Source organism: Camellia sinensis, chromosome 7, assembly GCF_055761805.1.
Source record: "Camellia sinensis isolate YWXY chromosome 7, ASM5576180v1, whole genome shotgun sequence".
Classification (NCBI taxonomy): Eukaryota; Viridiplantae; Streptophyta; class Magnoliopsida; order Ericales; family Theaceae; genus Camellia; species Camellia sinensis.
This window is the reverse complement of record NC_138967.1, coordinates 133,018,258-133,090,346: the sequence shown is the minus strand read 5'-3', so window position 1 is coordinate 133,090,346 and position 72,089 is coordinate 133,018,258. Positions and strand designations below refer to the sequence as shown.

General features: G+C 36.5%; 2 protein-coding genes across 2 annotated transcripts; both read left to right on the top strand.

Annotated features, from left to right (window-relative positions):
* Positions 1-45,586: 45,586 nt before the first annotated feature.
* On the top strand, positions 45,587-46,423 carry LOC145796111 (uncharacterized). The gene is made up of 2 exons (XM_082881119.1): positions 45,587-45,947; positions 46,320-46,423. The coding sequence occupies exons 1-2, from the start codon at positions 45,587-45,589 to the stop codon at positions 46,421-46,423; spliced, it is 465 nt and encodes a 154-aa protein (XP_082737245.1).
* A 17,069-nt stretch (positions 46,424-63,492) lies between these two features.
* On the top strand, positions 63,493-65,091 carry LOC145796110 (putative UPF0481 protein At3g02645). Its single transcript, XM_082881118.1, has one exon. It carries the CDS (start codon positions 63,493-63,495, stop codon positions 65,089-65,091), a length of 1,599 nt encoding a protein of 532 aa, XP_082737244.1.
* The last annotated feature ends 6,998 nt before the right edge of the window (positions 65,092-72,089 follow it).

Sequence of the window (72,089 nt, the reverse complement as noted above, 5' to 3'; positions counted from 1 at the left end):
ATTAGTGTGATGAATCATTGCTGAAAAAAATAATAAAACAAAGCAAAACAAAAAAAGAGAGAGTATGAATTCAATATCTTTTTGATATCAATGTTAATTCCGTCTAAATAATTACAATAACAGGAAAGTCGATGTAATTTTTCAAATATCAGGGAATGATATGTATTAAATTATAATTCCTAATCTTTTTTATCTTCTCTCGCTCAAGCTCTATTTAGGGGTTGTTTAGGAAGTGTTAGATTAGTATACTTTTTGACTTTTTATGAAAAAAATGTGAAATATAGATTGAGTTTGAAGTGATATGGTAGAGAAGTGATGTGACCTAAATAAGATAATTGTGACCTAAATAAAATAATATACTAAAATAACATGTGTTATATCAAAAAGATATTGAATTCATACCCTCTCTTTTTTTGTTTTGCTTTATTTATTTTTATTTTTTTTTTGCTTTACTTTTTTTTCAATGTAATTTTCTCTATTTTTTTTTTATCAAGAATTGTTGCCTTTTATATAAGAATAAGTTTGTGAAATGAGACTATTAATCACAGAGATGAAAATAGTATTAACTCTAAATCTTAGGGGTATCCGTGTAATTTACCCTTTATCATTTTGTTAGTTCTCCAGCAGTATGATTCAAGTGAGCAAGAGTCAAGAATGAAAAAACTCATCATTACTCCAATACTTTGGATCTGTTGATTAGAAGATTTAATGAGAAAAAGAATAGAAAAAGAGAAATGTAATATCACTTTTTATTTAATTATAACAGAAAATAGAAGAAAAGAAAGTAAGAAGAAAATATAATCCCATTTTTTATTTTTGGGTTCACTTGATGTTCTTTAATTGTTAAAAAATGGTACCGATTAGAAATCTCAAAATGCCACTTTTGTCTCACTTCCTTTGTTGCAAAAAATTAAGAGAGGCTTCTCTTCCGTCTACATAGTGGATTGGAACGTATTGTTGAGTTTGTGAGGTTTATTACGGGCTTTGTTTTGATAATTTGAATCGTTCAATGTGTAGAACTCGTCGAGTATTTTATACTTGAAAAAAATTATATTGATCGGATATTCGTAACCCCTTGATTGAACACATTTTTGTTAACAATTTATTTTTACTTGATCGAACACATTTTTGTTAATAATTTATTGATTTAAAAAAGATATTGAATTCATACCCTCTCTTTTTTTGTTTTGTTTTATTTTATTATTTTTTTCAATAATGATTCATCACACTAATATGGGAGCACTAATAGATCACTAATGAGGTGGAAATTAAAAAAAAAAAAAAAAACACAAGAGCAAAACATCCCATCATGTGGGACCCATACCACTTTAGAGCTATTCTGTAACGCCCTCAAAATAAACCCATTATATATATATATCATTAACATGCATTATTTAAAGAAAAACAATTTATTAATTCATTCATCGGAGTATTACTAACAAAAAGCATTACATGTAACATCAAATTAAATGCCCTACAGGCTTACATCTTTCCAAGCCAACACTTGGACACAAAGTATGAGTTCTAACTCAAATACAAATAAAGCCCTAGGCTTGAGTGTTTACATGTACTAACAAATAAAAACAAATAACTGAAAATAGTCTTCCAAGTCCTTCCAAGCTAAGTCCTTGGAGGTAGCTTATCACCTGAACCTGAAAATGATGTTCCCATATAGGGTGAGCCACATCCCAGTAGAAATATACTAAACCAAATATAAGCATTGATTAAAGGAATAGCATTCAATAGATGGTTAACCAAGATAATCAATTACATCATTTTACAATCTCATGACACTATTGTCTAAGACATGTTTTACTTCCCAACTTTATCAATATGGCTTAGAACCTGGCCAAAATTACAACGGTGAACTATATATATCATATTCACATTCTTCCAATGTCAACAAACAGATGAGACTCAGGCTCAAATCAAAACACTTCATACTTCCAGTTTGATACACATTTTAGTGTTGTATCAATAAAAACACTTCAATATAAATAAGCACACATAAAAGTGATGCTAATGGAGTCCATCCCCTATCTCCTCCCAAACAAAATCCGGTTTAGAGGTCCATCCCCTATCTTCCCCTAAACCGTGGAGTACATCCCATATCTCCTCCCACACAAAACAATGTATGTAATCACGTAACATATACAACACACAATCAATATACATAATGTCTGTATTAATTTAGCAGTCAAAATTGATGACTTAATCAATGATTAGTTTCAGTTATCCCTAATCCACATGCAGTGTCTACAACAAGCACGGCTATCCTCCACCGATAGCCCAAAACAGTTATTTCTAAACTGAAAATAAATATATCAACAATTCAATAGGCGAGTGATTTAAATTATCCAACTACGCCATTTAATCAATGAATTCCCCAATTCCATGAATTTAACCATGTTTCCCCAATTTCCTTAAATTAATTATACAAATTAATTTATTAATACAACTAGTGTTTTTCCCAAAATTACCAAAGTACCCCCAACATATCAAAATACTAAATCTTAGAACAAAACTTATAAGATGGAGTAGGAAATCCCTACCTCAAACGAAGAACACAAATGGAGAAGATGACCCAAAATCCAAGTGCTCCAAATCCACTATTTTTCAGATTAGAATGAAGCCCAAGCCGCCCTCTATCTTTCTTACAAAGAACTTAAGATAGATTCACACTAGAAGTAGATGAAAACCTAGAGAGAAGATGAGTTTAGAGAGAGAGGAGTCGGACCTAGGGTTTGGAAACTAGAAGAGGATGAAAAACTGATCAAAAACCCGCTGCTGTCTATTAAAACTGGACAGTCTCGCTCGAGCGAAGACTTGGTCGCTCGAGCGACCAGACACAAGAAATTCTCGCTCGAGCGAAGAAAATCTCGCTCGAGCCAAGAATGCAATGCTTCAGGTCTATACTAAACGCAATCGCTCGCTCGAGCGAAGAAAATTTGGATCGAGCCAGAAGACACAAAAACAAACCTCGCTCGAGCGACCAAACCCTGGCTCGAGCGACCAACCCAAAAACTGGACAGCAACACTTGGTTTACGAACCCAACCATCCTGAAACAAACCTGCCCAACACATCCTATAACTCCAAATGAGAAAATAAAGGACGACAACAACAAATATACAATGACAGCATAAACGGAACCCAAGTCCGGATACAATAATCAAATGGGAAAAGACCGGGGTCGCTATAACCTCCCCCCCTTAAAAGAATTTCGTCCCCGAAATTAAGCATAAGTTTTTGAAAACAGGTTTTTTTTTTTTTTTTTTTTATAATATGACAATTCAATAGTAAACAACTTAACCAAAACTGGTCATTTCAACTCTTATCAAGGAGTATCTCATAATGTGTATATAAAACAACATATATTTCAGTCTGCATCACTATTATGCATTATTCCTTTCAATGTTAGCAATTCCCATATCAAATTCAATGTTACACTAAACTTCTATAATGAAGCAAGTTTCAAGATATACCCATTTACCAAAACATACTCAATGTTTTACAACTTAAGACACATGTAAAGCTCTTAAGTTCAACAATATTACAAAATCAAAATACAAGGTTACAAATCGATAAACATGTCCGGGTATTTTTCGCGAACTTCCAACTCACGTTCCCAAGTGGCTTCCTCCACTCCGTGATGTTTCCACAAAACTTTGACCAAAGGGATGGTTTTGCCTCGCAAAACTTGATCCCACCTATCCAAGACCCGAACCGGTCTCTCCTCATACGAGACATCCTCATCAACCACTAAATCGGTCCAATCCAACACATGTGATGGATCCGGCTCATACTTCCGAAGCATACTCACATGAAACACGTCATGTACTCCGGACAGCTGCGGCGGTAAAGCTAAATGGTAAGCAGCCTCGCCAATCCTCTCAAGGATCTCAAACGGACCAATGAACCGAGGGGACAACTTCCCGCTCTTCCCAAACCTCATCAAACCCCGTCTAGGTGATATCTTCAGAAAGACATGATCGCCCACCTCAAACACCAAAGGTCTCCTCCTACGATCGGCATAAGATTTCTGACGACTCTGTGCTGTAACAAGCCTTCTACGGATAAGCTCAACTTTCTCCGTCGTTTCCCTCACCAACTCCGGACCCAACAGAGGTGCATCACCCACCTCGGCCCAACAAACAGGAGATCTACACGGTCGGCCATACAAGGCCTCAAACGGTGCCATACCGATAATAGACTGGAAGCTGTTGTTGTAGGCAAACTCCACCAACGGCAAGTGCCCCTCCCACGACCCACTAAAGTCTAGAACACAACCCCGAAGCATATCCTCAAGAATCTGAATAGTACGCTCGGACTGCCCGTCAGTCTGTGGATGATAAGCCGTGCTAAAGGTCAACCTAGTGCCTAAGGCACTCTGCAAACTCTGCCACAACCTGGCAGTAAAACGAGGATCTCTATCTGAGACGATCGTCACTGGGACCCCGTGCAACCTCACTATGTCCCGAATGTACAAGTCGGCAAGATGATCTACCGAATCTCTCACGCGCACAGGAATGAAGTGCGCCGACTTAGTCAACCGGTCTACTACCACCCAAATAGCATCACTACCCCGCTGAGTCCTCGGAAGACCCACAACAAAGTCCATAGTGACGTGTTCCCACTTCCACTCGGCAATAGGCAAGGGTTGCAACAAACCCGCGGGCCTCTGATGTTCGGCCTTCACTTGCTGACAAGTAAGGCACTTAGATACGAAAGCTGCCACATCTCTCTTCATACCCCGCCACCAGAACTGGCGACCCAAATCCTGATACATCTTAGTGCCTCCCGGATGCACCGTAAGGCGTGAATGATGAAACTCTCGGAGTACCTCCTCTCGACAAGACTCCGGCACAAACAGACGGTCTCGGTATCTCACACTCAGGTCGGGATACACCGTCAAACCCTTCTCAACTTTCCCACCGAAAATCTTCTCACGGAGGGTTTCTACCTCAAGGTCACCCCTCTGAGCCTCTAACACTCGAGTCACGAGTGTAGGCTGTACAACAACAGAAGACAAGGCCGCAGCCTCAACGGATTCGCCCAAAAGTAAATTAAACTCCCCAAGTGCACCCAACATCTCCCATTCTCGGATGGCTATACTGGCTATGTCACCAACAGGTTTCCTGCTAAGGGCATCGGCCACCACATTGGCCTTTCCCGGATGATAATGCAACTCAAAGTCATAATCCTCTATGAACTCCATCCACCTCCTCTGCCTCAAGTTCAAGTCTTTCTGTGTAAACAAATATTTCAGACTCTTATGATCCGAGAATACCTCGAATCTCTCACCATAAAGGTAATGCCTCCAAATCTTCAAGGCAAATATCACAGCTGCTAACTCTAGATCATGCGTAGGGTAATTCTGCTCGTGAATTTTCAACTGACGTGAGCCATAAGCAACTACTTTCCCTTCTTGCATTAACACACAACCCAGACCCTCTCGTGAGGCGTCACAATAGACTGCATAACCCAACCCTCTCTCTGGAATAATCAATACTGGAGCGGTGGTCAGTCTAACTTTCAACTCCTGGAACGACTTTTCACAAATCTCACTCCATACAAATTTGACTCCCTTCCGAGTCAATCTAGTCAAGGGCGAAACTAATCTGGAGAAATCTTTCACAAATCGACGATAATACCCAGCTAACCCCAGAAAACTGCGGATCTCAAACACACTCTTAGGCTGTGCCCAATCTTGCACCGCCTCAGTCTTGGATGTATCAACAGACACTCCTTTCCCAGAAACGACATGGCCTAAGAACTTGACCTCTTCTAGCCAGAACTCACACTTCTCGAACTTAGCATAAAGCTTATGGGCTCTAAGTAATTCAAGCACCACTCTCAAGTGTTCCTTGTGCTTCTCCTCAGAAGGTGAATAGATAAGGATGTCGTCCACGAAGACGACTACAAAACGATCTAAAAATTCCTGGAATATCCGGTTCATCAAATCCATAAACACTGCTGGTGCATTGGTGAGCCCAAATGGCATCACCAGAAACTCATAGTGGCCATACCGTGTACGGAATGCCGTCTTCGGGATATCCTCCTCCCTAACTCTTAACTGATGATAACCCGATCTCAAGTCTATCTTCGAGAAACAACGGGAACCTTTCAACTGATCGAACAGATCATCTATACGAGGCATAGGGTACTTATTCTTAACCGTAGCCCGATTCAATTTCCGGTAATCTATACAAAGTCTCAAAGCACCACCTTTCTTTTTAACAAAGAGGGCCGGTGCTCCCTACGGCGAAACACTAGGACGTATATATCCCTTGTCTAGTAACTCCTGGAGCTGAATCTTCAACTCAACTAACTCGGCTGGGGCAAAACGATAAGGTGCCATAGAAATCGGCGCCGTGCCAGGCACTAAGTCAATAGAGAATTCAATCTCTCGATGCGGTGGCAAACCAACAAGATCCTTGGGAAAGACGTCCGAGTACTCACAAACCACCCTTGGTAACACAATCTGAGTCTCATCATCCTCGCTAATTGAAAGGTTAGCAAGTAGACCACTAAGCTCACTCCATCCTCGCGGAACATACCCCGGTGGCAACACATTACCAACCCGGTCCCCCAGAAAATGAAAATACTCTCCGCTCACGGTACAACAAGTGACCCTCTGGCGGTAGTAATCAATAACTGCCCGGTATGACGATAACCTGTCCATACCCAAAATAACATCGAAACCCCTCATAGGCATAACTACAAAGGAAAATGGGATTCTATGATAATCAACCTCTATATCACAACCCCTAACACCTTGTTTCAAAATCAATTCACCCCCAAGAGGTGACACTACACAAATAGGAGATGCTAACTGTACTAACTCCAACTCCAAAACAGATACAAATGCAGCAGACACAAAGGAATGAGATGCACCCGTATCAATCAAAACATTAGCAACCGAGTTGCAAAACAAGAAGGTACCTCTCACAACTGATGGTGCCGACACAAGATCCTGCCTGGTAACAGCATACACGCGCCCAGACGACCTCTGATCAACTTGCTCACCCCTAGGAGCATAAGATTGCTGCACCGACTGAGACGATGAAGCCCCCTGATTGGCCCTTGAGGCCTGACCCGACTGAGCTGGCTGCTGACCCTGAATCGGCCTCAAACCAGATGCACCAGGTGTGCCACCCAACTGCGGGCAATACCTCTTTATATGCCCCGGCTGACCACACTGATAACACGAAAGTGGCTGGCCTCTACCCTGGCTCTGGCTCTGAGATCGAGCCGCAGATGATGCTGCTCTCTGCACTCCTCCCCTCTGAGGACAAACTGGAGACTTGTGGCCCAGCTGGCCACACTTGAAACAGGTAATGTCTCCCTGACTGCCTTTCCCCGAACTAGCACTTGGCACAGAAAAAGTCGATCTAGAAAAGCTACCCTGAGACTGCTGAGGATTAAAACCCTTCTGTCTCCTACCATCACTCTGACCATCCTGACTCCTCTTGGAGCCCTTCTGTCCTTCCTCCTCCTCCTGCATCATGATTTCCATGTGGGCTGCAGCATCAACCATACGCCCATAATCCCGAATCATAGTTCCCCCAACTCTCAGCTTGAGGCCACGCCTCAACTTCTTCTCAAACTCGATACAACGACGTTCCTCAGACGCCACCAACTCAGGTGAAAACCTGGACAAACTAGTAAATGCAGCCTCAAACTCGGCCACTGAAGAACTCGACTGCTTAAGCTGGCAGAACTGGTCTCTCAGCTTCTCCCTAACTGCTGGAGATAAGAACTTTTCCTGGAAAGCATTCACAAAAGCCTCCCATGTACCTCCTATACGACCCTTAGTAAACTTCCACCACTGACCCACATCCACCTTCAACTGGAAAGATGCCAAGATCACTTTCAACCCCTCGTCTTCGATGCCAAGCATCTCAAACGTCTTCGTTGTCTGTTCGAGCCATTCATCTGCCTTAAGCGGCTCTTTAGGATCACCCACAAATTCATCCGGATTAGACCGGAAGAACTCCCTCTTCAGAAAGGAAGGTCCTGCATCTGCAGCAACATCCCGAGCTTGATTCTCAGCTCTGAGAATGCCTACTGACTCCCTGAATGCCCCTGCTATCTCTCGGGCTAGAGCGCCCATAGCCTGCTGGCCTACTGGCTCGGCCACATTGGCCTGGCCAATTCCCTCCTGGACTGCTGGAATCTCCTCTGGCACAGGCACCTCCTGCCTACCCGGCCTACCACGCCTACCGCGTCCTCGTCCTCGTCCTGACATCCTAATAAAGGAAACAAAGACGTTAGCACATTAATAAATGTGCCGAAGCTAAACACTCGCGTCCTAATGCATGGGACAACAATAATTCATTCCACATAAGCACATAATCACATAAGCACCTACGAATTTCATTCCTGGATAATGATAGTCCCAATGCGTTACTATAGTTTCGGTTGGAAGCAGCAGTGATCAAGTGCCTTTCCAACAAGACTACTAGAAACTCAAGGGTCCAATCAACATCCTAGAAACTACATTCCATACCCACATAATCACATAAACATGTTATCACATAAGCATATAACATTACACTAAGTCTCTATCAAACGAGACGAACCCAATGTGATACTAATCACTTCCCACGTACCCAAAGTATTCAAACCTGGTACGCTCTGATACTAAGTTGTAACGCCCTTAAAATAAACCCATTATATATATATCATTGGCATGCATTATTTAAAGAAAAACAATTTATTAATTCATTCATCGGAGTATTACTAACAAAAAGCATTACATGTAACATCAAATTAAATGCCCTACAGGCTTACATCTTTCCAAGCCAACACTTGGACACAAAGTATGAGTTCTAACTCAAATACAAATAAAGCCCTAGGCTTGAGTGTTTACATGTACTAACAAATAAAAACAAATAACTGAAAATAGTCTTCCAAGTCCTTCCAAGCTAAGTCCTTGGAGGTAGCTTATCACCTGAACCTGAAAATGATGTTCCCATATAGGGTGAGCCACATCCCAGTAGAAATATACTAAACCAAATATAAGCATTGATTAAAGGAATAACATTCAATAGATGGTTAATCAAGATAATCAATTACATCATTTTACAATCTCATGACACTATTGTCTAAGACATGTTTTACTTTCCAACTTTATCAATATGGCTCAGAACCTGGCCAAAATTACAACGGTGAACTATATATATCATATTCACATTCTTCCAATGTCAACAAACAGATGAGACTCAGGCTCAAATCAAAACATTTCATACTTCCAGTTTGATACACATTTTAGTGCTGTATCAATAAAAACACTTCAATATAAATAAGCACACATAAAAGTGATGCTAATGGAGTCCATCCCCTATCTCCTCCCAAACAAAATCCGATTTAGAGGTCCATCCCCTATCTGCCCCTAAACCGTGGAGTACATCCCCTATCTCCTCCCACACAAAACAATGTATGTAATCACATAACATATACAACACACAATCAATACACATAATGTCTGTATTAATTTAGCAGTCAAAATTGATGACTTAATCAATGATTAGTTTCAGTTATCCCTAATCCACATGCAGTGTCTACAACAAGCACGGCTATCCTCCACCGATAGCCCAAAACAGTTATTTCTAAACTGAAAATAAATATATCAACAATTCAATAGGCGAGTGATTTAAATTATCCAACTACGCCATTTAATCAATGAATTCCCCAATTCCATGAATTTAACCATGTTTCCCCAATTTCCTTAAATTAATTATACAAATTAATTTATTAATACAACTAGTGTTTTTCCCAAAATTACCAAAGTACCCCCAACATATCAAAATACTAAATCTTAGAACAAAACTTATAAGATGGAGTAGGAAATCCCTACCTCAAACGAAGAACACAAATGGAGAAGATGACCCAAAATCCAAGTGCTCCAAATCCACTATTTTTCAGATTAGAATGAAGCCCAAGCCGCTCTCTATCTTTCTTACAAAGAACTTAAGATAGATTCACACTAGAAGTAGATGAAAACCTAGAGAGAAGATGAGTTTAGAGAGAGAGGAGTCGGACCTAGGGTTTGGAAACTAGAAGAGGATGAAAAACTGATCAAAAACCCGCTGCTGTCTATTAAAACTGGACAGTCTCGCTCGAGCGAAGACTTGGTCGCTCGAGCGACCAGACACAAGAAATTCTCGCTCGAGCCAAGAATGCAATGCTTCAGGTCTATACTAAACGCAATCGCTCGCTCGAGCGAAGCAAATCTGGATCGAGCCAGAAGACACAAAAACAAACCTCGCTCGAGCGACCAAACCCTGGCTCGAGCGACCAACCCAAAAACTGGACAGCAACACTTGGTTTACGAACCCAACCATCCTGAAACAAACCTGCCCAACACATCCTATAACTCCAAATGAGAAAATAAAGGACGACAACAACAAATATACAATGACAGCATAAACGGAACCCATGTCCGGATACAATAATCAAATGGGAAAAGACCGGGGTCGCTATATATTCACTGTGTTTGGTTTGAGTTTTCTGAATTAAGTTTTTTAAAAACTGAGTTTTTTGATTTTCGTGTTTTTTTGTTTTTAGTGAATATTTTTAAAATTTTAAACATTTTTTTTACTTTTTTAGATGCACCTTACTTAGATGTGTCTAAAAAGTAAAAAAATTGTGAAAAAATATTTTAAAAAATTAAGAAATACATAAAAATACAAAAAATTGTACTAAATTCTTGTATTTTTTTTTTTGTATTTTTGGTGTTTAGTGAATTTTTAAAAGATTTTTTTTACAATTTTTTAATTTTTAGGTGTATTTATGTTAGGTGTGTCTAAAAAGTACAAAATTTGCATAAAATATTAAAAAAATTCAGTCAAAACAAAAAAACACGGAAAATAAGAGTGTAGAATTTTTTGAAAACTGTTTTTAAAAAATGGGAACCAAACAAAGTGATTAATGCTTCTCTTTATAGTGGTCTCGCTCATTTTTCTTTACCCAATAACAAATAAGCATGTTGCACCAAAAAATTTCACATCAATGTAAAAATTTAAAAATAATTATAAATCAATGATAAATTTTATCAATATTAATAATTGAAGTTATAAATTTTTTCATATAATAATTTTTTTTAAAAATTATTAATGAGGTGTAATTTTGGGTTGGTTTGGGAGGTGGGTTGGCTTTTTGATTTTTTTAGCTATTTTAGCCTGGGTTAAAAAGCTTGGTTTAGGAAGGACTATTTTAGCTTGGTTTAAAAAGCTTGGTTTAAATGTGATATTTTGTTGGTTGTGACTAAAATAATATATTTTACCTTTTATGACTAAAATAACCAAAAAAAACCTACAAACTTTCTTCCCAAACGGTGCCATTACTGTATAATACATTAAATTGTAAACAATTATGGGACCTCCCTTGTTTAGGCTTTAAATTCTCTGTACGTATTGTCTGTACCCATCGTCTCGTCTTCTTCTGTCCTACTTTTCTATTGTCACAACGTGTTTATTACTTCAAGAAAAATGTCTGGGAGCACTAATTAGTGCTTCCACTAATTAGGTGGCAGTGAGTCCCGTTATTAATGATGTGATATTTTGATTTTGAAGTTGTATTTTTTTTTTTTACTTTTTTAATGCATTAGTGCTATTAGTGGTGATATTTTTAATGGGATGAATCATTGTTGTTACTTCAATCTCTATCTCACTGGTTGTTTGTTGGGGGAGGGAATTGGATTAAAATAGTTCATTAAAAGATAAAATAAATTAAAATAATTAATAATATAAAATATTATATTTAATTTATAATTATTAGTGATAATTTGTGCTATGAACGAGACTTTATAAATTAAACAAAATATCAGGACAATACTAGAGACCACTAAAAGTGGTGCTCTAAAATAACCATTAATGATGTGGCATCCACTTTTTTAAAAAAATAAAAAATCACAGACACAACAACATTGTGGCAGTGGGTGGGACCCACTGCCACATCATTAGTGGTGGCACTAATTAGTGCTCCCACTCATTTTTCTTTTGATAATTTGTATTAAGAAAAGTTAAACCTGATTAAATGTGATTAAATAAGTTATGACATACCTCTTCTTGTTATGAAAATATACAAATTTAAAAGTTATAATTAAGACAAATATATAATTTCATTATTAAATGTAAAAGGGAAGTGATATTTAGCAATAATTAATATGATGCTTTTATTATTAATCTAATAATTTAAGTTACATTTCTTTTTATTTCAATTTCATAACTAAAAATACAATATGAATATAATACACACATGAATTTCTAATTTTTAAGAATAAGAAGGTTTTAAAATATTTTTCAAACTTTCATCATTTTCTTTTCATTTTTTTTATCTAATTTGATTTTAAATTTGAATAAAAATTTTGATTTGATATGAATTAATTTAACTTTTTCATTAAATTTTTATCAATTTTTAAAACAACTTTCATTCTTATACCAATTTTTTTTTTCTTCTCACCAATTTTGATAGAAAAAATAATAATTTTCAATGTTTCATCTTTTTAATTTTTTATCAAATTATAATTTGATAAAAAAATATTAAGTGTTGAAGATTCTCTTAATTAGAATTATAGTGAAATAACATCTTAAAATAGTCAAAGTTTGAGTATTTGATTGGTTGAAATGTATAATTTAATTAATTCTCTTATCATATTTGCATAAAAATTGACATTTATGACTACACCATTATAAGTCAGATTATGGAAAAAATTTTGAGGTGTCAAACATTTTCCATTTTTAAATATCCTACATATTAGAAAAAGAAAAAGAAAAAGAAAAAAATGTGCAGCTTTTAGATATGTGTTTATCAGTTTTGTTTTATGGACATAAACAATTAATGTTTCAATTTAAAAAATTAAAAAGTAAAAAATATATATATTGGGTTTTTTAGAGATAAAAGAAGTCATCTAACTCTTTTATATACTATTAAGATTAGACTATTTAATCACATAAAAAAATAGAAATTATATTTAGAGATTATCCATATATATTATGCTATTATATACAATTATAGTTGTAACAAATTAATTATAATATATATGAAAATTTATATTATTCTTTCATTTTCAATTAATTGAATTGTAATTAACAAACTAACAAATAGCAGTAATAGTATAATGGAATAGAAAGATGATAAAAATAAAGAATACAATGATATTTAAAAGTTTTAAATTTATCTAGTTATACAAAAATCTAATATTATAGTGAAGTTTTGAATTCTCAATAAATTTTCACATTTTCTATAAAATAAAATGACAATAAAAAAAAAAAATTGATACTCATTTTTTTTTATTTAAATAAAAAAAGTGAACAAATTATAGAAATTAACCTAGGGTAAATTACACTGACAACCCCTAAGGTTTATATTTATTACAGTTCCCTCTTCATCTTTTGGAAATTTTATCTTTCTCCCTGAGGTTTAAAGTTTCATTACAGATTCTCCCTCAGCAATTTAATTTTTTTAAATACTAATTTTGCCCTCACTGGGTAAATTACATTGACACCTCTCACATTTTAGAAATTACAATCCCCTCACTAAGATTTAAAGTAGCATTACCAATTACCCCCTCAGTTAGTATTAGTTGGAAAAAAAAGTTCATTGAAAAAAAAAATTAATTGGAAATAAAATTAATTGAAAAAAAAACTATTTGAAAAAAAAATTTGTTAGTAAAATTTTTATATTTGTGTTTAAAAACTAACGTAAACTCATTTTTTGAATTTACGTTTTTTTCTCAAATTTATAAACTGAGAGAACAATTTATAAATTAAAAAAATTATCAAACAAGTTTTTATGACAGTTTTTAAAATTTTTGTAAATATAAATTGAAAACTGAAAACGAAATAATTACCAAACAGGCCTTAGATGGTAAAAATATCGTAAAATTAACAAATAATTAAATGAGTTACAAACGTAAGAAATGACTTATCAAAAGATTCTTAGGCTATGTATGGTTTGATTTTTAGAATTTTTTTTTAAAAAATTAAAAATTAATTTGGTTAAGAAATAAGAAATAAAAAATAATGATCATTTAAGGGTTTAAAATAATTATCATTTTAACTTTTGGGCAGGTTATATATATACGTATGGCTGTTTCAATTTAATTTGTAAAAAATTATTTCTAGCCACTCGAAAGATAAAATTATATAAAAATGATAAGTATTTTTTATTTTTTATTTCTTAACCAAATTAATTTTTATTTTTTAATTTTTTTTTCTAAAAAACAAACCATACATAGCCTAATAATCTTTTGATAAATCATTTCTTACGTTGGTAACTTATTTAATTATTTGTTAATTTTACGACATTTTTACTATCTAAAACCTGTTTGGTAACCATTTCGTTTTTAATTTTCAATTTATATTTACAAAAATTTTAAAAACTGTCAGAAAAACTTGGTTGATAATTTTTTTGGTTTATAAATGGTTGTCTTAGTTTGTAAATTTGAGGAAAAAACGTAAATTCAAAAAATGAGTTTACGTTGGTTTTTAAACAGAAATTTAAAAATTTTACTAACAAATATTTTTTTCAAATAATTTTTTTTCCAATTAATTTTTTTCCCAATTAATTTTTTTTTAATGAATTTTTTTTCCAACTAATACTAACCGAGAGGCCAATTGGTTATGCTACTTTAAACCTTAAGGAGTGGATTGTAATTTTTAAAATGTGAGGGGTGTCAATGTAATTTACCCAGTGAGGGCAAAATTGATATTTAAAAAAATTAAATTGTTGAGGGGAGGAATCTGTAATGAAACTTTAAACCTCAGGGAAGGAGATGTAATTTTCAAAAGGTGAGGGGAGAGCTGTAATAAATATAAACCTCATGGGGTGTCAATGTAATTTACCCATTAACAACCTAAGTCTAATTAATCAAATTCCAATATAGAATTCAAAAAAATAAAATAAAAAATCACTGAATTCTTAATTATACCTTGCAAATGACAAATGTGATTTGATCCTGAGTTGATGGTTACCCTATTATTTTGATTTTTTTGCATATATTGGATGGCCTATAATCTAAACGATTCCAATTATTGAAACCAGTTGTGATAGATCTACTAAGGCCTCGTTTAGGAACAGATTATTTTAGTAATTTTTTAACTTTTTATGAAAAGATGTATAGAAAAGTAGAGAGGTGATGTGACTAGTTTTAGTTGGCTTTTTCACTTTTTGGCTAAAATAGTCACTCCCCAAACGAGGCCTAAGTTTCAACAGCACGGTCCAACCAACTAAGAGATTGTTTGGGATGATCTAAATAAGTGCACTTTTTGATTTTTTATGAAATATGGGTTGAGTTTAGGTTGGGTTTGAAGTGATGTGTTAGAGAGATGATATGACTTAAATAAGATGATGTAACTTAAATAGGATAGTAACTTTTTGACTTTTTTCAAACATGCCAAACTAGCCCTAAATAGAATATGAATCCATGTTAATAGCACAACTATAGTTATTCTTAAGACTCACCAAAATTATCTACGTGATATATCATTTCACATCAATGATTTCCGGGTTGTTTTTCAGTGATCGTGGCAATTCTATACAAATATTAACACGGACTTTGCTACAGACTCCCAGTGAGGTGGCAGCGTGCCATTCGTCCAAATCACAAAAAAAAAAAAAAATTTTTTTTTTGATCAATGAGAAGCCTCCGTACATGACCCCCAGTGACCCCCACTAGCGGTCTTAGGCATTTTTGATACTAACACAATTCGTATAAAAAAAATGTAATACATTCGGAATGACGTGTGTCATTGTTTTTTTTTTGTTTTTGTTTTTAATCATAATCTCTAATATTTTAGAGATTGAGGTAGGTTAGGGATGCGTATGGCAATAGGGTATTATAGTAAAATGGTCAAAGAACTATTAAAAAGTTCAAAAAAAATTAAAAATTCATACAAAAAATGGAAGTGTTTGGTGTAACTTTGTAATCATAATTTCACCCTCCGTTTGTAGCTTCTGTTTGGATAGAGTTTTGAAAATATGATTCCAGCATACATTTTAACACATATTTCTCTTTTATGTTGGGCATATCTCTCTTTTTCGTCTTCTCCATTCTGAAAAGAAAGAGAGTTTTTGAATTTTGTATCTACCTGGATGTCCCTCGGGTCGTTCGGTTGGTTGACCGGAACAATGTAATATATATATATATATATATTTTTTTTTTGGCAATTGCCAATCCCTAGTTGTTATTTAAAATATATATATATATATATATATATATTTGATATTTTTTAAATATAGAATTTATTTCTTTAGACCAAAATGACAAATTATTTTTTTGAATTGAATACTAAAAAGAGTTTGGTTATGAGTTTTGAATTCGACATTTGGTTATGAGTTATAACCTTTTGAATTAAGTTCGGAAAGCTCTTTTCAAAACTCATAACTAAACAAATTTTCTTAATTCATATGTCACATCAAAAAATTTAAAACTCAATTCAAAAATCTTTTCAAAACTCATAACCAAACAAATTTTCTCTTTTCAAATCATAATTCCCAAACTCACAAACTCAAAGTAAAACTCTTTTTTATAATTCTAAAACGCTACCAAATGCAACATAAAGTTTTTTTTTTCCAACCATCTCTACTTTTTGTATATTTTTCGTAAAAAGTTAAAAAGGATTCTCAAACATTTTTACACATTTAGAATTAAATTGACACAATTTAAATATTAGAGATCAAAATAATATAAAATTCATAATTTGAAAACAAAAATATAGAGATAATTGTTGAAAAGTCCAATCTTAGGTCTAATGGATATTTTTTATTTGTGAGAGGTGCACCATTTGTTAAATAATTTGGTGAGAAATATTTTTATTGGTTTTAAAGGACATTTTATTTTCAATTTTATCCCTTAATTTATTTGTTGATTTTTTTTTATTTGTTGACTTTTTTAAAACTATATGTTCAAATTTATATATATCTGTTTAAATTTATATCTATCTGTTCAAATTATATTATATCTACTCAATTTTTTAGATTATCTGTTCAAATTTATATTTATCTGTTTAAATTTTTTCTACCTGTCCAAATTTATCTGTGTAAATTTTCGATCTGTCCAAATTTTATCTGTGTAATTTTTTTAATTATCTATTGAAATTCTTATCCTAGTTTTTCTTATCTGCTGAAATTGATCAAGCCATTTTTTTTTTTCTATATGCCCATTTCTTATTTGTGCAAATTATATACATACATATATTCAATATACCTATGTGTCTATTTCTTATCTATGCAAATTACATACATACATTCATTCATACATGCATATTTATCTCTATATCTACTGATGTTTCTCTTATTTGTGCAAATTACATACATATATTTATATATATATATATATATATCCATATCCATCACTAAGAGAGAGAGAGAGAGAGAGAGAGAGAGTGTGTGTGTGTGTGTGTGAGAGAGTAGATGTCATGACCCAAACACACCTTTATAGGTTTAGCATCGTAACCAGCCAGTAATACTGGGATTACCGAAGGCCTCTGAGACAGATTAACATAATATTAGAGGCTAGCGGAAGCAAATAACAAATATACAATGTCCATTAAGCCTTTTATAAGTAGCAGATGTTGGGTTGTACTCAAATTATAGTAGACTGACATACATATCAGAGCAGAACTTATATACTTTTATTAAATTAAGATTACCGTTTTTTGATAATCTTTCTCATACTATTCCTTTTAAAGTGGTGATTCAACATCACAACAGGTCTACGTTTTACGCAGTCTCATTAACATCCTTATTTACTTAAGATCACACTTATATAAATAATTCAAATTACATTGTCTTTATGTTTATTCCAATTCTTAGACCTATATAGATATATTAATTAACTTTGATCAATTGTCGTAAATTCAAATTATTCTCCACTCAACTCTGTTACGGAAACTCAATTCATTCTTTAGTCATTCAACAATTTATAATTCAATTCAGTATTCAATTCAGTGATTCTGTTCACCTATAATTCATCAAACCGTTCAAAACTTAACACATCTAGTAGTGCTTAAAAGTCTTATTTACCTTATCAAAATACCATGCAAAACATTCATATAGAATGACTTATTCAGAACACCCATATTGGCGACTCATAGAGAACATCTCACTTGATGCCTTATGCAAAACATCACATTGATGACTTATACTTATTGAGCTCATTCGAAACGTCTTTTACATGTAGGCATCATGCAAAACAATTAATCATACAGAATGTACATCACACGTGAACTTCATACAGAACAATTACTATCAACATCATACAGAATAATCATTGAAGATTGACAACATACGGAGCGTTTATAACAGATCAATGGCTTCTATAGAATGCTGCACCGAATAATTAGAACATATTTCACAATCGTTGTTCACAAAATTCACATTTTTTTTAAAATCACATATGTATATGTTAATTCTACGCACATTCACACATGCTGATCTAATGCTCTAATTTCTTTCTAGGACATCCTATAGCTCATTTGGACGCTTGTGTGCGATATAACTCGTGCTCTGATACCACTCTGTCACGACTCGAACCCGTCCCTATAGGTTTAGCATCATAGCCGGCCAGTAATCTTGGGATTACCAAAGGCCTTTGAGACAGATTCACATAATATTAGTGGCTAGCAGAAGCAAATAACAAATATACAATGTTCGTTGAGCTGTGCAAACTTATACGAGACAGAACATTTTAAACTTTATATACATACATTTACACATCATCATATATATAGGCTAGACAAAAAAGGACTTAGCCCTAAATACAGAATAAACAAAAACGCTTGTTAAATCAAAACAAGAAAATAAAACTTAAACTTTATGCACATAGCCATAACCACTTGACTTATCCAGAACCTCCAAGGGAGGCACATAGGTTGGCTGACAAAATAGAGTCCAGGCAGAAGCTCTAGGCCTGGTCACGCACCTAATCACCTACATACATAAATATAAATAGTGAGCTGGAGCACAGTGAATAATCTCGATGTAAAGAGGTTAAATAAATGAGATCCATAACTTAAACAATAATGTTCTTAAAATAATTAAAGCATACTTCGGAAACATATAATAACTAATATTGATCATCAAATCTTTCCACAATTCGAAGTACCCAATTGCCTTATCAAAACTTGTCGGAATACCACACAGAAATTTCAAGGCGGAACGAAACATTCGGAACGCCCTCATTGAGCGGCTTCATACAAAACGCCCACATAGGACGACTTCATGCAAAATGCCCATATAGGACGACATTATACAAATCGTCCTTATTGAACGACTTATGCGAAACATCCACTTGGGATGACTTGGTACAAAACGTCCATATAGAACGTGCTTATGCGAAACGCCCACTTCGGCGACTTTATTCAAAACATCTATAACAGGCATATATCATACAAATCAATACAATTGAAATCATGAGAAACGATCAATACAATTGAAATCATGCGAAATGATCATAAAAGATCGATATCATATATTATATCACAATGAGTCAATAACTTATACTGAACGTACATGACGAGTTGAATACTATACGGAAGTCATTGGGGATCAAAAGACATTTCCCAAGCTATTATCATAGTTATTATTTCAAAAGGAACTCATTCCTTCTTAAACAAATTCCATTTTTGAAAAGCTTATCATATCTTACTCATTCATTCCTAACAAAACCTCATTTTCGAAGACATATCGTATCGTACACGTTTTAGAGTTTCAAAGTATAACTTAATGGCTCCAAGGTTCTTGTTCACAAACGTATCGTATCAACACTTCATAACAAAACATAGGTGGCCCAAATTATCAAATAATCTAGTCATTCTCAAAATAATTCAGATACGAAAATATTTTTACAAAGAAATTACTCATAGTGCTTGGCCAGATAATACTTTTCGTGTAAGCATCCTATACAAACACGTAACATATACGCATTGAAACACAATATCACTTCCTTGATTCAACTTGGCTTCTCTTGTTTCTTTCTGTCTAAGTAATCCGAAGTTCTACTATACTTATTCTTTCTTTATTTAAATGAATCGAGTTCTCATTTCACATATTCTTTTATTACTAAATCCTTCTTTTCCAAATGGACCGTGTTAGGTTTTATTCTTGGCAACCCCGTTTGACAAAACTCCTTTCAGTTGTATTTATTTTCGCACTTTTTATTTCAGTGAGGTTATGAGTGTTTAGATGCAAATCCAACCCGAATTGTGCCTTTTTAGAGAAGTTTGTGATGTTAATGCTTTCAAGATTGCCACTTCGCTGATTATGACAGGCATCGAGTTGCCCGGTCAGCTCGCGGGGGTCGAGGGGGCATCGCCCCTTGGCGGGTCCGGGGCAGCGCCACGGCGGGGTCGAGGGGCAGCGCCCCCGAAGCAAAATGCAAAAATGCATTCCATTCCAAGTTGCCTGTCCGCTCGAGCGGACATTACCCCGCTCGAGCGGAGAATCCCTGGTTCCAGCAGTTTTGGTCGCCTGTAAAAATACTGGAAGGTGTGATTTCGCGCTCGAGCGGGTTTTTAAGCGCTCGAGCGGACCTCTGTTATATCACGCACATATTTTGCTGAAGCCGCTCGAGCGGGATGTTGGGCGCTCGAGCGGACCGTGCGAACACAGTTTTTCGGATTTCGATAAGGATTGGGTTTTCTTCCAAATCTAGGATTACTTTTGATTTTCTATAAGTAGTTGGTTTTCTCCCAAAACTACACTACTCCTGTACTTCTCCAGATCTTCTTTTTGGATCTTAAGGTTTATATCTGGAGATATTTTGTTAGTTTTCTTTGATGTTTTATTGAGTATTCAACTCATGGTTTAAAGAGAGTACATCAAAGGTTTTGTTTGTTCTACAAAAGAGAGAGTTATTCTTCGGTGGATTCTGAAGAATTCGAGCCTGAAGGTTCGGTGGATTCTGGGGTGGCTCATCGTAAGGACAATTCCGAGGTGAAGACAGGGTTAGAAGAGGCACATAGAGGTTGGTTCAATTAGGCGTGGATTCGCTAGGTAATTGAGAGTATACTTGTGTAATTCCTTTAAATCTTCTTAGTGGATTGTTTTGTGGCTGTTGCCCGTGGTTTTTTGATCGCAGTTGGAGGTGTCCAATTGTGGTTTTTTCCACGTAAAATCGTTGTGTCGTTTTGTCATGATTGTTTGATTGGGATTGTTATATACTGCTTTAAATTGATACATAATCACAAATTAATATCTAGGAGATTTTTAGATTTTTCAATTGGTATCAGAGCGGGTCGTTCTATTTTTTTAAAAAATATATCTTTTAGAACGAGATCTTGTTTGATTTGTGATAATGGATTCAATTCGTGAGGGAAATTCTATGGTTCGACCACCCCTACTTGACGGATCCAATTATTCTTTTTGGAAAGCTCGAATGAGATCGTTTTTAAAATCTATTGATGAAAAAGTTTGGCAATCTGTCATGTATGGGTGGACTGAACCAACAATTACCGTTGATGGAGTAACTTTTCCCAAACCAATTGATAAGTGGGACACAATTGATTACCAAAATAGTAGCTGGAATAGTAAAGCTATCAATTCTCTCTTTTGCGCTGTCACACTTGAAGAGTTTAGTCGTATTTGTAATTGTGAAGTCGCAAAAGAGGCTTGGGATATCTTACAAACTAGTCATGAGGGCACTCCTTCTATTAAACGCTCAAAACTTCAAAGGCTCACGTCTAGTTTCGAAAACCTTTCAATGAAAGATAGTGAGACCTTTGATGAATTTTATGCGAAGTTGAGTGACATTGTAAATTCCAGCTTCAATTTAGGTGAAAAAAATACCAGAATCCAAAGTTGTGGGAAAAATTTTGAGATCCTTGCCCGATCGGTTCCAACCAAAAGTTATAGCTATTGAGGAGGCTCAAGATGTTGACAACCTCAAGTTGGATCAATTGGTTGGAAATATCCAAACTTATGAGGCACATAGGAATTCAAAAAGAAACAAAAAGATATTGCTTTTAGTAGTGCTCATAGAGTTGGAGAGGATTCTGATGAGGATTGTGAGATAGATTCCAAGATTACGGCTGCTTTTGTTAAACAATTTAAAAAATCTTTTTTGAAAAAGAATCCTAATCTTTTGGAATCTACTCATTCTCATAAATCTTAAGGCAAAGGTAAACTCAAAATTAATTCTATAGCAAAAAAGGAGAAAGGAAAGATACAAGGGAACTCTAAAAGACTCCAATGCTATGAATGCCAAGGATTTGGCCACTTTGCTCAAGAATGTCCCACTCGGTTGAGGAAGAAGAAAACACTCGCCATCACTTGGGATGATGAGTTAGAATCTGATGAAGATGAAAGTGACAACGAAGATCAAGGCGAAGAGGGTCATAAACAATTCCTTGCTTTCATGGCGGCTTCTAAAACTGAAGGACGAGCAGAGTATCCGAAGAGCCCGGTTGAGACTGCCACTGATGATGAATCCTCGGGAAGTGAGGATGAAGAGCTTGAGCAAGCTTATGAAAAGCTGTATAAGGAATCTCTTAAGTTATCCAAATTGAATGACAAACTCACTATGAAACTCAAAGCATGTGAAAGTGAGAATGTCAAACTAAAAGAAGAGATTTCCGAGGCTAGCAATGATGCCATCAAGATTTCTAATGATCGACAAGCTCTTTGTGCAAAACTCTTGATTTGTGAGATAGAGAGGAATGAGCTTCAGCAAATCTATGCTACATATGAAGAAAAAATTGAAACTCTCGAGATGTCTCAAGCTGCTTTGGAAGAACTAATGATCAAGAAAGAGGAAGAACTCAAGTGTGCCATGGTTGCCATTGGTCTTTGGAACAAAGGATCAAAGACTTTAGACAATATCATTGGGTCTCAACAAATCTGTTCTGACAAGAGTGGCATTGGCTTTGGTGGTAAGAAAGAACAAAAACAGAGTGCATCAACATCTCATGATACAAGAACTCAAGGAAAGGGAGAACAAAAATTTCAACATAAGGATGGACTTCTCAAACTTCCTAGAGTTGGTAAGGTAAAAGAAAAGAAGGTACACCCTGTTTTTATTTGTTATCATTGTGGTATGCATGGTCATATTCGCCCTTATTGTTATAAGTTGCATGGGAGGGTGTATTTGCCTAGACCTAAAACTTGGAAGTTGGAAACCATGTCGAGACGGGTTCCTATTACAGGGGAAAGGAACCATAACGTCAAGACACCACCCAAGAACCGCAATGCTCACAACTTTGTTCATACTAAAGCGGTTTGGGTGAGAAAAATTGACTTGTGTTAATTTGTTTTGTCGTCTTAGTTTTTGGGTTTCCGTGTTTTTTTTTGTCATTACATGTGTGCTTGTTCATTTTTTTTTTGTCTTGCTTTGGTTAAGAAAAAAAAAAAAAAAAAACCCAAAAAGATTTTCTTTGTATGGTTTTGCAAGCTTGAAATTTTTGAGTGGTCCTTGGTACATATTGGAATTGATGAGAAAATCCATTACATGTTAATATGTGTGTGCTTTCTGTGGTCATTACTCATTTTGGAGTGTGTGTTCTTTGATTAGTATGTCTCATTCTGTACACACTCTTGGATTAGCAAATTCTGGAGTCTTCTGTCTTAGTGATTATTTTTCTCTATGGACTTCTGTCATTGATTTTTTGCTTTTCTAGAGGAATTGACCTATACTAGCATATCATGGGTGATGTTGAGTCTCTTAACCACCTACCATCTTTTTGCATCTCCATGGCTTTCCCCTCTATTCTTTGCAGTCCAGCCATGAGGAAAAGGCTACCTCAGAGTCACCAACCAGGCCATCATTATTATATCCATGCTTCTCTGGTTCAGTTTCCATACTCTTGAGCGTGTCAGCCGCCAATAATTGTGCAAGAAAAAGAAAAAGAAAAAGAAAAAGAAAAAGAAAAAGAAAGAGAAAAAGAAAAAAAAAATATGCAAAAGAAAGAAAAAATGTGCAAAAGAAAGAAAGAAAAGAAAAGAAAAGATTCATTGATTGAGAGAGAGCCTCAGCCTTTACTCACCAAATACCCCTTGATTCCTAGTGGTTTGACTTTCCTTTGTTGTGCTTAGATTCTCTTGTCAGAGGTCCAACTTTCATATTACTACTAGGATTGAATCTAGTGTTTGTCGAACTCCAAGAGTCACACACACACTTTTATCATGGGATCTATGCTTTTCACATAATGCATCACTTTCTTTCATGAGGAATCTTCTACAGACTGTGCACATTGTGTTTACTAGTAATTGTGCTTCTTGGATAATCTTGTGTGTTTTAAGGTACTAATATGAAATTCCTTGCTTGCTCCACCATATTATTTTTGTCGTTTGTTTCTTGTTCACTGTTTTCAGTGTTTGTGGTTGATTTTAGTGAGGGGGAGTTTGGTTCATCTTGATTTGGGTTGGTAAGGAAGTTTGGTTTATCATTGCAAGAGTTTGTTAGCATGAACACTTTGATATGTTTGGTAAGGGAGATTGGCTATATGTTTTGCATGTTGCTATGCACTGTTTACCTTTCTTGTATGTTCTTGATATTTACATCATCATATCATTGCTTGTGTGGTTTATGATCTTGCTTTTGTTGTTTGAGAGTTGTTTTTCATGAGTCTTAGTTTTCATCTATTCATGTTTTCCATCTCATATTTCAAGATAATCGTGTCATATGTCTATTACTTTTTCATATACTCTTGTGGGACTAATAGTTGTTTTGGAGATTGTGGCACTAATGACTGTTTTGTAGATCTTGACCTTAAGAAAGAAGTTGGCTTTTGTTGGCTGTAATGGGTTGGGGTGTTTAGGATTTTATTTGTTAGGTGTGTTTTGTCACGGCATTGCCAAAAGGGGAGATTGTTAGGTTTTATTCTTGGCAACCCTGTTTGACAAAACTCCTTTCAGTTGTATTTATTTTCGCACTTTTTATTTCAGTGAGGCTATGAGTGTTTAGATGCGAATCCAACCCGAATTGTGCCTTTTCAGAGAAGTTTGTGATGCTAATGCTTTCAAGATTGCCACTTCGCTGATTATGACAAGGATCGAGCTGCCCGGTCAGCTCGCGGGGGTCGAGGGGGCAGTGCCCCTTGGCGGGTCCGGGGCAGCGCCATGGCGGGGTCGAGGGGCAGCGCCCCCGAAGAAAAATGCAAAAGTCCATTCCATTCCAAGTTGCCTGTCCGCTCGAGCGGACATTACCCCGCTCGAGTGGAGAATCCCTGGTTCCAGCAGTTTTGGTCGCTTGTAAAAATACTGGAAGGTGTGATTTTGCGTTCGAGCGGGTTCTCAAGCGCTCGAGCAGACCTCTGTTATATCACGCGCATATTTTGCTGAAGCCGCTCGAGCGGGATGTTGGGCGCTCAAGCGGACCGCGCGAACACAGTTTTTCGGATTTCGATAAGGATTGGGTTTTCTTCCAAATCTAGGATTACTTTTGGTTTTCTATAAGTAGTTGGTTTTCTCCCAAAACTACACTACTCCTGTACTTCTCCAGATCTTCTTTTTGAATCTTAAGGTTTATATCTGGAGATATTTTGTTAGTTTTCTTTGATGTTTTATTGAGTATTCAACTCATGGTTTAAAGAGAGTACATCAAAGGTTTTGTTTGTTCTACAAAAGAGAGAGTTATTCTTCGGTGGATTCTGAAGAATTCGAGCCTGAAGTTTCGGTGGATTCTGGGGTGGCTCATCGTAAAGACAATTCCAAGGTGAAGACAGGGTTGGAAGAGGCACATAGAGGTTGGTTCAATTAGGCGTGGATTCGCTAGGTAATTGAGAGTATACCTGTGTAATTCCTTTAAATCTTCTTAGTGGATTGTTTTGTGGCTGTTGCCCGTGGTTTTTTGATCACAGTTGAAGGTGTCCAATTGTGGTTTTTTCCACGTAAAATCGTTGTGTCGTTTTGTCATGATTGTTTGATTGGGATTGTTATATACTGCTTTAAATTGATACATAATCACAAATCAATATCTAGGGGATTTTGATTTCTAACTTGGCTTCTTAATCTTATTAAATCAGTGATTTATTCATGCAAAGATTTCAAATATTTTTCCTTGATTTTCAAAACATGAAATTAAAGTTATAAAACTCTTAGAATAATATTTGCATGTAATTTATGAAGCTTAATTTAACCATAATTTTCCAAAATCAAGCCCAAAATAATTACTTTCTAATTTTACTTTCATAAACTTGATCTTAACTCCAACTCATCATTTTCTTGTCAATTTTCCTAGCAAACATTGCATATATGTAATTCAAATAAAACTAACTAATTTAATATATTCCATAACATGTTTAAATTAAATAAAACTCTTAAATTACATTACATGCATGGATTAGAGATTAAAATCAAACCAATTTTTAGGTTTCAAAACAAAATCAAAACCTCATTTAACTCCATGATTAAACCCTTTTCATGAACTCAATGTTTTCAAAACTTTTTCTTCAAAATCAAATGCATAATAAACTTGCATGGCTCAAATCCTTTCAAAACTCATGGTGCATGCAAATATACATCTCATATATATCAATGTTTCCAAACCCAAGCTCAATTTGAAGAATTCTTACAATTATTTCCATAACCATAAACATGCATGTAACCCAGTTCATGTTTAGAACCCAATTTCCTTCTAATTCCATGAATAGAATCTCAAATCCTTCTTAATCTCAAGTATTATAAGAAAATACTACAAAATCAAACCAAAAACAATTAAATTTCCAAATTAATTTCCATAACTATGAATCTAACTTAATTTCTTACTTAAAACCTCATTTCTTACAAAATCCATGAGATTAATTCCATAACTTTCTTAATTCAATATGCATGGAGGATTATCTACGAAATTTAGGCTTAGAATTCTTACCTAGGACTTCAAATTCAGAAATTAGAAGTGATTTCCCTTTAGTCTTCTTGTCCTTCTTCCATACTTGGGTTCTTTAGTTGTATTTTTCTAGCATCTCTCTCTCTCTCTCCTTCTTTCTTCCAGCAAAGGAATTGAAGGCCATCCCTCAACATAATACATATATACACACTTTCATCTCTCGACCCACACAAGCACACGGGCACACACATAGATTTCTCTGCACACACACATACTTCTCAACACCCACACCCACATATATCCTCAAACTCTAAATCATTCTACAATTTGATTTATGGTTAAGATTAATTTAATTAAATAACACTTATCATAATACCATATATGGAAAATTCAATGTTATCATAGATTGGGATCATATCTATATGGTTAGAAATTTGAAATTCAAAATAACTTAATTAATGGCAATACCATATATGGAAAATCCAATGTTATCATAGATTGTGATCATTTCTATATGGTTGGAAATTTAAATCTAAGACATAAATGTAACATGTAACATTCCAAACCCAATGTGACATTCCCAAACCCAACGTGACATTCTCATATGCTTCTGAAATTCAAAATAACTTGATTAATGGCAAAACCATATATGGAAAATTCAATGTTATTATAGATTGTGATCATATCTATATGGTTGAAAATTTGAAATTCAAAATATAAATGTAGTATGTAACATTCCAAACCCAATTTAACATTCTTAAACCCAACATGACATTCTCATATGCTTCTTATCCCAAACCCAACGTAAATGTAACATGTAACATCCTAGACCCACCGTGACATTCCCATATGCTTCTCATCCCAAACCCAATGTGATATTCCAATACTCTACTGTTGAATTATGAATAGTGTAACCTCCTAAATGTAACATATAACATCCCAACCTAACCCATGTACTGAACCACCATCATCCCAAACCCAGCGTAACTTCAACATCGAGCGATGGGATTCAATTCACATTCAATTACAAACCCAAATCCCCAATAATTTTGCGCAACGTACTGTGATATGTTTGTAAACACTGAGTACAACAAAGACACGATACACATCCAAACACATATAAAACCGAACAAGCACACAAATGTCATCTACTATATGGTGTATGTGGATTAACATTATACACTAAATGTAACATGCATCGTAACATGATCATCCAGGTCTTAATGTACAATTGCCATCCTACAACGTGGTTCATCTTCGACATCCAATTAACAACCAAAACCAAACACCCCCAACCCAACCCTTGAACCCATACACACTACTCCACACATCGAACATATCAAAACGCATCAACCATCACAATGCCAAATACACACATTCAATAAGAACATTGGCCAAAGTGTGCCTATCAATGAGTATAATAGATTGTCAATACCCTATTAAAGATGAACAATTCACACTTTAACAAATAGCAACACAATTCCCAAAAAAAAAAAAAAAAATACCTCTTCCCCTCAACCGATTAGAGTCGAAATTTGTCAAAGGAATCAACACACAACCCTCAAACTTCATCATATCAGCTACCATATCCACATCCATTTTAAGTAACATTTTGAAAATGTATTGGAATCTCGCAATCAAAGTTAAAAAAACTCGCACGGTTGTTGCCTGTAGACTTGTCTTTCCTACAAACCTTCCTAAACATGATAGGATGAATGAGAAAATAAGGTATAATATGGAAATAAATTAGGGGTATAATAGTACTCTAATATCATTCATTTACAACTCATAGGATCGTATGGAACATATTTCTATTTAAATAGGATTTCAAACTCTAAAAGAATATTCATAAGATTTCACATTAAATAAGTCTTCCAAATACGACTTGTAAGTAATTTTTCCTAAAAAAAATTGATCAAAATATAAATAAAAAAATACGAATTTAAAATTTGAAACTAAAAACTAAATAATGTGACTGCAATTTGTGCTCTCATATTATTCAGTGTGTTTGGTTTGAGTTTTTTGGATTAAGTTTTTTGAAAACTGAGTTTTTTTTTTTCGTTTTTTTTAGTGAATATTTTTAAAATTTAAGCACTTTTTTTAAATATTTTTTTAGATGCACCTTACTTAGATGTATTTAAAAAGTAAAAAAATTGTGAAAAAATATTTTTAAAAATTAATAAATACATAAAAATATAAAAAATATATTGAATTCTTGTGTTTATTTATTTTTTTTGTATTTTTGGTATTTAGTGAATTTTTAAAAGATTTTTTTCACAAAAATTATACTTTTTATGTGTATTAATGTTAGGTGTGTCCAAAAATTAAAAAAATTGCTTAAAATATTAAAAAAAATCAGTAAAAACAAAAAAACACGGAAAATTAGAAAGTAGAATTTTCTGAAAAATGTTTTTGGAAAACCAAAAACAAGCAAAGTGGTATCAAGATTTGTGAGAAATGCCAATTATTAAATATATTATAATTAAATGATTGATTCATTTATTTTTTATTTTTACAAAAATAAAAATAAAACTCATAAGATCATATCCGAAAAATAAAAATAAATGATATATAGGAAAATTCTTACAAAATGAACGTTTCAAATCATTAAAATAAACTCATAATATCATCTCCGACGTTTCATCAAATTTGAATAAAAATTTTAAAAAAAATTTAATCTCATATGATGCACTACAATGATAAACTTAAAAATTTCATCAAATCTTGTTACAAGCCTAGTTGCCTAGGAAGGCGTCCTAGCAGACATCCGTCTATGAGTGACAATTGACGTTCAGATAAATAAAGCTCGATTGTCCGGGAAAACATCAGGTGGACGTCCGGCTCAACAGTTACGTACAAAATTTGATGAAAGATAAAACTCCCTTAATTCTCCCTTCATTTGATATCAATTTGATGAAACGATTGGAGTACCGTTTTAACCAATTTTTCATCAAATTTAAATTTGATGAAAGATTTGATGAAGGATTGAAGATGACCTAATCAGTCTCACAGACTCGAATCTGTACTACCATACTGAATCTTTGTATACCTGTAAACTTCCATATACTAGTCTTTATAACGTGTTATCTTTAAGAATTTTTCTAGTCGACCAAATAGGGGGACTAAGAGCTTCTCTCTGTAGTGATTTTCAACACCTTTTCGACGAGTTTCCAACGAATTTTAAAAACACTTTTATAGTGTAGATATGGATTTTTATACCTAAAAAGAATGGTTTGAGCGTTTCTCCTTTCATTTCATATAAATTTTTAGATTTTCAACGCCTACAAAATAGTCCTCACTTCAAAGCAATATAAATATTTAAGGGCAAATAACTGTTCAATAGTGTTTGAAAAAAAATAATTACAAATAAATGGTAAATATTATAAATAATAATAATTATAATTATAATTTTTTTTTATGAATTTGTAATATTTTTAAAAATTATCACTAAATGGTAATTTTCCAATATTTAAAGGGGAAATAAAGGGGGTCTAGTTGAGAAAAAACAAAAAAGAGGGGGGCAATTTAAATTCGCTTCTAAACTTTTATGGTTAAAAATATAGGGTCCATTTGATTTAGTTTTAGAATAACGATTTGAGTGTGAAGTTGTGTTTTGAGTTTTGAGTTTTTAAATCATGATTTGAAAAGAGAAAATTTGTTTGGTTATGGGTTTTGAAAATAGTTTTGGGATGATTTGTAATTTTTTTTTTGATTGATTGATGCATAGAATGCGAGAGAATGTAAGAGGAGAGAAGAGAAAGAAAAAGTGATTCGTTGATTGATTAATAGTAATAATGAATAAATAAAAGAGAAGAGAGGAGTTTTGAAAATAATTTTGAATTGTATTTTAAAAATATATTTGGTTAACATATTTTATTTAAATTATGATTTAAAAACAAAATTAAGCAAAGAAAAGCAAACCAAACTGTGGGTGTTGATCTTTGACCACATAACCAAAGGGAGAACTCAGTTGGAGAGTATTGGTAGAATAGATTAAGCCCAACAACCTGTAACAAGAAGATGAGAATACCGCGGTGGTTTGTCCAGTTGGGGGCACTCCGACGATTAAGTGAGTCAACAATATGTCTTACAGATAACAAATAGTGCTTAAACTCACAGAAAAGAACTTACCTTTGACCTACGAGGGTGCCTTACTTTTATAACCTGTAGTGACCTGATCCCTTTAGAAGCCTCACTTCAATGGACTCAGGCTTAACGCTTATCTTGGACACTCAGCTAGATAGAGATAAATTCTCCTTGAGCCTTATATTTATCCAGACTAAGATCCTCTCCTATTCCAGGACTCTGGTCCCTTATCTGCTTATCTCAGATTTCGGCATCTCCACAAATAACCTCGACTTAGCCGAAATCATCTCGGCAGCGTGATTAGGCCACGTGGTACCTCGGGTAACACTTCGGCATCACCTTATCCACATGCTGTCATTCACAAAATACTTCCCCATAACTGCCTCCTAGGTTCTGTTACCTTGGCAACCTGAGGTGATGGAACCTACATCGTTTGTCCACACTACATGTCGGCTAAAATTCATTCTTCTCTTCGACTGAGATCATGACTCGTTGGCTTCAAGTAACCTAGACTCAGCTGTCCACTTTATCAAGGATCAAGAACCAAGAATCAAGTTTCTTTAAGCATCTCAACCGAGATCGCTCCTCTAGTCGAGGCTATTGCCTTATTATTTCAAAAATCTCAGGAGTTTTAATTGCGTATGAGTTGTTATGCACAGTCTTTTCAATCGTCTCCTCTATATGTCCCTCAGCTACTGGCTCGTACATGGCACGCGCCATGAAGTCATGTCGATTCTGCCTACACTGCCTGACAGGAACATCGCCCAAGATACCTTATTTCATTTTGCCGCCTTTTTGTGGTTTTGATAAAATTTCCTTCATCTCTCTTCGTCTTTTCACTTTCAAAATTGCAATCTCTCTCTACTCTCAGATCTTTTCTCTCTATGTTTTTCTTGTTCTGCCATATTCATCCTCTTGAAGCTCTGTAACTAAGCATCCACGTTCGTTTGATTCCAGCGAACCTTACTTCGGTGTCCATTCCATCGGCTTCATTTAGTAAGTTCTCAATTTCCTCACTCCACTTTCAATTTTCTACCGCTGTTGAGTATGACATTGCTGTGAACCATTTGCATTCTCCCACTGTTCAAATTCCACACTTATTCCCTGATTTGCTTGTCATTTTCCATGCTTTAGACATTGCGAATTAATTCATGTTCTTGAATCTGTTTATTTGTACTACTTGTGGTTCTTGAACATTGCTCTGCACGCACCCATTCAAAGTATACGAATTTGTAACTTTCTACGTTCTTGGATCTCTGTAGCTTTCTCGATTTTGAATCATGTTCTTTTTCTATTTTTCTTACTTGTTGCCAGATTTGTTGCATTTGATTCTTGTTCATTTTGCATAGATTTAGGCTTGGGATTTGCTAAAAATCACATACCTAGGAAAATTGAAACACAATCTCCCCTAGAACCCTCACCCTAGTATTCCTCTAGGGTTTTGCCGAGGTCTTCAACCTATATTAACCTTGTTTATCTGAAATCTTGTACCGTTTACTTCAAGCCGACTTCATGGGTATGTTTAGGTGGATGGTAGATACCCCAGCCAACCTAGAGTATTTCTGCCAGGAGTTTTCTATCCTAGCTGACGTTTAACTCAAGTTAGCTGGGAAGGAAGATACCATTATGCCTAGGAAGGACTACATGCCATTCCCCGTAGTTGCATTCATTGAGTGTGGACTTCGATGTCCCTTAGACATTCTTTTTCGAGAAATCCTTCATTACTACAAACTTAACCCCATGCAACTAGCCGTCAACTAATTTAGGGTTATCAGTGGCATAATCGAACTGGCACACCGAGAAAAAGCTAGGATTACTATAGTCGACATCCAATTCTGTTGCACCATGTGTGGCCTTCAGTCAGCCAGTGGCTACACCTACTATCTCAAGCCTAGATCCATCGCCTACAAACTCATAGCTGACCTTCCTAATTCCAACAAAGGTGCTGGAGATGACTACCTGATTATCTTGGGCAATTGGGAATTTGCACTTAATAACGATCTCCATCTCTTTTCTCTGCGCCGAGCGGTGTTTAGAGAGGATAAGGGTAAGAACTGAGTACAAGTGTAATTTTTATGTTTCTGTTAAGACTTGTCAATTTATTTCTTTTGTCTGTGCTAATGTTTCCTTCTCACTCTTGCAGTTCTTCCTCAGCCAGCGAACGAATTTCGGTAGTCCTACGTCCTAAGCCGAGATTTGAAGAAGGTCTTGGACCTTCTGATTCAAAGACGTAAGGCCCCCCTCCTACTGAATTACATTCCAATGTATTGGTCACCACTCCCCGACATCCCACGAAGAAGCCAAACTCCACCATCTGCCTTAACTCCTCTAGTTTCTTTTTCACCAAGGACTGACCAGGCTTCCACCTCAGATCCAGCAGATCTCCCATCCACCTTTGTCTCGCCAACTGATTCCTCCATCTCGACGTCGACGCTGATGCCGAGATCCTTCGAACGCTTCTACCGAAAGAACTCGCAGCAGAAAGTGCCGAGGTTCTGAAGTCTCGGCAACGGACACATCAAACCCTCTAATTACTCTTCCTGCCATCCACTTTGGCACCAAGGTCACCATTGCTGTCCCAACTGAAGAGATGGGCCGAAGTCAAGCTATTGTTGAAGACTTCTTGGCTGAACTGCCAGAAGTGGTTATAGTCCAATCTTCCCCATCTTAGTCCCAACCCAAGTCCAAGGTAAAAAGGGTAAAGAGGGTTAAGGCAAAAGCCTCTGTCACTCAAGTAGATTCAGAGGACACTGTGCTGATCTCCAAACTGGCCGAGATCGAAAAGAGCTTATGTGCCGCCGAGAAGAGGGCTGCCGAGGTTGAGCGTTCCGACAAACCGCACTCTAAGAAGCCGAGGTCTGAAAGTGCAGCAGGACCAGGTACTTTTCGAGCTGATGAGCCCTGAGCCCCTATGATCATGGTCGGGGACCAACCAATGATGGTGGCCGACAGTGCTATTGACAGTATTGAGGTCAGTACCGCGCTCTCTACTGCTGTTCTCTTACCGGCCAATTTAAACCGCATGACTGAAATCAATGAGTATGAAAACTTTACGTTGATGATGCAATATTCTGTCTTGGTAAGTCTCCTAACACTTGTACTTTTTGGCTTTCTGCTTTAATTTCTTACACTTGGAAATTTTACTACTTGTTTGTTCTTTCCTTTTAGGCCATCCAGCATGCCCACTCTTACGTTGTGAAGGCTAAGGCCATGAAGAAAGAGCTGATCAAGAAGACTCAGGACACTGCAGGCTTCTTGTCCTCCTTTAACAAGGCCAAGGCCAAAATCAAGGGTCTGCTGGATAAGGCCAATGCAACCAGAGCTGCTCAAGAAAAGGCTGAGGAGAAAGTTGAGGTCACGGAAGCTGTGGTCAAGGTACTGAAGGCTAAGCTTAAGGAGGCCAAAGTCAAAGTCGCTAAAGCTAAAGAAAAATTAAAGGAGGCCTTGGAGAGCAAAGAGGCTGAGATCAAGGAGGCTGATGAAAAGGCCTATGCTGAAGGTCAAGCCGATTTGCGTGACGCCTATAAAACCCAAGTCAATCAAGCCTGTAACAGAGGTTATTACCACGGTTGTACGGAAACCCTCAACAAACTATCTGTCCCAGCGAACTCTCCTCTCTGAGATATTAACCAGTTCCGCATGCCTTTCCCTCATTCTCCCAAAGAGTTGAATAAATAAGCCGAAGAGGAGGAAACCGAGGCTGAGGAGGTAGACGAAGAGATCAAGGTTGTTGCTGGGGCCTCCCCTACTTTGAATGATTAAGTCTTGGACTTAACTCAAGATGAGGAGGATGAGGTCTCTAAAAGCTCTTCACCGAAGAAAACAACAACGCTTGAAGCCAAGGTCACTGCTGTAGAGAAGAGTTTGGATCAAACTTTTCAAGAGATTGACGCTGAGGTCGCAGTTAAAGCCGAAGCCAAGAGGATCGAGGATAGTATCCCAGAATCCAGTACTTAGGATTTTTTTTCCTTTTCTTTGAACTTTGATTGTACTTTTCTCTCTGGTACTTTTTTTTTTTGGGGGGGGGGGGGGTTGAGGTGCCATATTTTGTAACTGAACAAGTTGCCTTTCATGCCAGGTTGAAGTGCCTTTTTGTAATTGAACAAGTTCCTTCTTCTAAATGCATGTCTTCTCTTTTTCTTTTGAGTGTTGAATGCTTGTTTTCTTATGTTTTATCTGTTTTCACTGTCTTGTATGCTTCCATACTTAGAATATTTTTGTATTTCTCCTAAGTACAACTTACTTGATCACTTCGGGTTAGGACACCTCAGACATGTATCACCTCGGACCCATATTATCTCGGGTGCAGGCTAAGTTAGTCACCTCAGACCAACTTACTTCGGAGTGCATCTTTTGTTGTGATCTTAGCTAACTAGCACTTTATAAAAATCCTTTGAATAAATTTCAACAAGTGTTCTTTCTGTACTTGTACTTGCTGTCTCTGGTCATGACTTCACCTTCCAACCTTTCCAAGCTTGACAACCTGGTAAGTTATCTCGGGTAGCAAATACCTCGGGTATCCCCTTATCTGGTTATCTCGACTAACTTCAACTTGTAAATTTTTTAAAATTTTTTAACAAGTGTCAAGCCCATTCCTCATTCCTGCTCCCTGCCCCCTAATGTGAACCTAAGTACCACTTATGTTCACATTAAGCATGCATCTCTGACTTTTTCCAAAGTCTGATTCGGATAATTTTTAGCCGAGGTTTTCTACCTCGATGCTACTGTCAATTTGACCAGATCAAACTTAGTTCAACTTTGTCATCATGGCAAGTCTAAGTTATTCATCATGTTTTATTCGGAAACATCGCTAACTTAGTTCAACTCTACCATCATGGCAAGTCTAAGTTATTTGCCATGTTTTATTCAAAAATATCGCAAACTTAGTTCAACTCTACCACAATGGCAAGTCTAAGTTACTCATCACATTTCATTCGGAAACATTGTCATAAGACGTTTTGGTCTTATCGTACTAAATTTCAACACTACTTTGAAAAACAAAATCTAGCTAATATTTTATTAAAATCTCGGCTAATAGACTATTACATAGGCAGAACTGAGAAAAAAGAAAAAATCAATGGTAGAAAAACTTCAAATTGTAAGTGTTCCAAGGTCTTGGCAACTCTTTGCCGTTAGTGTCTTCAAGCCAATATGCCCCATTGCCGGTGACCGAGATGATTTGATATGGCCCTTCCTAGTTTGGGTCAAGCTTGCCTTCCCTAGAATCCTTCTTATTGCTGACAACTTTCCTAAGGACCAGGTCCCCGACCTGAAATTCCCTAGGATTGACCTTTTTATTGTAGGCCCTAGCAAGCTGCTGCTGGTATTCCCCCAGCCAAATTGTTGCTCTTTCCTTCATTTTTTCCACCAGATCCAGATCTCGGGCAAGGAATGCCTCGTTGGTCCCATTTTTCACTCCCTGGGTTCTGATTCCAAGGATGCGAATCTCTAATGGGTTAACGACTTCAGTACCATATGCCATGGCAAAAGGAGACTCGCCAATTGATCTTCTCGGCGTAGTTCGATATGCCCACAAGACATTGGGCAATTCCTCCACCCACCTGCCTTTGGCAACCTCCAGCCTTTTCTTAATCCCATCCAAGATGGTCTTGTTGGATGCCTCGGCCTGACCATTACTCTGGGAGAAGCTAGAAGTAGAGTAATAGTTCTTAATCTTGTACTTTGCACAGAAGCTTTTGATTAGCTTACTGTCAAATTGGGTGCCATTATCTGTCACAATGACTCTTAGGACTCCAAACCTAGTAATTATGTTCCTCCAGATGAAATTCTCCACATCCACATCTCGGATTTGGGCCAAGGGTTCAGCCTCCACCCATTTCGTAAAATAGTCTGTAGCTACTAGTAAGAAATTTCTCTGTCCAGTTGCCTGGGTTAATTGCCTAACAAGATCTATGCCCCATTGGGCAAATGGCCAGGGACTGGATACTGGATTCAGGTCTGTAGTTGGCTGCTATATCAAAGGTGCAAACCTTTGACACTTCTCATATTTCTGCATGTAGGCTTCAGCATCTTTCTACATGTAAGGCCACCAGTATCCCTGAGATATGGCCCTGTGAGCAAGTGATCTGCCCTCAGCATGGCTTCCATATACGCTTTCATGGATTTCATACAAAAAGTCCTCAACCTGGGATGGATGCATACATCTCAAAAGAGGCCCGGTAAAGGACCTTCTGTGGAGATGGCCTTCTACTGACAGACAGAACCAGGCCGACTTCAATTTGATTTTGTGTGCTTTCTTTTTGTCTACTGGCAGCCTGTCATCTCTGAGAAACAAAACTATGGCATCCATCCAGCTTGGACCCATCTCTACACACATTACTTCATATTTTGTGATGAGGGGCTCTATACTTGGGCTTGACAAATAATCAACCATTATTGTTCTTGCCTCACTGTAGACACCCCACTTTTGACCACCCTTAAGACTTGGGCATTACTGACGGTTTACTTGGTGATGAAAGATGTATAGGGCAAAGGTTCGATTTCTTCGGCAAGAGGAGAGTCAAATCCTAACCTCACACCCCATTTTGGACCAAAGCTATTTTGGATGATTTTTAGACCTTAAAACCCTCTCTTTCAAAATATTTTTGAAATAAAGTTCCTACGATGTTCCGAGGCTCGCATTTTGTCAAATGTTGCGCTTTTCGGTAAACCGAGAGAGGACAAAGTGGAAATGAATGAAAGAGAGATGAAATCTTTGAAAAATCTTTCAAAACACCTTTTTTAGGGGTTTGGAGTTGAATAAAAGAGGAGTGGAGGGAAGAAACCTAGTTGAGGAAGAAGATGGGCATGAACCGTTAAGAGAGAGTCGAGTGGTCCTCACTAAATCAGGCCTATCTATCTATGCACCTGGAGTTAAGCTATGAGGTCACCACCGTTGGAAAGAATACTTCCGGGGCTTCATTTTGCACTCAAGAATCTCCTAAAGTTGAGTCCGGATGGAGGAGATATGATTGGTTGAAGTTGGGCATCATTCTGGTTGGACCGAAACTGAGCAAACTTCACTAAAAGAGGGATATCTCTTAGCACACATGGAATTTTGATGTGAGGCTTCCATATTTGGAAAGAAGACTTCCGGGGCTTCAGTTTAGGCACAAGAATGACCTGAAAAGGCATCCAGATGAAGGAGTTAGGCTTGCTTCAAGTCAGGGACCAGGACTGATTTTTCCCATCGGCCTCTATGGGAGTGCATCGGCCACAATTGGAGCTCAGCAGCTATAGGTCGGCCAAAAGTGAACCTTATCGGCCACAAATGTTGGCTGATCGGCCAAAAATGTCCAGAAAGCCCAGAATTGGTAGATATTTCTTCTCCAGCTGTTTCCAGCTTGTGCCACCTGTCTTAGCTCAGATATTTTCGACCAAGCTTGATATTTTGCTATATAATGAAGCCTTATATCTCATATTCAAGGGTTAGAACATTTAGAGAATATTTTTGGCAAAAGGTTTGGGAGCTTCTCACACTAGAACCTCTCTCTACAATCCTCTCTTGAGCATTTGTGCTAGAAGGCTTACATACAAGCATCTTCAACCTATCAACTCTTAAGAAGACTTGATCACCATTGGGCTGAGGTCCCTTAGAACTTGTTTTGGGCTGCTAAAGCTTGGTTTTAACTCAGATTTTGGCTGGTTTTGCTGCTGAGCTTCGAGGTGCTTCAAGGGTAAGCACTTGTTCCTTTAAACCTTTGCTTTGCATGCTTGTTTTACCACCTTTGTAAACTATTTTTGGCTTGGTTTTGAACTAAAGAAATCTCTATTTTTCAGTCCTAAAAGTGATGGTTTAGGCCTATTTTGTGTTAGGGGGTCGTCTCTCCCTTTTGTTCCTTAGCTTGTATAGCTTTTGAGCCATCTTCTAAGGCCTTTCAAAACAACTTTTTGTGGCCTTTTGACCACTGAAATCCAGAGGATTTTCAGTGGCAAAAACCCTATTTTGAGGTCCCAAATGGGTGAGGGTTGTCCCCCCTCCTCGTCTCTTGTTTGCATGTCTTATTGGCCTATCAAATGAGCATGTGTTTCTACCATTTTGAGGCTTAGTTCAAGCACTTTTTTGTGACTTTTAGGACCTGGCTTAACTCTGTCCATGGCTGGTTTGGTCACCTTATGCATGCTTTATACACTTGTAGTGTAATTCTTGCAAACTAGCCTTATATGCCTCATGAAGTAGCATGTTTGTTAAGCATGTATGAGCTCCATTTCAGCATGTTTTTGGTCATTATTTAGCATGTCATGACTCTTTCTAAAGTTGGTTTGATAGCCTCTTGCATGCTTCACATACTTGAAGTGCAATCTTGCATGCTAGCATAACATGCATCATATGTTTGGACCATCATTCTTGCATGTTTTGGCTCTACTCAAAGAAGCTTTTAGCCTTGTTTTTATCATGCTTAGGCTCTGTTTGAAGTTGTTTTGGTCATGCATGACTTGTTTTGTATAGCCATGGTTCAATCTAGCCACTAGCTTTGTGTATTAAGTCCACTAGCACGCATTACTTGGACTACTTTCATGATTTGGCATCATTTGAAATGTGATTTCAGTACATGTAGTGTGGTCATGCACTCACATCTTTCACTCTTTCAATGCATTGGAGAGTTTGTGCTTTATGCCTTAAATATGAGCCATTGTGTATGCCTTCATGCCTAAGCTTGCGAGCTATCATTTCAGTGTGTTTTTGGGGTTGTTTTGCCATGATATAACTTTGATTTTTGTTGGCGAAGCCATCTCATGCTTGGTCTTGGTAGGTGTAGTGTAATCCTCCATATTGGCCTTGCATATTCCATGCTTCATGCCTTCATGCTAGCTTGTTTTGGCCATACTCCGTGCATGTTTTAGCTTTGATTTAGCATGATCTAGGACTGTTTTGGGTTATAATGGCCATATGCCTCATGTTTTGTATAGCTGTAGTGCAAATGCCTTGACTAGTCTTGAGTTTTGAGGCCCCTACCATGCTATATTTGTGATGTTTGCATGCCTTGGCATCATTTGGAATGATATTTCAGAGCATATAGTGTTGTTACATTTCTATGTTTTCCACTATTTAAGTGCTCTTGAGAGTTGTACCTTTATGCCTTATTTGTGAGCCATTGCATGAGCCTCATTTTCTTGCCTTTCAAGCCATTATCTCAGTCCATTTTGGCTACTGTTTTGGCCTGCATAAGGTTTGTTTGGGGCTAGTTTGGCCATTTGAGCATTGTCTTGCATGCCTCTAGTGTAATACACTTCATTAGCTTTGATGCTTAAGCCTTGCAACATGCATCACATGAGTTGTTTGCATGATTTTAAGTCATTTAGCATGACATTTCAGTGCTGGAACATATGCCATTATACTCCATGTTTCGTCCTTTCAATGCCTTTGGAGAGTTGTGCCTTGTGCCTTAATCTTTCATTAACATGTATGCATGCTTGGCTAGTCCTTGGAGTCTCCATTTCATCATTTTGGCCATTGATTTGGGCATGTTTGAGGTCTGTCCATTTTAGTATAAGTCCATTTTGCATGTTGTTGCATGCTTGTCGCATTGCATGTTGTTGCATGCTAGTTGCATTGCATGACATTGTTGCATACTTGTTACGTGCCATGTTGTTTGTATGCTTGTTATTTGCATTGTGTTTGGCATACCTTGCATTGCATTGTGTTTGGTTTGGGTGTCAAGCCAAACACGAGGAACGAGGGACGTTTCATACTTGAAGTGATGAAACGTGCCTCAATCCTCGGTCGCCGACACTCTTGACCAAACATGATAGAGTCTAAGGCATTTGTATGTTTTTGTGCATTCATGTGATATTGATTTGTGTAACTCGGTCCCTTTGGCCATTATGCATTGAGATGCGTGATTGATGGCTCGAGAGCCGAGCATTACACTCCTTTGAGTCTTAGACATGATAAGGAGTGTGGTTGCGCACATATTTTCTTGTAAATACATTGTCATGCCTCTGTTAGTACTCTGTTGCAGCAAAAGAAGAATTTACAGGAAGCAGTGGCCGATCGACCACTTAGTCTGCCGATCGACCATCAAAGTTGGTCGATAGCCTTGAAATTTGGCCGATAGCCATAAACTCTAGCCGATGGCCACTCCCCTTGGCCGACCACCTCTCAGCATGTCCATAAGGTGGATCAGAATCATCTTGGAGGTTGGCACAGTTTTCAGAAGTCTAAAACAGTGCAAACAGAGGCATCATGAGGCATGACAATGGATTTCCGAGCGAAGCCGACCGAGCACGCATGCATCCCTCGTCATGAGCCCATTTCTGCGCTTTTGATAACTTAGAATAGTTATTTGTTTCAACCTGATTTGTAATAATTAATTAGCTTGTTAGTTAGTTAATTTTGGCTTGTAATTAAATAGCTTAGTGTAGCTTTTATTCGGCCCCTCTGTCGAGAGGGTGAATTTTGTAATAAGTGTGTGTGTGTATGTGATGCATGTCTTCCAACCCCCATTTCTTTCTCCCTTTTACTTATCTGCTTTTAGTGGTTAGTTTTAGGGCATGTTTGAATTAGCATACTTATGCTCGCATGTTTACATTCATTTATCTGTCTTGTATGCATCGGGCTCGGCGCATCATACTAATTGCATTGTATTTCAATACCAATTTGAATACATGTTATATAATTGTATTCACATGATATCTTAGAATAGCCGAGCCTACTTAGTTGCATTTTGCATGTGTTGCATTAGGCATTTTTAACATAGCTAGGATCATGCATTGATTTCTAACATAGCTTTTGTTTTGGCTCGGAGTACTAGGTAAGTTTTTATGCTTTAGCATATTGCATGAGATGTGTATGTTGCCATGTATAGCATGCTTGCCATAAGGCTATGTGCTTAATTGCTATAACTGTTTGAATGCCTGTGGATGAAGGTTGGATTGCTTGAATTGGAACAATTCATCGAAATGCGAGTTTTAAAGCCCACTTGAGGGTGGCAAAATCCACGACTTAGCCTACTTGCGAGTAGCAACTTCAAACTGTTTTCAAACAAACAAACATGAAATGTTTTGTTCAAACTTAGGCGATCTAGTCTATACTTGTATGTTGTGCGCATCACATAGTAATGATAGATTAATAAACCGGAATAAGAACACATGTGCTTTCAAAAATAACATATCATGTTAATAAAGGCCGATCTTTGATCGGGCGAGCGGGGGTGCTCATTGCATGACCTTTCCCTCTCGTACCCAAGTTCCTGAGCCGAGGCAACTTTGGTGATGACGGACACGTGGCCTTAGGCACGAGTCAGGGTTTCCTAAATTTTCCAAAACAAAACATTTAGGTGGTGACTCTGTATCTGGTAAAGCAGTCCATGTTTGGCACTTCTTTATAAAAATCAGTTTTCCAAAACGATTTGCCGGATTTGGACTCTTTGGTGATTTATCGGTCTTACATTGCACTTTGTGAGATTAGATTCAGAACCATAACACGAGCCCGAACTGTAGTAGCTAAGAACAACGATTCGCGCCCTCGCGCGCAGAGCGGAGTGCTGGGCGGTCTACACTCACCTAATTTCATCGCGCTGGCCAGGTTAACCAAGGCTTCGACATGACTATTATCATCTCAGCTGGCTTGCTATAGCCGGCAATTCTCAAATAGTGTTAGCAGCCTGACAACCTCCTTGACATAAGCTATCATCCTCTCATCTCTATCTACATACTTGCCCATTGCTTTATTCATAATAAGGTGGGAGTCACAGAAGACTACCAACTCGTCGGCCTCTATGGCTGCTGCTAGTTTCAGCCCTGCAATCAGCGCCTCATATTGTGCTGCGTTATTTGAGGCATTGAACCCCAAACGAATAGACTACGTTATCATTCGCCCATTTGGAGATACCAACACTACTCCTGCCTCCGATCCCTACCGATTGGAGCTGCCATCGACAAAGAGTCGAAATGAGTCTCCAATGTAAATATCGCAGGGTTTTGGCTTTGCTTCCTCCTTCTGCGCTACTGGTGTGGGGTTCTTTGGCCCCAGTTGGGTTTTTTCTTGTTCTCCTAGGCATCTTAAGCTGCGGCTCACCAGAGCCCACCTTGGGATCGTATCAGGAGTGAACTTGGCCACAAAGTCGGCCAGAACTTGGCCTTTGATTGCTGTTCTAGGCCTGAATTCCAAGTCATATTGGCCCAACACCACTGCCCATTAGGCTACTTTGTCTGTTAGATCTTTGTGCTGCAACAGGGACTTTAAGGGATGTTCCGTCAGTACCACAATCTCATGGGCTTGAAAATAGTGGTTCAATTTTTTTGAAGCCATCACCAAGGCTAGTGTCAATTTCTCCAAAGGCCAGTACCTGTTTTCTGCACCTGCTAGGGTCTTGCTAACATAGTACACTACCTTTTGCTCTCCTTCTTTTTCTTGGATTACCATCGCACTCACGGCGTGGTCTGAAACATCCAGGTATACGAATAGTTCTTCTCCTGGTACCGGGTTCGACAGCACCGGTGGGGTTGTCAAGGATCTTTTTAAGTCGGTCAAAGCAATTTCGCATTCCTCTGTCCATAGAAAATCTGTGGCCTTCTTCAGCAAACTAAAAAATGGTTTACATTTGTCTGAACTTCGTCTAATGAACCTATTCAAGGCCGTTGCTCTCCCAGTCAACATCTGTACTTGCGTGGTTGTTGTCGGGCTTTTCAAGTCAAGGAGGACCTTGATCTGATCTAGGCTTGCTTTAATGCCCCTCATTGTGACCAAGTATCCCAGGAACTTGCCAAATTCGACTCTAAATGCACACTTCGATGCATTGAGTCGAAGCCAGTAAGCCTTCAATATATCAAAGACCTCTTGCAAGTCTACCAAATGATTCCCTAGTTCCTTGGTCTTCACAACCATATCATCTATGTAAACCTCTACCGTCTTCCCAATCAGCTGTTTGAACATCTTGGTCACCAATCTCTAGAAGGTTGCCCCCACATTCTTCAACCCAAAAGGCATTACCCGGTAGTAGTATAACCCTTTTGGGGTGATGAATGTCATCTTCTCTTCGTCCAGGGGATACATCGCTATCTAGTGGTATCCCCTAGAGATATCTAGGAAGCTTATCCTCCCATGCCCTAATGTGGCATCCACTAGTTGATCGATCTTAGACAGAGGGAAGTTGTCCCTAGGGCAAGCCTTATTCAAGCTTGTGAAGTCCACACAAACCCTATACTTACCGTTCTTTTTTTTCACTACCACTGTGTTGGACAGCCAAGTAGGGTAGTTTACCTCCCGAATGGCCTAAGCTTCCAACAGCTTGTCTACTTCCTCTTTGACTGCTTCCACATGTATCAATGTCTGCCTTCTTGCTCGCTGGATGGCAGGTTTAGCTGACCTATCCACATTAAGCCTATGACAAGTGACCTCGGGGTTAATGTCAGGCATCTCATAGGGCATCCAAGCAAACACTTATATGCTTGTAGGAAGGTCTCCAATTCATTTTCCTCTTCCCCGACTAAGCTTGAGCCGAGAAGGAAGAAATGCTCCTCGTCACCTTCTTGGAAAAGAATCTTCTTCAATGGTTCTTCACTTCTCGATAGGTTTCTTGCCGACATCATCCAAGACCTCATGATCTTTGCTTTCAATTTTTTCACTTTCTGCCTCCCTTATATTACAGGTGTACTTCATTGCTGCCATGGAGCAATTCTTTGCCGGTACTTAGTGCAATAACCCCGACCCCTGATTAATGTTAATCCATGCTTAATTATGCCTAATAAGAAATTAAAGTGAAGTTTTGCATCATATGTTGCCTTATTTGTGTTTATAGCTGTTTAGCGTAGAAAGATTTGTTCATATTTTCATTTCGATTTACGAATTGAAGGCCTTATCGGCATCTGATTCAGAAATTAACTTGATTTATGTGTTAATTAGAATTTTTAGAATTTTATGGTAGGTTCAATTGAAATTCATTTCGGAACAAAATAATTAGAATAAAATAAGTATAATTGTTTAATTCAATCAAGGATTAATTAATCTCACTAATGATGCCTATGTAATCCATGTGATGCCTTATACCACCACTATACACACACACTTTATTATCTTTTGACATCAAAACGTAGGGAAGAGAGAGAGAGAGAGAGAGAGAGAGAGAGAGAGAGAGTTAGTGTAAAGTTTGAGCTCAAGAGAAAGGGAGCTTGGATTGGGAAGAACTTAGAGCCTTTGGCTTGGAAATTCAAAACATCTACACATCTAAGCCATAATTGAGCACCTAAGGTAAGAAATCAAGCCTTTAGATATGAAATTGAGGTACTTAACACATGTATTCAAAAGAATTGGGTGGAGTCAGGCAAGAATTAAGCTTCATGGAGTAGGCAAGAAGAGTATACATGCATGCATGTGCATTGCATTGCAATTAGAGCATAATGTCTAAGAATTTGTTCCATACATGTCCATATTTTGGTGTTAGTTTAAGAATTCAACTTGTTTTTGTGCCAATATATCTATTAACCATGTTTTGGAAAGTTAAAGCTCATATCATTGCATGCAAGTCATGTTCTTGAAGTTTCAAGCTGAGTTTTTATCAATTAACTTACTCTTGGGTCTTGATTTTGTGAAATGATCCTTAATTTTTGATGTTTTCCAAGTTTAAATGCAGTTTCTCAAATGTTTGGCCCAAAAGGATGAGTTTTATGGCTTTGGGGTTGAGTTTGAAGCTTGGAAGCAATTCTAAAAATTCCAGAATTATGGTGTAACTTGTGAGGTATATACTGATCACAAAAGTTTAAAATACTTCTTTACCCAAAAAGAACTGAACATGAGACAGAGAAGGTGGCTAGAATTGATCAAAGACCATGATTTACAAATTCTATATCATCCAAGGAAGGCAAATACTGTTGCAGATTCATTGAGCCGAAAGTCTATTGCCAATTTGTCATGTTTGCTCACCAGCCAGAGAGAGTTGTTATGTGACTTGGAGAAGGATGAGATTGAAGTTGTATTGCGTGAACAGGGCAGAATCTTAGCTGACATTTCTGCTCAGCTAGCAGTCATTGAAGAGATTAAAGAGAAACAACGCAAAGATGAGTTTCTGAGGATAATTGTTGATGAGATTGATTCAAAATCGAAACTGGGATTTGTGCTTGACAATGATGTGTTGAAATTTCAGAATCGCCTTTGTGTGCCAGACTGTTTTGATTTGAGGAAATGCATCATGACTGAATCTCACAACTCAAAATTTTCTATGCATTCGGGAAATACAAAGATGTATCACGACTTGAAATAGAATTTCTGGTGGCCGGGAATGAAAAAGTATATTGCAGATTTTATGGCTAAGATGTTTACACTGCCAACAAGTTAAAGTTGAACATCAACGACCTGCTGGCTTGTTACAACCGCTTCCAATACCAGAATGGAAATGGGAGCACATTACCATGGACTTCATTCTGGGATTGCCTTGTTCCTCTTGAGGTATGGATTCCATTTGGATCATTGTTGACGTTTAACTAAGTCTGCCCATTTTTTGCTTGTCAAATCTTTGTATAATGTAGATAAGCTGGCTAATTTGTATGTCAATGAGATTGTGAAATTACATGGAGTTCTGGTGTCCATAGTATCTGACAGAGACCCCAAGTTTACTTCGAGATTCTGGTAAAGTTTGCAACAAGTTTTGGGGACTGAATTGAGATTAAGCAGTGCTTATCACCCACAAACAGATAGCCAATCTGAACGAACCATTAAAACATTAGAGGACATATTACGGATGTGTGTGTTAGACTTTCAAGGCAATTGGGAGACTTACCTTCCTCTGGCCGACTTTGTGTATAACAACAGCTATCATTCAAGTATTGGGGTGGCTCCTTATGAAGCTTTGTATGGAAGAAAATGTCGTTCTCCTATCTATTGGGCTGAGGTAGGTGACAGACCATTGTTGGGACCAGAACTTGTGCAAGAAACAATTGAGAAAGTGAAATTGATTCAATAATGCCTAAGAACTGCACAGAGCAGTCAAAAGAGTTATGCGGATGTCCGGAGAAGATATAGAGAATAGGAAGTTGGTGATCATGTGTTCATAAAAGTAACTACAATGAAAGGTCAGATGCGATTTGGGGTGAAAGGCAAGTTGGCACCAAGATATGTTGGGCTATATGAAATTCTCGAGAAGATCAATTCAGTAACATACCGAGTAGCCTTACCACCGGTGATGGAGCATATGTGTAACATGCCCGGGGGGTACCCGTGCGCGTTAAACAGTTCAGACCCTCGATCTCTTTGATCTAGTCTCACTAGTGCAATGTGAAACATAAATGAGAGTCCGGATTTTGTAACTTTTAGGAAATCCATTTTATTGCAAAACCTTTTGCCAGAAATAGACTGCGTCATCAGATCTCAAAGTTGCCACCTAATATTTTTGAAAAATTAGGAAACCCATAACTCGTGCTAAGGCCATTGTTTGTCATAACTAAAGTTGTCTCGGTTCGGAACCTTAGGTATGAGAGGGGAAGGTCATTAATTGAGCACCCCCACTCACCCGATCAAGAGATTAGCTTTTACTAAACCATGATATGAATTTTATTTACTTTATATGTTCATATTTCGATTATTTAATAAATCCTAAAAATTACAATGTGAAACATACAAGTATAGACTATGTCATTTATTTTGGAATAATTTGATTTCATGTATTTTGAAAGAGTTTTGAAGATGTACAACTCAAAGAAATTGAGTCTACAGTCATGAAAACCAACATCATTCCAAATTAAGCGACACAACCTCCATCCACTGGCATTAATAGAGTTATATCACATAAGCGAATAGCCTCATGGTAGAATGCTAAACATAGTAAGAAAAACATACACAACCGGGATGCTAAAGCATAAAAACTTACATGTTTGACATCCTGCGAACAAGCTACAAAACAACGGTAGTAAATCATGCATGATCTTATATACAAAATCCTAATGCAATTCACTCATGAGATGTAACTAAAGATTCGGCTTCTAAGATATGACATGTGAATCATCTCAAGAATATGAGCTAGCGTACATAATCACATAGGAATTGATTAAATCCACAAATGCAAAATTAGCCGAATCAAGATGCATGAAACATGGATGCAAAGTAAGGACATACTAAAAAGATAAAATAAAATAAACATAATGCATATCCATAAATAAGGAAAGCAAGTAAAAGAATGAGATAGAAAGAAGTGGGGCGGGAACTTATTACAACACTTTGAATAAATTATTATAGATCAAATGAGAGAGAGATGAGGGAATATTGCAATAAAATAAAATAAAACCTCACAAAACACTCAAAATAAAAATAAACAGAAACATGGATGCAAAGTAAGGATATACTAAGCAAAGTCTGCCAACAATGGACAGATTTTTCTGACTTCTCGAAGATCTAAAGTACACATTCGGAGCATTTCTCTCAGAGTCTAAATAGTTCCTTCTGACTATACATCAATTTATGGATGGAAAGTAGTGCTGAATCCCAATTCAGTTCTCATTGCCTCTTGAAGGCTTGTCAAAATCCAAACACATTTTAAAATTTTTGTCTACAACAATAGATACTGGGACCTCATGCAAACGAGCAATCTTATTGGTATAACAATGACTAGTCTACAAGCATCTTACGAAAATTTCACAGGGAGGAGACAGGCAACTTAGTAATCCCATATTCAAACACTCAAACGGGACTTATACCTTGGGTGCTCAAGGTAGCCCCACAACAAAATTCGTAGTCACATATTCCCATTTCCGTTTCAAAATAGAGAGATTGAAGTAGTTCCGCCACTATCTGATATTCGGCTTCGACCTGTTGGCCCCGAAAAATACATAGACACACATTCACCAATTACCCTCTTCAAAGCAGGTCACTAACATATTTATTTCAAATGTCAGCTAACTTGTCACAGAAGTTCGGTCTATTCCCTTGTCACAAAAGTTCAATTCATTCTTCAATAGTTCCACAATTCATAATCCGATTCGGTATTTAGTCCAGTGACTCATCACAGTTATCCAAGGTCAATCAAAAGTCTTCAGAAATCCAAAGTGGATCCAGGCACCGATTCCCTAACCAACAAAGGTAGTATCGAAGTAATTACCCATACAACGCACATAGTCCGTATATCCCCATAATACTGATTGTAAGATATAATAACATCGAAGCAGTCAATTTCTAACACAATACACGTGTTCTCAATTCATTCAACAGGTTACGATCTCCAATTCAGTTCAATATTCAATTTCCTGCTTCATCGAGTCTTTCCACACTATTTCATAGTCGCCAAAGCAGAAGGCAATTCACATATTAATCCCCATGATGTCAAAGATAATATCAAAACCATCAGTCACATGTTAGACCCAATTTACACATCCTCAGAGCCCCAATCACAGAATATAATGGCACTGAGCAGTTATTCACAAGACATACTGAATTCGCAAATTTTCGGACAATCAGGGTTTTTCAAAGCTTTTTGGATGTTAATATCATTTACATAATACCAAGGGATGACATTCCGGACAAAACAAAGGAATAATCGTCTCGGAACCAAAGCACACCCGTTCACAACCGTCGGTGGCCGACCCGAGATTGATTAGACAAACCGACACGAAACCGTCGGTGGCAAAAGATATCCTAACCAAAGGTGCTACATAGGCTTAACGTCCCCTAGCACGAAAGGACGCTCCAAGAATGCCATCAAAACAAACATAATACCATTCACTTTAACCTGATTTCCCAAAATCTAATAACACTGAAGCAACCACTCTCCCCTACAAAACATATTCTGATCAGTCAAAGACAAATGTTCAGTACTGCTTATGATCAAATCAATCTGCCGTCATCGGTTCCCATAGCGTCAAACACACAAAGATGAGACAATACTCCTTGCGACACCCAATCATGGGGTTTGCACAATTCGGTTCATTTTAACACATATGCCCTCAATAGTCGGGGGTTGGTTCTCAACGGTGTTCATAGTTAGATCAATCTGTTGACAGCCCACAAAAGGTCTTTCAAATAAGTCAAGTATTCCAAACAGATTCAAGTTTTGGGCCTATCAGTTTTTCTGCCAGGAATATTCTGGCTATTTATTTACAGGCAATCCTCAATCCCTTTTTACAAAATTAAATTAGATAGAGGGTCTTATCAAACCAATCCCGACACAGGTCTTGCCAAGTTAAATCAAACAAAGGTTCTATCAGATTATATCAAATGAGGGTTCCATCAAGACAATATCAGGCAAAGGTTCTATCAAGTCGAATCAGATAAAAATTTTCTCAAATAGGGCACATTCAGTTCCGTAAGGCATACTTCGTCTGCTTAGGTACATGGGTGATGGTTTCTCAACTGCCCTAAGTTCATCATTTCTCAAAGTCATATCAGAATCGTTCACCACGATAGTTCATATCAAAGTGTTTCAAATCAGGTACAATACGGTATTGTCTACATAAATTCGGGGGTAGTCGCATATGCATGCAGTTATTCGTATCGGGGGGTACGTATCATAATTAGTATAGCAGTTCTCAAATAAGTCTTATATGCAAGAACATGGTGCACAGTAACACATTAAACAGAGCTCCTCAGGTACACATAGTATAGGATTGTTACGCAAAAGTTCTAAATTAGCCACAAAAGCATAGGCTTATGAGTCGAGCCCAGTATAGTTACGTAATCCAGTCAACTTTCTACCAATCAAAATATATGGCCTCACAATTATAGAGTTCATCATTTAGGGTGCTCAACTCGGTCACACGATCACAGAATCATACTTCCAGTGGTTTAGTCATCGAAACAGTAATATAACAAATCACCCTAAGCATAGGTTCAGATGTACATGTGCATGTGTAGAGCTAATCGATACCCCAATACGCATTTCACAAATTTCCCCAAATGGAACATACACATTCAATGAATACGGTCTCGATCTTGTGAGTGCAACCAATCTAAATACACATGCAGCAGATACGAAAGGATATGCCGATTCGAATCAAATAATATCCCAGCAAAGATGTACACATGTACTAATTCAAGATCAATCAACACATAAGCATTCGTTTGTAAACAATATAGATACCTGGGATAACAATCACAGTATTCTGAGTGCTTTCTGGGATGAGTGTAATTACTCTATCCTGAGTAGCAATTCCTACCACTGGTACGAATCTAGTTGAGGCAGAACATTTATTCACATTTTGTTCAGTTCGGGGATAGTTCTTTACCATACGGTCCATTTACCACACCTATAACAAGCCCCAGAAATCCGACAACGACTCCTCGGCGTTTCTTACACTGGTGGTGGCAAAAGTTCTCACCATAACAGCAACTGACGTTGTTGTCTTAAGATCTCTGCCATTTCTTGTACCATTCTTTCCAGTTTATCAGGTCGGGCTGTAAAAGAGTCTGCCAACTCGTATGCCCTTACTTTAACCACGTTCTACACGAACCCTTATTAAATCATGCCAAATACGGGGATGTCCAATACAAAAATAAACACATAGTCACACATAGGCACGTCTTTATATTCTCATTTCACATATCGTACGTAATTAATCACATACGTAACAGATAATTGCATACTTATCAGATATCGGATGCTGAACATTTACTAAGTAATTATATGCTCAAATCATGTTCATATTTCACATAGACAGCCGTAGGCAGAATTGAATGCACATAAACAACTTTTCATGATTCATATATTCATGTATGTGCATTATAACAAAACAAACTTGTTGTACACATTAGTGTAACAATTCATATCTCATATTCAAATCATGTGTGGTACTCCCTTTAGCATAGCATATCATGTTGGTCAAGCATATCAAGTCCCATAATGGAACCTCTGGTACCGGGTAACATATCTCATACATAGGCCACGGTATTGTTTCCCCCGGGCGAGGGCCTCATGACCATAAGCCACAGTATTATGTCCCCTGGGCGAGGGTCTCTACTAAGGATACCACAATTACGTTCTAGGAAAATTTGGACAATCATTCATACAGAACATAGCATTCCAGGGTACTTGTCATTCATATCATCAACAATTATTTAAAGTTAAACATAACTTTACGGAGTTCTTACTCACCATCTGATTAAACTTGCATTATGCTTTATACAAAAGATTCACAAGTATGCATATACCAGAGAGCATACATATTCAAATAGTAATTCACAGATTTATAGCACATAACTGTTCACATAGAAACACTTAAGCATATGCTTGATGCTTCCGAATTCATACTTATCACATGAATGCATCCTAGATCTTTTCTAGACGCTCATTGCTCTTTTGGACAAGTGCGTGAGTTATTAACTAATGCTCTGATACCACTCTGTCATGACCCGAACCCGCCCCTTTGGGTTAAGGCCATAACCGGCCTGTAATCACGAGATTACCTACGGCCTCAAACCAAATAAGGCAAAACTCATCAGAGTAAAAGGGGCCAAACGGAAGCAATTTTAAAACTTTGTCCATAGAGCCGTGCTTATATGCATATCATAACATTCCAGACATACATATGTTAATAACTCACAACAGAAAGTATAGTAACATAAGTGCGGTACAGACAGGATCATTCAAATCTAAGTCAGCCAAGCAAAACTACATACAGACGTATTCAAAACATCGCCAACCTGACAAAATGTAAATACATGACAAAAGGGCGAAGACGGGTCTCGTGCGTGAGACACAAGGGCTGACTCTCTCAAAACCTTAGTTGTTCCATATAGACTTCACTGAGGCTAGGTCTGGACTCCTCTTGGCTCATCTACAAACACATGAATGAGTGTGAGCGAAAGCCCAGTGAATAATATCAAATCAAATACAGAAGTTACATAACAATGTAGAACAACACGTTCCCAATGGCCTTGGGCCCAATTCATCTTTCTATTTAACAGATATATGACTATACGAAATTCAAATCAAGTAACTGTAGTTCCAAACATTCTAGCCTTTGGCCCATTCAGATTTCCATTCATGTCAAAACGGCCTTCGGCCCATTCATTTATGTCAAAATGGCCTTCGACCCATTCATTTCTGTCAAAATGGCCTTTGGCCCATTCATTTCTGTCAAAATGGCCTTCAGCCCATTCGTTTACGTCAAAACGACCTTAGGTCCATTCATACATGTCCAAACGACTTTCGATCCACTCATTTCTATCAAAACGACCTTCGGTCCATTCGCTTACGTCAAAACGGCCTTCGGCCCATACATTCGTGTCAAAACGGCCTTCGGCCCACTCATTTATGTCAAAACGACCTTAGGTCCATTTTGATAGGTCCATTTATTCATATCGAAACGACCTTCGGTCCATTCATTCGTTCATGTCAGACTTTTGTCCACGATCCCAATTAGCAACTCATAAAGCTTATAAGGGAATAAACATTTGGACATTGCTAAGCTCTCAAATATCGATATTACTCACAGTGATCGGCTTGTGGATTTGCCCTGGAGCTTGACCCTACACATTTCATGAACACAAAAGGGGTCACTAACAGTTCATTTCGTTCTTGGTTTCACATATTCCTCTTTAGGCTTTATTCTTATCTCATTAACGCATTTACAATGCTTAACATATGCCTAAGAGTACTTACAAATGAAAGCGAACGGAAAACGAAACACAGAACGAGCATACAAAATTTCAGAGAACAGGGTCCTCGCTCGAGCATCAACTTACCCGCTCAAGCGGACCCTTAAGGCCTGCAAAAGTACTGGTTGCACGAAAAATATGCTCGAGCGTGGAATAGAGAGCTCGAGCGGAAGGCCTGTCTACAAAACTCCCCGCTCGAGCATGAGATATCCCACTCGAGCGAAAATCCAACTCTGTAAAAAGTGCTGCAAGCACGATTTTCCCGCTCGAGCGGCACTTAACCCGCTCGAGCGGACATCAAAAATCTGGGTTTTCCAGATTGAGTTCTTGAGCTCCAATTCGATTTTCAACCAACAAATCATGCATGTTATGGCTCAATTCTCAAATATAATTACACTAACATGATGTAAACCTTAAATCACAACCCATTGAAGCTCAATTCACAAATAATTCACATGTATGCCCCAAAATATGTCAAACTCATCATCAACATGCTCAAATTCAAACATTCAAGACTTACTCTCCCATAATTTGTACATGCATGTGGGAGATGCTCACCATTCTCAACTCATTTGGTGAAGAGGTGGTCAAAACATGAGTTTCCTTTAACATTTCACATGGATTATACATATTTGTGCTCAAACATGCAATTTCAAGGTAATTTCTTACATGCATGCACATATTAAGCTTCAATCCAACAAAATTAACCCAACTCATGCTCTTTCTCCTTGTTCAACTCTGAATTTACAAATAGCAAACAAGAATCCATGATTCAAGGGATAATTACTCGCCTAGGAGCCTTAAACACCCAAGTTCTAGCCAAATCTTGAGCTTAATCTTCAAATTCCCAAGTCTTGAGCCCAAATTACACAAGTCTCTCCCTTTCTCTCTCTATAACCGGCCCTTCCTCTGGTTTTGAGTCCAAGGTCAGCCGAAATACAAGAAAGGAGGGAATTGGGGTGTAATGTTCCTATCCAACAAATCCCACTAAGTCCCAATTTAAGAATATTAAACAATTTGAGCACAATGCCATTAAATGAATCAATTTAATCTGACCAAAATCAATTTCTAATTAAATTGCACCATAGGCTCTAAAAATTACGCTAATCACAAAGGCGTAGTCAATTTTGGGTTCTGTGGCCGATAGGGCCCTCAATTTAATTCCCAAGGCAGATTATTCAACAGATATCCCTACGGTGAACAGATAGAACTTCAAAACCACATATTTTCACATAATGGAACACAAAATCATATCAAAACACATAATCACATCATGTTAAGGACCAATTAACATATTACGGAACAGAGGTATCACAGTCTTCCCCCTTTTAGGAAGTTTGGTCCTCCAAACTTAATTTACCTTTAGTCAGGCACAATTCGGAACACTTTTCATTCAATGGTTCCAATCCTTTTTGATAGCCACTTACTTAGCCCCAAAGTCAAACAAAACTCAGTTCTCAACCAGTCAGAGACTTATCTTTTCTTCCATACAAAGCTTGTATGGTGCCATATTGAAACTAGAGCGTAAGCTTTTGTTGTAAGCAAAGTCTGCCAACAATGGACAGATTTTTCTGACTTCTCGAAGATCTAAAGTACATATTCGGAGCATTTCTCTCAGAGTCTAAATAGTTCCTTCTGACTATACATCAATTTATGGATGGAAAGTAGTGCTGAATCCCAATTCAGTTCTCATTGCCTCTTGAAGGCTTGTCAAAATCCAAACACATTTTAAAATTTTTGTCTAAAACAATAGATACTGGGACCTCATGCAAACGAGCAATCTTATTGGTATAACAATGACTAGTCTACAAGCATCTTACGAAAATTTCACAGGGAGGAGACAGGCAACTTAGTAATCCCATATTCAAACACTCAAACGGGACTTATACCTTGGGTGCTCAAGGTAGCCCCACAACAAAATTCGTAGTCACATATTCCCATTTCCGTTTCAAAATAGAGAGATTGAAGTAGTTCCGCCACTATCTGATATTCGGCTTCGACCTGTTGGCCCCGAAAAATACTTAGACACACATTCACCAATTACCCTCTTCAAAGCAGGTCACTAACATATTTATTTCAAATGTCAGCTAACTTGTCACAGAAGTTCGGTCTATTCCCTTGTCACAAAAGTTCAATTCATTCTTCAATAGTTCCACAATTCATAATCCGATTCGGTATTTAGTCCAGTGACTCATCACAGTTATCCAAGGTCAATCAAAAGTCTTCAGAAATCCAAAGTGGATCCAGGCACCGATTCCCTAACCAACAAAGGTAGTATCGAAGTAATTACCCATACAACGCACATAGTCCATATGTCCCCATAATATTGATTGTAAGATATAATAACATCGAAGCAGTCAATTTCTAACACAATACACGTGTTCTCAATTCATTCAACAGGTTACGGTCTACAATTCAGTTCAATATTCAATTTCCTGCGCCATCGAGTCTTTCCACACTATTTCATAGTCGCCAAAGCAGAAGGCAATTCACATATTAATCCCCATGATGTCAAAGATAATATCAAAACCATCAGTCACATGTTAGACCCAATTTACACATCCTCAGAGCCCCAATCACAGAATATAATGGCACTGAGCAGTTATTCACAAGACATACTGAATTCGCAAATTTCTGGACAATCAGGGTTTTTCAAAGCTTTTTGGATGTTAATATCATTTACATAATACCAAGGGATGACATTCCGGACAAAACAAAGGAATAATCGTCTCGGAACCAAAGCACACCCGTTCACAACCGTCGGTGGCCGACCCGAGATTGATTAGACAAACCCATCCGCACGAAACCGTCGGTGGCAAAAGATATCCTAACCAAAGGTGCTACATAGGCTTAACGTCCCCTAGCACGAAAGGACGCTCCAAGAATGCCATCAAAACAAACATAATACCATTCACTTTAACCTGATTTCCCAAAATCTAATAACACTGAAGCAACCACTCTCCCTTACAAAACATATTCTGATCAGTCAAAGACAAATGTTCAGTACTGCTTATGATCAAATCAATCTGCCGTCATCGGTTCCCATAGCGTCAAACACACAAAGATGAGACAATACTCCTTGCGACACCCAATCATGGGGTTTGCACAATTCGGTTCATTTTAACACATATGCCCTCAATAGTCGGGGGTTGGTTCTCAACGGTGTTCATAGTTAGATCAATCTGTTGACAGCCCACAAAAGGTCTTTCAAATAAGTCAAGTATTCCAAACAGATTCAAGTTTTGGGCCTATCAGTTTTTCTGCCAGGAATATTCTGGCTATTTATTTACAGGCAATCCTCAATCCCTTTTTACAAAATTAAATTAGATAGAGGGTCTTATCAAACCAATCTCGACACAGGTCTTGCCAAGTTAAATCAAACAAAGGTTCTATCAGATTATATCAAATGAGGGTTCCATCAAGACAATATCAGGCAAAGGTTCTATCAAGTCGAATCAGATAAAAATTTTCTCAAATAGGGCACATTCAGTTCCGTAAGGCATACTTCGTCTGCTTAGGTACATGGGTGATGGTTTCTCAACTGCCCTAAGTTCATCATTTCTCAAAGTCATATCAGAATCGTTCACCACGATAGTTCATATCAAACTGTTTCAAATCAGGTACAATACGGTATTGTCTACATAAATTCGGGGGTAGTCGCATATGCATGCAGTTATTCGTATCGGGGGGTATGTATCATAATTAGTATAGCAGTTCTCAAATAAGTCTTATATGCAAGAACATGGTGCATAGTAACACATTAAACAGAGCTCCTCAGGTACACATAGTATAGGATTGTTACGCAAAAGTTCTAAATTAGCCACAAAAGCATAGGCTTATGAGTCGAGCCCAGTATAGTCACGTAATCCAGTCAACTTTCTACCAATCAAAATACATGGCCTCACAATTATAGAGTTCATCATTTAGGGTGCTCAACTCGGTCACACGATCACAGAATCATACTTCCAGTGGTTTAGTCATCGAAACAGTAATATAACAAATCACCCTAAGCATAGGTTCAGATGTACATGTGCATGTGTAGAGCTAATCGATACCCCAATACGCATTTCACAAATTTCCCCAAATGGAACATACACATTCAATGAATACGGTCTCGATCTTGTGAGTGCAACCAATCTAAATACACATGCAGCAGATACGAAAGGATATGCCGATTCGAATCAAATAATATCCCAAGCAAAGATGTACACATGTACTAATTCAAGATCAATCAACACATAAGCATTCGTTTGTAAACAATATAGATACCTGGGATAACAATCACAGTATTCTGAGTGCTTTCTGGGATGAGTGTAATTACTCTATCCTGAGTAGCAATTCCTACCACTGGTACGAATCTAGTTGAGGCAGAACATTTATTCACATTTTGTTCAATTCGGGGACAGTTCTTTACCATACGGTCCATTTACCACACCTATAACAAGCCCCAGAAATCCGACAACGACTCCTCGGCGTTTCTTACACTGGTGGTGGCAAAAGTTCTCACCATAACAGCAACTGACGTTGTTGTCTTAAGATCTCTGCCATTTATTGTACCATTCTTTCCAGTCTATCAGGTCGGGCTGTAAAAGAGTCTGCCAACTCAATGCCCTTACTTTAACCACATTCTACACGAACCCTTATTAAATCATGCCAAAGACGGGGATGTCCAATACAAAAATAAACACATAGTCACACATAGGCACGTCTTTATATTCTCATTTCACATATCGTACGTAATTAATCACATACGTAACAGATAATTGCATACTTATCAGATATCGCATACTGAACATTTACTAAGTAATTATATGCTCAAATCATGTTCATATTTCACATAGACAGCCGTAGGCAGAATTGAATGCACGTAAACAACTTTTCATGATTCATATATTCATGTATGTGCATTATAACAAAACAAACTTGTTGTACACATTAGTGTAACAATTCATATCTCATATTCAAATCATGTGTGGTACTCCCTTTAGCATAGCATATCATGTTGGTCAAGCAAATCAAGTCCCATAATGGAACCTCTGGTACCGGGTAACATATCTCATACATAGGCCACGGTATTGTTTCCCCCGGGCGAGGGCCTCATGACCATAAGCCACAGTATTATGTCCCCTGGGCGAGGGTCTCTACTAAGGATACCACGATTACGTTCCAGGAAAATTTGGACAATCATTCATACAGAACATAGCATTCCAGGGTACTTGTCATTCATATCATCAACAATTATTTAAAGTTAAACATAACTTTACGGAGTTCTTACTCACCATCTGATTAAACTTGCATTATACTTTATACAAAAGATTCACAAGTATGCATATACCAGAGAGCATACATATTCAAATAGTAATTCACAGATTTATAGCACATAACTGTTCACATCGAAACACTTATGCATATTCTTGATGCTTTCGAATTCATACTTATCACATGTATGCATACTAGATTTTTTCTAGACGCTCATTGCTCTTTTGGACAAGTGCGTGAGTTATTAACTCATGCTCTGATACCACTCTGTCATGACCCGAACCCGCCCCTTTGGGTTAAGGCCATAATCGGCCAGTAATCACGAGATTACCTACGGCCTCAAACCAAATAAGGCAACACTCATCAGAGTAAAAGGGGCCAAACGGAAGCAATTTTAAAACTTTGTCCATAGAGCTGTGCTTATATGCATATCATAACATTCCAGACATACATATGTTAATAACTCACAACAGAAAGTATAGTAACATAAGTGCGGTACAGACAGGATCATTCAAATCGAAGTCAGCCAAGCAAAACTACATACAGACGTATTCAAAACTTCGCCAACCTGACAAAATGTAAATACATGACAAAAGGGCGAAGACGGGTCTCGTGCGTGAGACACAAGGGCTGACTCTCTCAAAACCTTAGTTGTTCCATACAGACTTCACTGAGGCTAGGTCTGGACTCCTCTTGGCTCATCTACAAACACATGAATGAGCGTGAGCGAAAGCCCAGTGAATAATATCAAATCAAATACAGTAGTTACATAACAATGTAGAACAACATGTTCTAAACGGCCTTGGGTCCAATTCATCTTTCAATTTAACAGATATATGACTATACGAAATTCAAATCAAGTGACTGTAGTTCCAAACATTCTGGCCTTTGGCCCATTCAGATTTCCATTCATGTCAAAACGGCCTTCGGCCCATTCATTTATGTCAAAACGGCCTTCGGCCCATTCATTTCTGTCAAAATGGCCTTCGGCCCATTCGTTTACGTCAAAACGGCCTTCGACCCATACATTCGTGTCAAAACGGCCTTCGGCCCACTCATTCATGTCAAAACGACCTTAAGTCCATTCATACATGTCCAAACGACCTTCGGTCCACTCATTTCTATCAAAACGACCATCGGTCCATTCATTTGTATCAAAACGACCTTCGGTCCATTCGTTTACGTCAAAACGGCCTTTGGCCCATACATTCGTGTCAAAACGGCCTTCGGCCCACTCATTTATGTCAAAACGACCTTAGGTCCAATTTGATAGGTCCATTTATTCATATCGAAACGACCTTCGGTCCATTCATTCGTTCATGTCAGACTTTTGTCCACAATCCCAATTAGCAACTCATAAAGCTTATAAGGGAATAAACAGTTGGACATTGCTAAGCTTTCAAATATCAATATTACTCACAGTGATCGGCTTGTGGATTTGCCCTGGAGCTTGACCCTACACATTTCATGAACACAAAAGGGGTCACTAACAGTTGAATCCGTTATTTGATTCACAGATTCCTCTTTAGGCTTTATTCTTATCTCATTAACGCTTACAATGCTTAACATATGCCTAAGAGTGCTTACAAGTGAAAGAGAACGGAAAACGAAACACAGAACAAGCATACAAAATTTTAGAGAACAGGGTCCCCGCTCGAGCGTCAACTTACCCGCTCGAGCGGACCCTTAAGGCCTGCAAAAGTACTGGTTGCATGAAAAATACACTCGAGCGTGGAATAGAGAGCTCGAACGGAAGGCCTGTCTACAAAACTCCCCGCTCGAGCGTGAGATATCCCGCTTGAGCGGAAATCCAACTCTGCAAAAAGTGCTGGGAGCACGATTTTCCCGCTCGAGCGGCACTTAACCCGCTCGAGCGGACATCAAAAATCTAGGTTTTCCAGATTGAGTTCTTGAGCTCCAATTCGATTTTCAACCAACAAATCATGCATGTTATGGCTCAATTCTCAAATATAATTATACTAACATGATGTAAACCTTAAATCACAACCCAATGAAGCTTAATTCACAAATAATTCACATGTATGCCCCAAAATATGTCAAACTCATCACCAACATGCTCAAATTCAAACATTTAAGACTTACTCTCCCATAATTTGTACATGCATGTGGGAGATGCTCACCATTCTCAACTCATTTGGTGAAGAGGTGGTCAAAACATGAGTTTCCTTTAACATTTCACATGGATTATACATATTTGTGCTCAAACATGCAATTTCAAGGTAGTTTCTTACATGCATGCACATACTAAGCTTCAATCCAACAAAATTAACCCAACTCATGCTCTTTCTCCTTGTTCAACTCTGAATTTACAAATAGCAAACAAGAATCCATGATTCAAGGGATAATTACTCACCTAGGAGCCTTAAACACCCAAGTTCTAGCCAAATCTTGAGCTTAATCTTCAAATTCCTAAGTCTTGAGCCCAAATTACATAAGTCTCTCATTTTCTCTCTCTATAACCGGCCCTTCCTCTGGTTTTGAGTCCAAGGTCAGTCAAAATACAAGAAAGGAGGGAATTGGGGTGTAATGTTCCTATCCAACAAATCCCACTAAGTCCCAATTTAAGAATATTAAACAATTTGAGCACAATGCCATTAAATGAATCAATTTAATCTGACCAGAATCAATTTCTAATTAAATTTCACTATAGGCTCTAAAAATTACGCTAATCACAAAGGCGTAGTCAATTTTGGGTTTTGTGGCCGATAGGGCCCTCAATTTAATTCCCAAGGCAGATTATTCAACAGATATTCCTACGGTGAACAGATAGAATTTTAAAACCACATATTTTCTCATAATGGAACACAAAATCATATCAAAACACATAATCACATCATGTTAAGGACCAATTAACATATTACGGAACAGAGGTATTACACTTTTGCTCCGACGACTCAGTTTTAGAGGGAAAGCCTTTTGCTTCGAGGACGACATCAAGAACGGAAGTGGTGGTTATTTGGGCTTTCTTTGGTATGTGGTAGCACATTATCTTATTTAATTATAATTATTTTATTTATGTCACATTATCTTTATACTGCATCATTTTAAACTCAATTCATATTTTACGTTTTTTTATAAAAAATAAAAAAAAAATACACTAATTGAGGACTTCTTAAACAATCCCTTGATTGGTTTCTGTGGGGTTTGTGAATTAAAAAATGCTAGAGTTGTCAATTTTTTTACTAAGGATTATTTTGGAAAATTGGTTAAACATTAATTTTTTAATTTTTTGATTTTTTTGATCACATTTCCTCTTTATTTTTTTTGTATTTTTTTTAAAAAAGGTCAAAAAAATTAATTTTTAACTTACTTTTCAAAATTAGCCTAAGAGAGTGTTTGGAAACTGACTATTTTAATCAATTTTTAATTTCATAGTAAAAAAGGTATAAAAAAAATAAAAAGAATAGTATAACTGAATGTTCTAATTATTTAAACTATTTTAACCAAAAAAATCAACGCTCCAAACAGAACCTAAAATTTATACCAAAATTCACGTATGTATCCCACATGGTGAATAATAGAAAAATACTAGGGAGCACTAGAAGGACCACTAATGATATTGTAGTGGGCTCCGTCCACTTTCTATGCCTTATTTTTTTTTTTACCAATTTTAATGTATTAATACTATTAATGATGTATTTTTGAGTGGTCTCAATCATTGTTCGTGAATAATATGCATCTTTCGGAAAGAGGATGCTGAGTAAGACAGACAAATGTAAAAAATTATATATATGGATTCCTTACACACGTGTCATGTTATTTGTGGGATGACATTCCATATCAGCGAAAATGACATGGTAAACCAGTTACACAGTTACACCGAATACTTTCTCATTTAGACCATAGCATTTTCGGATTATTAATAGCACTTGGTGCCCATAGTCAATTGTCAGTGTGCCCATAGTCACTTGGTGCTCATAGTCAAATGACCATGTGTTTGGTTTCAGCGAAAAGGTTTTAGTTTTCTGGATTCATTTTTTTGAAAATTATATTTTTTATTTTTCTTATTTTTTTTTATTTTTAGTGAATATTTTTTAAATTTTAAACAATTTTTTTTTTAAACTTATTTAGATGAACCTTACTTAGATGTATCTAAATAGTAAAATATTTTTGAAAAAAATATTTTTAAAAATTAATAAATACACGAAAATACGAAAAATGTACTAAATTTTCTTTTTTGTTTTGTATTTTTTGGTATTTAGTGTACTTTTTTTAAAAAATTCACAAATAGTATACTTTTTAACCGATTTATGTTAGGTGTGTTTAAAAATAAAAAAAAAATGCTTAAAATATTAAAAAAATTCATTAAAAACATTAAAATATGAAAAATAAAAAAGTAGAATTCTTTGAAAATTATTTTCTGAAAACCAAAACCATACAAGCTTAGCATGGTAACTAGATTATTTATCGTATTGAAAAATGATATATAAATATATTTTTTAGATTTAATAATATATAAATAAAATAATTAATTGATAATTAAAATGTTTATATATATATAAATTGTTTAAGATATTTTAATAAATTATAATACCATTAAATTTAAAAAATAAATTTAATTTTTAAACTTAAGTAACATTATCCTATTCTCCCTTCCTACCTACCTATTCACTAAGGTCGGCTTGGTTTGATGGTTGAAGAATGAAAGTGAAATATTTTTCATATTAAAATGTTAAAATTAATTATATTTTTTCTTAATTTAACTATTTAAGTTATCAAACAAGAGCACCCCTTCTGATCAAAAAAACAACAGGAACCCTTCCTTGTCCTTGGTTTCCATCCCCTCACAACTAATTATTTCCTTCACTTCGCCTCCTCTCAATCCAAACATTAGTGCTAACGATGGAAGATTGTGAGAAGGTAACTTTGATCGAAGAAGAGCCATCTCCAAGGAGGATGAGTCCAGTCGTTCACGAGATATCTTCAATGACGAGGATGACAGTCCAAGGAGAAGGGAGCAGCAGCCACGACCAATCTGTGGCCATTGCCGACCAGCACAATGTGCTTCAGAGTGTTGTAGTTGAAAGGCCCCCGCCACAGTCACAGTCCCGCATCCGCGATGCTTTCCGAAATTACATAATGAACGAAGGAGGCGAGTCTGGCGAGGCCAGTGGTGAGGCCAGAGGTGAGTCCTCAAACAACACACGGCCAGCGCATAAGATACAGAAGATCCCCTGGATGCTTTGGCAGAGAAAGGAGACCCAAAAATACTACTGTCCGCAGCTGGTTTCCATCGGTCCCTACTATAGTTCAAAATTCGAATCATTCCAGAAATTCAAATTTCAATTCGCAAGGGAGTATGTCAAAAGCTGTGAACCACACTCCATAGATGAATTATATATCAACGTTGCGAAGGTGGCAGGTGAGGCAAGAAGGTGCTATGCTGAGGACACAAGAGGCATTGAAGACACGGCCTTGACTGAGATGATGTTCCTCGATGGTTGCTTCATCCTCCAGTTTATGTGTTACATTGTGAAAGATGAAGATCGATTGGAGATGATGATGGGTCACGACATAGCTTTGGTAAAGCGGGACTTGTTCTTGCTTGGGAATCAACTTCCTCTCATAGTCCTCCGGGCACTGACGACGATGGCCACAAAATCCACATTATTTGCTGAAAAGAAAGGCTTTTATCCAAAATTCATTAAAAAAATAAGGGAGACACATCATTCTAAAACACCACTTCCAGAACGCGAACATTGCAATCATCTTCTACAATGCATGTGGGAGGATCATGTTAATCATCACCACGCCATTCCTTCCAAGCATTTGGAAAAAGAAGACTGTGGCAGTAATCGTCATCAGTACCCGCGTCATTCAGCCATGGACCTTAAGATGGTGGGGATCCGATTCAAGCCTTCCCATTGTGATCACCTTTCATACATAGCATTCAAGTCTACGTGGACTGGCGGGATACTGATACTTCCTAAAATAAATATTGACAACACAACCATTTCTTTGCTTCACAACTTGATTGCCTATGAACACTGCCCTGATAGTTTTGCTCGTTACTTATGCGTGACCAATTATATATGCTTTCTAGATTCGATCATTGTCTCTGCTAACGATGTTAAGGAGCTGAAATATGCAGGTATCATCTCGAATTTTCTCGGGAATGATGGAGAAGTTGTGAAAATAATCCATGGAATGGCTGCTGGATTGGTGCCAGATTGTAGAAATACACGTTATTCGGAAGTCAAGCTGAGAATGAAAAAATACCACAGCCATAAAAGGAAGACCCGGATAGCATACTGGATTTCTGAAGTGATACGCGACCATTTTAGGAGCCCCTGGACTGCCATTGCTGTTCTTGCTGCACTGTTTGCTCTTTTTTTGACCGCCGTTCAGACATATTTTGCTGCCTTCCCTCATACTGATAAGTGCCAAGAATCCATCTGCAACAACCTGAAAAATAATACGCTTCAAAGCAATGGAGGATAAAATGTAAGTTCTCTTGATTTCTTTCTTGTTTGTAGCAGATGTTTCATTCTTCATAATAATAAAATAGGAGCATGACTCTCCCTAGTCCAAATTTTGGAACGGGACTCACTATGGCTCCATTTTAATAATTCAAATTATTTATTTTGTTAGATACTTGGCATTTTCGTCCAAAAAAAATTAGGTTGATTTGATAAGAGTAATTATATATTCAGTAATTTCAGAGTATGGACAAGTGATATTCCATAGTATTATGATTGATGTAGAATGTCGGTAGGTAAGATATTATGTTGGGTGATTGGGAACATGAGGAGGCATATTGAATGATGATTGATTAGGGAGTATGGACACGTGATACTCCGAGAATATTAAATAATTCCCCATCCAATAATTGTAACTTGTTCAATTTTTTACTAAAAAAATACACAACAATTGTGTTTTTAAAAATAAATCATACATTTTTTTGACAAACGCAATAAATTGAATAAGTTACAGTTATCGGATCAACTTAATTTATTTATTTATTTAATTTTTTTTTTGTGGACGAAATATACAAAGTGTCTGACAAAATGAACGGTTTTGATCATCAAAATAGGGCTGGTGGTAGACCCCACGGGCCCAAACAACACCCTCCAATCCAAAATCTGGATTGCAGGGATCCTCCTCCATAACATAAATAAATGTTTCTGGAGGTTTCTAACAATTATAAGGATCTCTCCTATAATTTCTGAAATTACATTAACCACCTTTACTTTTTCTAACATTGTTAAGATACTCCCTCCCATTAATTTAGCTCGTGTTAACTTAGTTGTACAAATAACCATAATACCCTTTAAATATTATTCATAACCTTAAGGGAACAAAGTATAATTTACTTATATATTAAATAATCATTTTATTTCTCACAATTGTTTTTTTGGTATTTTCTTGACTTTGTTTTTTTTTTTTTTCGCTATAACTTTTTGAACTTTTATAAGTTAAAAAAAATCAACCAATAATGTAAGTATGAAAGAATATCGTGTTTCTTATTTGTATTAATTTTAAGATTTAATTTAATAAAAATAACTTAAATGGTAGAAAAAAAGATGAAGATATAGATTTTAGAGGTAATAAATAACAAATTATTTGAGTATTTTATTATTTTCAAATAATTTCTTTTTTCAAGTAAAATTTCATTTTAATTAGATGTAAGAAAAGACAAATTTAAATAATTTATTATTCCTAAATAAATTTTTTATCTTTCATTCCCTATCAACTAATTTTAATTTATTGTAACGTGATTAGATATTTTTCCTTTTTATATTTATTTTATAAAAAATTGTTAACAAGGTGAGAAATATTGACCCATATTTTTAATATTCATCGACTGAAAATTGAAAAACTCAAAGATGGAAATTAAAATTTGAGAATATATAGGATTATGAAAAGATAAAAATGATAATTTTTATTATATATTTATGAGGTAGCATTTGGTAATTTTTATAAGTCAATTTTTTTATATTATAAATATGAAATGTTATTATGTTTATTTTTCTTAAAAAAAAATTTAATACACAAATATGTTCAGAAAACAAAAGAAAATTCATATTTCGTATAGTATTGGGTGAACCTAGCTAGTATTGATGAAAGAGACAAAAATGTTGAAAATATTCAGGAAAGAGCATGAGGGAAGAAAACAAATAATAATAATAATAATAAATTATGTGGTGTTACTATTGATTGCAATAACACTCTGAAAAAATGAATGAGAGAACAAATAGAGAGAAAGAAGTATAATAAAGAAAATAGAAATAGAGGGATAATTTCTCCAAATAGGTATTTTTTATACGAATAAAATAATCAAATACCTATATGCAATTTTAAATTTTTATTCAAATTCTAATTTATCAAATTATTAAGGTATTATCTATAATAACATTAATTTTAGAGATATGGTTTCTTTTTAAGTATTTTATCAATGAAAATATATATTTTTTAGTTAAATATTTTAAATATATATTTTTTAGTTAAATATTTTTATAATACCTTAACAACTTAGAATTTTTTAAAATATTGTACATAATTTAATTATTTTATTCAACATTACTAAAATAATGTATGGGTCTTCATTAATTTTTAAGTAAAATCTCAGGAGAAGTGAGTGGAATTTACTATTTGATTATGTAAGGACAATCTTGGGATTTTTGACACGTAATATATGACATCGACATATTCTGTTAAATAAGCTAACATAAGATTATTTAACAGAATATGTCGATGTCATATATTACGTGTCAAAAATCCCAAGATTGTCCTTACATAATCAAATAGTAAATTCCACTCACTTCTCCTGAGATTTTACTTAAAAATTAATGAAGACCCATACATTATTTTAGTAATGTTGAATAAAATAATTAAATTATGTACAATATTTTAAAAAATTCTAAGTTGTTAAGGTATTATAAAAATATTTAACTAAAAAATATATATTTAAAATATTTAACTAAAAAATATATATTTTCATTGATAAAATACTTAAAAAGAAACCATAACATAAGATAAACTTTGGTCTTGGGTGGTCTGCCTACAGTGCGTCTGTGTCACTGTTATGCTGTCTGTTATTAGTTTCTTAAGGAAACTCAACCCAAGTTTAATGATCTGTGTGGATTGGTTATTGGTTGGGGGAAGATCATTGTGTGGATGCTTCAAAAGGGTGTCTTCTGATGGGTGTAGTGTGTTGGTTTTCTTTGTATTGCTCTTTTTGTTGGTTACTCTCCAACTTCAAGCTTGAGGTAGTGCTAGCAGATGATTTCGTGGACTTCCTGGTGCCAACCTCGTTGGGATCATGAGGTTCCATTGTGATGCTTTTTGCACCTTCCTCTTTATTGATGTATCCTTCATACTTTGTATGTTTTTCATCAATAAAATTTTTTTTGCTGATCAAAAAAAAAAGATTAGCGGTATGAGAATCTTAATAATAGTTTCAGAAGTAAGAGAAATTTCTGTAATTGTTAAAATTATATGAAAGGTCCTTGTAATTTTCAAAAATTGCAAAAGAAATAAGTGTAATTTACCCACAAATAAATAAATAAATAAATAAGAATTTGTTGACATAATAAGCAGATGTTTGATAATTGATATGTTGGAATGTTCGTCGGAAATGTCTTCTTACTTTAGGTAGGTCTTCTACTTGTGGGCTAGTTCCTCCTTCAATATACAATTTTTCTTCTTACGCACAAAAACTAATCATAAGACCGGATACATAAATGTGGAAGTCAAATAAAGATGGTATTCACCTCATGGGAAAGGATTGTGCATGATTTTGAGGTTAATTTTTGTATTTTTAGATTTTTTCTTAAATAAATATGGGCTTTAGTAATAAAAAATTCAATTCATATAAAAAAATACAACAAGAATGATATAAGAATTTTCTATATATATATATATATATATATCATCACTACTTGATAATTATTTGTTGTCATCCCTAACAACAAATATTGTCACCGGAAAAATATATAAAATTATATATAAGTCCATTTCCTAGATCTAATAATGTGTAAGTGATATTATTAATTGATAATTAGAGAAGATATAGGAGAGTGTTACCTTAATATCCTAATTGATTGCTATATCGCTAGGCTTGAAAATTAAAACTAATTACTGGGCTTGAAAATTGAAGCTATTTTTTTATTTTTATTTTTTATCTTGAATAATAATACTCGAAAAATATATATTACTGTTTTCTTCAATTTCCTTAAAACTTCATATGTGAAATGTAACTATGGGAAGTGGCGATTCCACACCTAGCAGTGAACACCTTGATTTTTTTTTTTTTTTTTTTTTTTTTATGTATATATATATATGTAATTCAATCTAAAATTTCATGTTGAATACCCTAATTCACTTTCTTGAATACCTAATTCAATCCAACCCATAATCCATTAACTTAAGGTCACGTTTGTTTGGCAGATTAGGTTTGATGAGATTATTAGTGAGGAGATAGTTAGTGAAGATATTGTTAATGTATGGATTGTTAATAAGGAGATTAAATGAAAGTGTGTTTGTTTTGATGTGGGAGATGGTTAGTGATGAGATTGTTAAATTATTTTTATAAAAAAATCTAAAAAAATAATTTTATATTAAAAAATAATTTCTATACTAAAAAAATTTCAATACACTCACTAATTTTCTAATCCCACCCAAAATTCTGCTAAGATAATCCCTCTACTAAGGGGGATTACTATGCCCCTCGCACTATCAATCCCCATTTCCATTTCACCACCAAACACGCTGTGAGTGGGCCCCACAGCTTTGGTAGTCCAATCCGGACACTCAACCCACGAAACAAACATGACTTAAAGGAATTGGTGACCTTGCTAGAAAATTGGTAGAAGCGAAAAAGGATATTATATACCCTTTAGTTTATATGATTATGAAATTGGCGTTGATTCTACCAATAGCAACTGCGACGATTGAAAGATCATTTTCAACAATGAAATACATAAAAAATTGATTGCGTAACCGAATGAGAGATCGGTGGATGAATGATTGTTTGGTTAAGTACATTGAAAATGATATATTTGATAATATTGACAACAAACTTATTATATAATGATTTCAAAATATGAAATCTCGATGGTAGCAATTGTTGAAGTTCAAGTATTTATATTTTTCGTTGCAACAATGATATTAATATATTAGAACTTTTTGTTTTTTGTGATTTATGTAGTTTAAACTAATAAGTTTGTGAAGTGTAAATTTTTTGTTACCCAAAAGACAACCTAAGAGAGGAGGTTTAATTTGGTTTATACAATTAAAAATAATAATACCCCAATAAAAATTACAACTTGCACAATAGATAATTAATTCCAAGTAGTAGATGAATATCTGTTGATGAAAATGCTTAATGAAGAAATTTAACAGTAAGGTATGAAATCAGAGAAAATAGATATAACAGTTAAGTAAAGAGATTAAGGAAGAAAAGACAAGCAGATTTATGGTGGTTCAGTTTCAATAGAGCCTACATCCACTCCTCAAGCTTCACTTGAGATTTTTCACTATCTTCTAGCTTCACTCGGTGCTAGCAACCTCTTCACAAATGGAGTAATCCTCTACAAATTTTACAAAGACTATATCAAGTCTAAAACTTTGGCCTCTTTAGCTGATTCTCAATCACACTCAAAGAGTCAAGAAATCTGAGTGTACTATACTCTTACAATATTTGAATAATAGGTTTTGCTTTCACTGAAAGCTTAAAATGATACTCTCTAAAGAAATATTACAGATATTAAAGCTCTAAGTTTATATCAGTAAAAGCTCTCACAAGTATATATGCTTAAGGCTAAAGCTCACTTAAATTTCTGAAAGGAAAAAAATGAAACCCAGATGAAGAACACTTCAGAGAATAGAGAAAAATGAGAGTGATGATTGATCAAAGAATTTTTTCTTGCTTGAGTTCTTGTTGTTCTAATTTGTTTAGTAGAAGCTCTATTATTTAATAAGGGAAGATCATCGAACGTTGACTGTTGCGTGTGTGGAGAAGATTGAGTAAGATCTATTCTACTCAAATTTGTATTCCCCATACATGATTAGATCTTCAGATAATCAGGATTTGAAAGATGGTCTGATTGATAAGAACTACTTTTGAAAAAGAGCCATTGTTGTGCAGAGTGGTTGTCCAGCCGAATGTCTAAAATAAAATTTTGTTCTTGAGGGACATCTGCCTAAATGTCCCCTCAGATATGCGGTAGGGTCCCGGTCGCCAAGGATGACTTTCGCGGTTGTCGAGGATACTGCTGTGTTGACAGTCGGTGAGAAACAAATTTGAACTAGAGCAAAACTGGGCCAAAAGCCGTTGGCTGGTTGTCCGGCCAGATGTCCAGCTGGAGGTCCACCCAGATGTTCGGTTCTTGTTGGGCTGGACTGTTTGAACTGTTGCTGTGTTGGGTTATTTTGGACTGAAATTATCACCTGAATAAGCAAGTATATATACTCCAAAAATGTATTTAGGATAAGAAATTAGGTGAAAAAATAATGGAATAATAAAAAAAAAGTTTTCAATCTATTTTTCTCTTCAAAATAAATCAAAAACAAAATCAAATAAATCATTAAAATAAATAAATTCAACAATCTCCTCCTTTTTGATGATGACACACCATGATGTTTTGATTTGTTTGGGAGTAAGAAAAGCTCCCCCTCAAGTCATGCTCCGCCTGAATGATTGCTCATACTAGATACATAAGTTAACACATTAGTAATAAATATGATTTAATCAAAGACATGATATGAGACTAAGATATCAAACCATAGATGTTCTAACATAACCGTATAATAGTTTTCCAAAACAAACATCATCATTATAAAAACAAACAAGTTTTTCTTCATCAATTTGAAACAAAACATCACTACAATTTCTCCCCCTGTGACATTATCAAAAAAATAAGAAATCATTACTCATAATTGGGAGGAGGAGGAGGAGGAGGAAAATGAGAGTGATAGATGGCATCAACGCGAGCCTCAATATGATCAACACGGGTGTTGATGGCGCCAAATTGCTGAATCATTTGTTGTTCCCAGGCGAGGCGTTGGTTGTAGCAGTCTTGTTCCATAGCAAAAAAAATCGTCCAATAAGCATGAGGCGGTTGGTGGGTTGGTGGCATGGCAATTGGAAGAGGATCTTGATGAGCCTCCATAGGAATGTCAGGAGCAGCCATACTTGCTAGTAGAACATCACCTCCTCCAGCATGGTTGATGGTGTATTCACTGATATCGGAGGCAATAGGCAATTATGGCTCCTTGTTAAATTTGACTTTGAAGTGTTTGAAGAGCTTTGTCAACAAGGCGCCAAAAGCTAATGATTTGTCACATGATGTAGAAATAAGGTCCATTTCTCTCATGATGATGTAGCATAAATCAAGAGAGTACCCAATCTCAAAACAATAAAGTAGATAGGCATTAAAGGTAGGAACAACATCATAATGACCGGCTTTTGGAGTGACATTTTCTAATAAAAAGCAGTG

Bases quoted from the DNA above. Each gene is read 5' to 3' on its own strand.
- LOC145796111 (XM_082881119.1), top strand. From the start codon at position 45,587: ATGAGACAGAGAAGGTGGCTAGAATTGATCAAAGACCATGATTTACAA. The intron at 45,948-46,319 runs GTGTGCCAGACT...TGTATAATGTAG, and splicing joins GAAATTTCAGAATCGCCTTT to ATAAGCTGGCTAATTTGTAT.
- LOC145796110 (XM_082881118.1), top strand. From the start codon at position 63,493: ATGGAAGATTGTGAGAAGGTAACTTTGATCGAAGAAGAGCCATCTCCA.